Genomic DNA, 60,424 nt, shown 5'->3' on the forward strand with positions numbered 1-60,424 from the left:
TACAAAGCAACAAAGAGATAATCTTATAAATGCGTTAGAAACACATGCATGAAAGAAAAAAACATTAAAATACATATCTAAGGGTTCATTTTCCTGACATTTATCTGACCTTTAGAGACTGTGATATTTAGTATTAAAGCTTGAGTTTTCTGAATATTCTTCATTCCTGAAACCTTCCTAGCCAACAATACAGCTGTCATTTTGTGGGTGGAGATAACATTTTTATTTATTATTTCGTATTGTAAAGGTGATATACAGAGGAGTTACAGTCAAATAATATTTGCATCAAATATTGTTAACCCTTCCCTGGTTTTCTTCCTCTTTCCCCCCATCAACTCCTCTCTTCCCCAAGTTGTAAAGTTAATTTCCACCACAGTGTCTTGTGAGTATCACTGTTGCATTGGTTCACCCTTTGTCCTTTGTCTCATCATTTCTGATTCCCCTTCCCATTTACAACTCAGATAAACTTACATAAAAAACAATGGTACCAAAATGAAAAACAGTGATAGCAGGTGGTAAACAAAAGTCTGGAAAATGAAAGAAAAAAAATAACTTCACACAGGACACTAAAAAAAAACAAAAAAGAATAAGAACTCTTGTTTCCATATCTTGTAGTTCATTTTGATTAGCATCATTTTATAAGGTCATATGTACATAGCTAAAAAACTATTTATGATTACGGTCATCATTTTGAAAGGCTTATTTTGGATCCAGGGTCCAAATGTGTAGAGTCAATGCTGTTCCTATTACTATTTTATTCAATTGATGTGCTACTGAAATCAACATTACAACTACATTGAGAACTAGGTGCTTATTGTGGCTCATGTCTGTAATCCTAGCAACTCAGGAGGCTAAGATCTGATAATTGTGGTTTGAAGCCAGCCTGGGCAGGAAAGTCTGTGAGACTCTTAACTCCAGTTAACCACCAAAAAAAGCCAGATGTGGGGCAATGTCATTCTTTCTTAGGAAATGGAAAGACTTGGAAAACATTATATTAAGTGAAGTAAGCCAGGCCCAAAGAAACATAAGTCCCATGGTTTCCCTTATTTGCAATAACTAGTATATGTCTGAGACAAGCAGAAATGTTGAGATAAGTTGATGTTAGGTGAAATGAACCCCAAGACAAGGACTCCAATGTTTTTTTCCTTCTTGCTATTTCTTTGTTGCTTTGTATGTCCCTCCCCCACAGTATAACCCCTGTTTTTGTTGTATTTGCTGTTGATATAATTTGTGGAGGGGAAGGTGGATCCATTGCAACATGAGATGTACAAGTCGTTATGTCGAAAAACGAATTTTACAACTTTGGGAGGGGTGGGGGGAGGGGTTGGGAGAAGATGGGAAGAGATGGGAAGGGGAAACAAAGGAAGAGGCAACAATGCTTGATAAGAAATGTACTCATTACTTTGCCCATGTAATTGTAGCCCCTCTGTAGGGCATTTTCACATACACACAAAAAAGCCAGAAGTGGAACTATGGCTTGAGTGGTGGAGTACCAGTCTTGAAAAAAATTCTCAGAGCTCAGTTCAAATCCAAGCACTGAGTTTGAGACCCAGAATGAGTGTATATGTCTGTGTGCATGCACTCACTCTCTGTCTCTGTCTCTCTCCTGTCTCTCTCTCTCTCTCACACACACACACATGCAGATGAAACCCCCAAACCAAAAACATTATAAAAATATTAAAAACATTTCATGTCTAATTTTATTTTGTGAAATATTTTTGACATACAGTAACTTCCATTTGATTCTTTGCTTTATTTCATAGATCTTAATATGATTTGTTATCAGATGACATAATCAAATAATTTTGACCACTGGCTACAGTAAAGAAATACAGTTAATTACTTTGAAATGGTGTTCAAGTGTAAGAAAAGCATTCAAATATCCACTATATAACTTCAGAAAGATATTTCTAATATCTGGATATTTCTGACAAAGAGTAGAAACATTTTTTCATTTATGATCAGAATTTTGACCATTGTGGGATGGAAATTGGAAGAACTCATCCCTCAGTGCAATGTAGATATGTATACGTGTGTAGTCATTAATAATGACTCACATACTTTTGTATATTTTTACTGCCATCTAAGAATTAAGTCAACAACTGAAAAAAAACTGCTGTGATAGTAGCTTGAAACTTTCCCACTTTCCAGGTGATGTGAAATGCTATAAGTGAGATTTTAGGTTGTGTGTGTGTGTGTGTGTGTGTGTGTGTGTGTGTGTGTGTGTGTATGTGTGTGTGTGTGTGTGTGTTTAAAAGTATCTTATTCTGAGAAAGATGCATAGGAGAATTGTAAACTTTGACGTTCCTGTGCTTCCCCATTACTTATCAGTATACGAGGTATTTTGCCATCTCTCTCCCATCTCTTGTTGTCTTTCTCACAACTTCTCTTTTGTGAAGAATGACATTGCCATATAAACTGTCCTTTTCTAAATTCTCCAGCCTGTCAGACATCAATGGCTTCACATTGTAGTGCATATGTTGCTTTAGCTGCTATATCTGAAAGCCTCTTGATAGTTATTCCATAAATATGAATCACAAGTTGAATCTAACTTGAGTATCATGAGACATTATTTCCACATACAAGAACTTACTTTCCATGTTCTGAATTTTTGTGACACTGTTCTTTAAAATGTTTCAATCATACAAAGCATCATTGTCATCAATTTTTATTCACTTAATATTTGAATGTGAAGAATTGATATAAATGGTTTTCAAGAAATTATAAATAAAAATATTCAACGTTGACTATTTTGACCATTTTTGGTGATAGGCAGTGTGATAGATTTCATCAAAATATGGACTTCAATTCACAAATCTAGTTTACTCTTCTTAAAGTAAAGTCTCCTTAGTCTCCTTTTCATAGGAAATATGAATTTCAGAACATTTATATACAAAATTGGGATATGCATTCCAATCCTTGACTTCAATCATTCATACCACTTCCTTTTACCTAAAATCTATGAACACTCACAAAGGGCACTTTAGAACTTTAGGGGAAAGCCACAGTAACATTAGCAAACATCTATGTAAAGCTTCCTCTTTCCCACTGATACCAGTGATTGTCTGCAGAAGTGCTACTGTTTAGTCACAGAAAAACAAGAGATGTTAACGTTTTCAATTTCCTGTTTTTCCTTCAAGGGTGCCTAATTGTAATCTATTTGTATGAACTAACCATGTAGACATGACCACATTTTCTTAAGGCCAGCTTTTTCTTGTGGGAATGAATACTTTTGCTTTTGTTAATTCAACTTGAAGAATATAATATTCAGTCAGAATTGCCATAATCTTTTACCTCTTCCTTGATCCCAGCTTGGAGAATATACTATAGAGTTCTTGATGTCTGGGTAGTGGTGTGAGAAGCTGATACCAGTTTCAGATGTATCTTTTCTATAATCACAGGGGTTTATAAGAACACACTGCTTCCCTTGAGGAAGAGCTGTTTCTTTTTTTAAGAGAGGAGGTTATGATGCAAGATTTTAAATTGAATGATGAAAATATTCTGCCTCTCTATGGACTTGGAACCATTAAAATTTCCACACAAATGGATCTTGGCATGGAAGGCTGCAGAGGTAGAGGTTTGTTTTTTAATCGATATTTCAGTCTTTGACTCATACAGACCAGTGTGGTTTTCTTTCTCATTAGGACTTTCCTAAAGAGAAGGTAACTTGACAGGAATAAACATTTATTTTTATTTGCAGATCTAAGAATATCTGCAAATACAAATACATTTCCAGTTAAAGGAGCAGATAGTAAAGCCTGGGACATGTATGTAGTCCTAAGACTATCCAACGAGACAAAAAATACCACTCACACATTAAGATCACCTCAGCCTTGATGGGATAAGGCTTGAGTTTGTGGTCACTCTTCAGACAGAAACCACAGGAGCAAATTGGAGAAGCACAAAATAATGAATAGACAAAAACACTGTGGATACAAACAATTCAATATTTTTCACCAATTGCATGTCAATTTATTATGGACATGGTATAAAGGGAACTTAACTCAATAGGGGGTTAGAGAGAAGAAAAAGTTGAAAATTTTTAATGCAAGTGTAAAAATAGCTTTGTAAGTTTGAAGAAGGGTGTGTGTGTGTGTGTGTGTGTGTGTGTGTGTGTAGACATTAAAACAATCATAAAGGAAAAAGTCAATAATCTAGAGTGCATCAAAAAGGAAGTCATTTTGATTGATAAATATCAGACAAATGAATCAATTCCCCTATATATACTTGCAGACATATTATGATATATGTGCATAAGTGAATATCTATAAAACCCTCACTTGAAAATAAGCAACCATGGAACCTATGTTTCTTTTGGCCTGGCTTAATTCACTTAATATAATTTTTTCCAAGTCTTTCCATTTCGTTATGTCGAAACGAACTTTACAACTTTGGTGGGTGGGGAGGAGGGTTAGGTGGGTGGGTGGGGGGTTGGTTGGGATGGAAAGGGGAAAAAAGGAGGAGGCTACAATGCTTGATAAGAAATGTACTCATTATCTTGCCCATGTAATTGTAACCCCTCTGTACAGTATTTTCACAATAAAAAAAATGAGCAAAATTGAGGCTGAGAAGGTGGCTCAGTGGAAGAGTGCTTGCTTTGCATGCATGAGGCCCTGGCTTTGAAGCCTCAGCACCACATAAGCAGACAAAAAAAAGCATGAAGTGGCACTCTGGTTCAAGTGGTAGAGCACTAGCCTTGAGCTGAGGGACAGCACCCAGGCCCAGAGTTCAGGCCCCACGACTGGACACCCACCACCAAAAAAAAAAAGCAAAATCATCAGGTGCTGGTGGCTCATGCCTTTAATCTTAGTTGCTCAGGATGCTGAGATCTGAGGATCATGGTACAAAGCTATCCTGGGAAGGAAAGTGTATGAGACTCTTATCTCCAATTAAATACCCCTCCAACTGGAAGTGAAGCTGTGGCTCAAAGTGGTAGAGCACTAGCCTTGAGCAAAAAAAATCTCAGGGACAGTGTCTAGGCCATGAGTTCAAGCCCCATAAGCTAAAAAAAAAGCAGAATCTTTCAACAAACACTTTACAAGTAAAATTACATGAATGAATAAAAAAAACATGAAAAAAGAATCACACTCATTAATTAGTAGAGCAACACAAATTTTTTAGTTCAGTGGTATATCCACTATATATATTCTTTCCAGAAGCCTTTACACATCAATGGGTGGAAATAACTAATACAACGTTTTTAGTAAGGTGAAAGAAGATGCTGGATGGTTATCTCAGCCAGTAACGAAATAGTACTATTTTATAGTTGATATACATATATAAAACTCCACATTCTGAAGACAAAACATTTTCAAAGCGAGATATATAGAAGATCTGTGACTCAGGAAGAGAAAAACAAACAACCCATTGGTTTGATGTAGACAACAGATGGTTGAGTGTTGTCTTTTGATCCAACTACCCAATCTATGTCTTTGGATGGGAGAATCAAGTCCCTTAATGTTGGATGTTAAGATCCAGAGTATGTGGTATCACATTACCCCCTCCCCCCTAGATTTGGTGATTTGTCTCTTCTTTTCCTCCATGTTCCTCTGCTTATCTCGTAGGGTTTATTTTCTCTACCTATTCATGCTCATGTTGATTTTCTGTATGAGGGATGTCTTTAGTTATCTTCTGTAGTTTTAGTTGTTTGTCATGGAATGTTGTTATTTTCACTTAGGTTATGAATAAAAGTTTGGCTGGATACAGTATTCTCGATTAGCAATTGTTTGCTTTCAGTGCTCAAAATAATGTTAAATGAAGTCAGGCCTCAGAGATACAAAGGATGCATGTTTTCTCTCATATGTGGAAGTGAGATCTAATTTATAAATATCAAGCAAACACATACAGGACTGTATGGAAGTATGTATAAACATGTTAACCAAAGTATAGTATTTGTAAAGGAGAATTCAAAAATGAACCAACAGTTCAACAAAATGAATACCAAGAAACTAGTGCTTGAAAGGTATGGGGTTGGGTCAGGGGAAGGGTTAGGTGAACGAAGAGAGGAAGGAGGGTGGGAGAATGCAGTTGTAACATTCAATGAATACCCTATAAAACTAGGCAACTTAAGGGGAAAGGTTTGGGTTGTGGGGAATAGGGATAATGATGAAAGTAGTGATATCAATGAAGATGTATTATACTAATAAACTGATTTGTTGAATGGTAACCTCATTGTACAACTACTTTAAGAGAATAAAAATGCAATTAGTTATAGATATAAATTCTGATATAATTTTACTAACTATAGAACTCTTTTTACTCTTCTAGAGCCTTAATTTCCTAAAGTAATGATGATAATACTTGCATCAAAGCTCTGTAATTAGTAAATTAACATGACATAACATTCACAGGTAGCTATTGTTATCATCTGTTTAATAGTTGCTGGACTTCCTTAATACAGGTCAAAGACTACACTCAGAAGGAAGGAGAAGGAGGGAGAGGAGGGCTAAGGAGGAGAAGCGTGGGGGAAAATCTAGTTTGAACCACAACCACTTTATTTTTGAAAAACTTAATGAAAATCAATTTCCTCTAAATTTAGTGTCTTCATTAGAAAGGGGACAATATAGCCAGAGACTTGTTTGCTGGGCTTTAGAAAATAATGAATATAAAGCACCTGTCCGTTTATTATGTGCAGAATACATTATGCAAGTAGTTATTATAGTATTTAATAAGAAGAGAGAAATAATGTACATTTACCATATATAAAAATCTTTGATATATATATTTATATTACTGATTTACTATCGCATGAAGTTGGCTTAACTGATGTCAGTTTGGGATTCATTTGTTAAAAACAACTATAAATCATGTTGGCCATGCCACAAGCCAATTATCTTTCCTTTATTTCACAAACATTTTTTAAAAATAACACCTGGCTTGAAGAAAAGGAAAAAAGCCATTATTTTTTGAAGCAAGGTATCGTACATTTTTGAAAACTTGTATTTTGGGAACATAAAACTTAGAAAAGATAGCTGGACACTGGTGGCTCACACCTGTAATCGTAGCTACTCAAGAGGCTGAGATTTGAGGATCACAATTCAAAGCCAGCCAGGACAGGGAAGTCCACAAGACTTTTATCTCAACTAACCACCAGAAAACCAGTAGTGGAGCTGTGGCTCAAGTGATAGCACACCAGCTTTGAGCACAAAAGCCCAGGCACTGTGTTCAAGCCTCACAACCGACACCCCTCCCTCACTCAAAGAAATCATAGTAAAGTTGGATTGGAGTCCTTGAAAAGCAATAAGACTCAAACGCTTTCCAATCTGGAACATAGTAACAATGCCATTTTCTCAGTATGGCTGTTTAAAGCTTAAACAGGGATTTTAAATACACCATTCTCTGAGAAAATTCTTCTTTAGACAGCACCTTTCTCAGAGCTGCCTTCATAGCTTCGTTTCGCAAACTATAGATGACTGGATTGAGTGTGGGAGGAATCACAGTGTAGAATATGGAGAACATGAGGTCCATAGCGGATGGGGAGTCAGAAGGGGGCCTGAGAAACTCAAAGCCTGCCGTTGAGAGGAAGAAGGTGACTACAAACAAGTGTGGCAGGCAAGTGGCGAAGACCTTGGTGCGGCCCTCGGCCGATGGGATTTTCAGCACGGTTGAGAATATGCGAACATAGGAGAGCATGATGGAGATCAGACAGAGAAACGCCATGGAGGTTGTGAATGCAGCCATGGCAAGCTCGCGAACGAATTCGTAAGAACAAGCTAGCTTCAACATTTGAGGAACATCACAGAAGAATTGGTGGATCACCCGCTCCCCACAAAGAGGAACAGAGAAGTTCACAGCGGTATGTGCTAGCCCCGAGAGGCCTCCAGCAGTCCATACAGCTATCACGGCCCGGCTGCAAGCCTTTGGGTTCATAATGGTCTCGTATTGCAGGGGTTGGCAGATGGCTGCATACCGGTCGTATGACATCACGGTGAGGATGGCCACTTCTGATGATGCCAGGGCAATGAAGAAGAAAACCTGAAGAACACATTGACCAAGGGCAATATAACCATTGCCCAGAAATGAGTTTGCAATGGACTGGGGGACTGTGACAGAGATGAAGCAGAGGTCCAGAAGGGAAAGATGCTTCAGGAAGTAATACATGGGAGAATGCAAACGGTGGTCCAACGTAATTATGGTGATGATGAGGAGGTTGCCTGTTAAAGCCAGCAGGTATATTACCATGAAGAGCAGTGCATATAAAACCTGAAGCCTTCGATCATCAGAAAACCCCATGAGGAGGAATCCAGTCTCTGAGGTCAAGTTGATCATGGTTACTGAAGACTCAAAGCTTATTTCTCTGTAAGTAGCCAAAGAACAAGAAGAAAATAATATGTGGTATTTCCGGTAACTCTTTGTTAATTATCACAGTTTCCTCAGCACAGAGTTACTGAAATTGGAACAAAATTGTCACTATTGTGGTTAATCTTCAGTTCTAGAAAAAAGTATTAGCAATACTTCAGAAATCAAAAGTTAAAATGTAGCCAACAAGTCTTTAGCTTTTTTTTTTTTTTGAAGCATAGTTTTCAGAGCTGCGAAATTTGATTGTAATACTAGAAGTGACTTTGTCTTCAATAAATCTCTGAAAATGATACTGATACATAGTCATCATCATATATAAGATACCTTAGTCTTGGAATGATGTGCCAAGTCTCATACATTAAGTGTCTCAAAAGAAGTTACTCATATGATCTCAGAAATAGATCTAGGAACAACCTACAGGCCAATATAGAAGAGATGTCATCTTATGGAAGCACAGTTATATTTCTCATTTTTTAGTACCCTTTGTCTTGTATATCATTTTATCAGATTTCAGGAAGAGAAGGGGAAGCACAAAAACGGTGGGACCTGGGTGAGTCAATTCAACAGTGAAACCCAGTAGATACTATGTTGGAAATGAATTATGCAACTTGTGGGGGAGAGAAGTTGGGAGGGGGAAAAACAGAGAGAATGAAGGAGAGGGTCACACTGGTCAAAAGGCAATGTAGGCATTACCTGACTTCTATAACTGTAACCCCTCTGTACATCACTGTTACAATAAAAATTTAAAAACAAATATTATGTTTGGTTGGGATGAAGTTTCCAGAGCAACCTTGAAGAGTGAAATGTGTCTGAAAATTGTAAGATCACACTGTACTCCACAAAGATGTATAATTATTAGGTGTGTGTTACAAATCAAATAAAAATAAATTAAAAATTATAACACGACACCAAGCACTTACTCCTGACCTGTGACCTTTGAGAGATCTTGTAAAATTATCTTGAAAATACCTCTTAATTTTCAGAATCTTTAGGAGGTGCTTAGAGTTACATTTTCATTAAATTCATTTCAATAAAAAAAACCTTTTCAGATGGGTAGAATGAAAGGTGGTAGAGTATATGCCTTTGCAATACTATCTCTCACTGTGTCTTTCTCAACGGTTTTGAGATACATTAAATAGCATGATCCCATTTCTTAAAAATAACTACCTACTAGATTAAAAACAAACCTATATATTTGATATAACTTTATTGTTAAATTATTTTTGAAATGTGCGATTATTGTTGAATGCTAGTGTAACTGAGTGTTAGAATCATTCTGGTGATTTTTGCTTATTTATTTGTTGATGATACTGAGGTTTGAACTCAGAACCTCCTATTTTCCAGGTAGGTACTGTACTGCTTGAGTCATGTCTACAGCATATTTTGAAGAAAACAATATGTGGACTTTTTGAGAGGTAAATTAATATTAGTGTCACCAATTTTCTCAAAGTTGGTGAAGACTATTTCTTCATTTCTAGAACATCATCTTTTCTCCAATCGTGAAAGGAATCTAACATATAGAAACTAAATAATAGTTACTGATAAGTTTGGTTCCAAATCTATGCTGACAGAAATTAAGTGATCAAGTTACATGGGTTAGTCCATCAGCTACTATAGTCTATTTTATTTCCTAGTCCTTAAGCAGAGAGAAAAGTTTTAAAAAATCACTTGAACAGATATTTTATCATTTTGACTATAATTTGACAAATCACTGAAACAAATTTAGGGAGATACATTTTCCCACAAAGAACAATGTTAGGACCAGATGAGGCCTAAATTCATACCCTCCAGCCCTTGTCTCCAGCTAACTTAATATGGCACCAGGGTTGAGAGAAAGAGATTGGGCTTTCTTTTCTCCTACTTTTCTTAATTTTATGGACTATACAATGAATCTTGACTGCATTCTGCTCCTCTTCCCCCCTTCATTCATCTACAGCTCTCCCCTTCGTTCCCCTATTGCATGTACCAATTCCTGATTTTGTTGGGGTTCAACCTAGTCTTTCTAAACAGTTATATGTTTGAGATGTCCATAAAGCTTAGTATACTTCAGTTATATTTATAGCTCAAAAATTTAAAATCTCAAAAATTAAATCCTTAAAGAAACAACAACTCAATTGATAAATTGGCTACTGACTTAAAGACAGGCTTTTCAGAAGTGAAGATGGCCAGTAGGCACTTGAAATGTTTTTTGTTTCATCATAACTTATCTTTTCTCCCAACCATCTCCTTGTCACAGTTATCTATTCCTAAGATGGCACAATATGTCTCTTCTCTGTCTACCCAATCAAATGTCAACCTTCTAAATGTTCATTATGTCTTATTGTTATTACCTTTTATCATCCTTGTAGATTAGCTCAAACCCTCATCTCGGACAACATTTCATTCTTCAGCTTTATGTAACTCCAATCCAACTTCCATGCTGATACTAGAATGATTAATGGCAAAAGTCACATCTTAGAAAAACATTTATTTTATTTTTAACTTCCTGTTGATTTTATTAGAAAATGATGTCCAAAAATAAATCTGAGGATAGAAAACAGAATCTTCTACAAGCAGTTATAAAACTATCTCTCCAGGACTCTCATTGTGACTTCTATTGTATGGGATAGGTCATATTTAATAATGATGAATTACTGAGAACAATCTCAATGAATAAATAACATTATAAGTTTGTCATTTGATTTTGAAAATCATACTATTTCTTCTGCTTGGAATTTTTCCCATTAGATATCCTATTCATTTTCTTGCTAAATATTTCATTGTCTTTCAACAGTCATATGATTTCTTCTCACTTAAACTTTCTTATGGTAAACTGCCAACTCAAATAGAACTGGACTCAGATTGTATCCTTAAGATTCCTCATAATTTATTTAACTTTATTATTCTCACTTTTTGCATATACTTTTCAGCCTTCTTAAACTATTCTTAATTTCATAAAGAGAAATTCCATATCTCACTTAGAATTTAATCTATGCTGATTGGCATAGACACTGACATTAAACAGGCACTATTTAAATATTAGGTGAAATCCATAAAATCTGAAGAAGTTTAACTCACCAATAGTGATCTTAGCAGAAACAGATCTCAGTGCTTGAGATTGAGTGTGTTTGTCCTAGAGACTAGCAGTCAAATTTTCATGTAAGAATAGGGCCAAGGTATTTTCACAGGGAGCATAGATCAGGGACATTTTAACTTCCTATTAAGCCCATGACACCTACAATGAAGCCAGTGCTGCCCAGGCACTAGGGAACAACTTGTTAAGCAAGACTGGTATTTCAGGTAAACATTGTAAGTTCTAAGCATGTGATTTTATGGGGCTCTCCCTCAAGGAATGGCCTCAGTGGAAAGTAACTAATTATCATCTTGGTTTTACAAATCCTTACAGTTATGTGTTTCAAGTAGGAAAAAATGAATGTTATTCATAACTTGTTTTGTAGTATAAATTCACCGATTTCTGTAATGAGTTGTATTTTTTAAAGTTTACTGTGGAGGAAAGTTTTTTGATAGAACCCAGGGTGTTGCAAGCTTCATAATAGTACTCTACCATTGGAGTCATAATCCAGCCTGTGTTATTTCACTTCAACACTTCAGTTTAATTGGATATAAATAAAAGAATGCATGCTTTTATAGGCCTATGTAACAAGAGATGATATTTGATGAAATTATTGGTTTACTGGAATGCATATGCAATTACAGAATCAAAGAAGCTTAGAATTAAACACAGGGATATAAGCTGTATTTAAACACTGTGTTTCTAAAAAAAAAAAACCTAAAGTTGGAAGAAAATTCCCTTTATGAGTATTATTAAAAGACAGATGGATTCAAAGCTTAGTGTATGCTTATGGAAAAGGCATTATTATATTATGATAAGAACCCTTAACAGGTTGACCCATTGTAACAATGAGATATACAAAACACTATGTTGAAAATGAACTTTACAACTTCTGCAGGGTGGGGGTGGGGTGGGGGGTAATTGTGGAGGTGGGAGGGAAGGGATGGTATGGGTCAAACAAAGGAGGAGACAACAATGCTCAATAGGAAGTGTACTCATTACCTTTCTCATGTAACTGTAACCCCTCCGTACAGTATTTTTACAATTAAAAACAGAACAAAAAATGAACCCTCAAAAGATCAACTCTCTTAGTAATGAAAGCAATTAAAATGTTAAAAATCATCTAGACACTTGATTATAAAAAATTATATATAGATCCTTTACATTTCAGCCTTTACATTTGGTTTAATCCATTTTGAGTTTTTATTATAAGCAATGGGAGACAAGTCTAGATTTGCAAATCATAGTGTTAAGTGAGGTAAGCCAGATACAGAAAGACACATATGGTCTCACACTTGTGGAACCTCAAAAATCTTATCTGATGGTGTGAGGAGTAGAGTTTTGGTTGCTAGTGGGCACAAATAGTAGATGAGAAAAGATTAGCCAATGGGTACTAAGTTATAGTTGGAAGAAAGAATTCATTGTAGGCTATTGCGCAGTAGGGTGACTATAAATAACAATTACGGTATAGCTCAGGAGTTCTAATATTCTGAACATTAGTTATCATCATAAAGAAATGGTAACATTTGTAATCCCAGCTACTCAGGAGGCAGAGGTAGGGAAGATGATAATTTGAGGCCAAATTAGCAAAAAAGTCAGTGAGATCACAAACCTCCCATTCCCAAAGCTGAGCATGATGTATGCTTGTAATCCTAAATAGGTGGGAAGCACTGGTAGGAGGATTTCAATCTGACATTAGTCACAGGCAAATATGTAACAACTTATTTTTCCACAAAAAATGCAAGTGTAAGGGTTCGTAAGTGGTAGAATACTTGCTTAATAAGCCTGAGACCCTGAGCTTAAGTCTTACCACCAAAAGAAATGGTAAGTATTTGAGAAGGTATTTATTTAAACATCAGAATCTGTACATACATCAAACATTACCTAAAATTTTGTTTTTATGCATTAGTTAACATTTACGTTTAAAAATAGTTTTAAAAATAAGGCTCAGTGGTAAAGAATGTCTGCAGCAAGAGTCCTGGGTTTGATCTTTGAGAGAGAGACAGAGACAGAGACAGACAGAGACACAGAGAGGATTATAAAGGCATGGAATGATTTTCTGGGTCCTTAATTCTGTTCCATTGAGCCATTTTTTTTTAATCCGGTCGAGGGGCCTGAACTCTGGGCGTGGGCACTGTCCCTCGGCTCTTCAGCTCAAGGCTAACGTTGAGCCATTTTTTTTTTTAAAGCCAATGTCATGTAGTTTTAGTCACTGTTATTTTGTAGTATATTTGAAAGTCAGGGAGTGCAATGCCTTCAGCTTTATTCTTTTTGCTGAGGATTGTTCTGGCTATTTAAGGGTCTATTTAGTTCATTGTAAATTTTAATATTTTTTTCTTTTTGTGTGGAGAATGTTACTGATATCTTGTCTGGAATTGTATTGACTCTATAGGTTGTTTTGGGTAGTATGGGCATTTAGCAATATTTATTTTCTTTGACCAATATTTTGTAGTATTCATTGTGAAATTCTCACATCCCTTTTGTTAAGTTTATTCTGAGATATATTTATATATTAATTAAATTTTTATTTATTTATAAGCCAGGCATGGGTGGCTCATGCCTGTAATCCTGGTTACTCAGAAGGCTGTGATCTGAGGATCATGGTTCAAAGCCAGCCTGGGTAGGAAAGTCCATGAAACTTTTATCTCCAATAAACTACTACAAAATTGGAAGTGGTGCTGTGGCTCAAGTGGTAGAGTACTTGCCTTGAGATGAAGAGTGCAGGGACAGTGCCCGGGCCCAAAGTTCAAGCCTCATGACTGACAAAAAATTATTTATTTATAAATATATTACCTATTATATAACTATTATATACACTGTATATGCTTTAAGAATGGGGTTACTTTTTATCTTTTCAAAACAGCTGTATATTGACATATAGGAAAGCTATTGATTATTTTGTTAGCTTTACAACTTCATTGAATTATTCATCAGTTCTAACAGTTTTTGGAGGATTGTATAGGATTTACAATAAATATGACAATTTCATCAGCAAGCATGTATAATTTGACTTCCTTCTATCTAATTGAATGCTCTACTTTTTCCTTTTTTTTATTTACATGTAGAAATGTTTCCTCACATTAACTTGGGCAAGGAATTTTTGAATAAGATTACAAGACATACAGGTAAAGAAAGCAAGAATATGCAAATGCTATTACATAAAGCTAGTACTTTTGGACATAAAACTCAAAACTTATGCACAGCAGAGAAACAATCAGCAAAATGAAGAGATAAACTACAAAGTGAGAAACCTATCTGAAAACTTCACTGGACACAGGGCTAATGTGTAGATTGTATAATGAAGTGGGAAGAATTTAATATCAAAAAATAAATACTATAGTTTGAAACGGTCAAAGGATCTGAATGGACAATTCATAAAGACCACATTAAATGGTCAACAAGTACACACAAAAATGTTCAAGATAACAAATCAACCAGAGAAATACAAATTGAGAAGACTGTGACATGCCACTAATGTTTATCCCATGTTTATTCCAATATAAAATAATAGTTTCACTATTCACTTCCTTTGAATTTGGCCTAGGCTTCTAAATAAGGTCAATACAAGAACATGCAGCATTTTTCTTTAGTGTTGCCAAATATCTAAAACACGCGGCCATTGAGAACTGCACTGCTTGACTAAAATAAATCGGTACAGAATTTTTTTTATTAATGCATTTAAGATACATTTTATTTCATATAGATATGAGTTCCAAGAGAGAATAAGACATGTATTAGGAGACACAATGTGATTTTAAAAAATCATAATACTGGGGCTCGTTATAACCCAGGATTTACAAAAGTATTTCCAAAGGCCTTTTCTTGATATTTCAGCTACATCTGTCTTACCATTTGGAGTCAACAGAGAAGTATTAAGACTCTGTGGACTGCATTGATGGAAAGTAAGGCTTGCAATTATTGGATGGTAGATAGGAAATTGTTACAAGAACCTTTAGGAAAAACTTTTGCAGCTCCAGGTCCAGTTATATTGGGCCTATTTATAAACACTTAGCATGTCCACAACTCAGTACTGAGAGGATACAGACACAGATACTCTATGGCTTGAGAAGGACTTGTGTTGAAGGAACTGCTATTCTGGTGAGATATTCAAAACAGGATCTATTTGAGGAAATAAAAGCTCACATGGTTGGGTTAATTAGCGTCATGAAAAAGAGTGAACCTTAAGGAAAAGCACAAGTCCCATTTATATCTGGGGAGAAACAGAGAAGTTTATTTGAAATACATTGTGCATCATAATTACAATTTGATAAAGTACTTCCTTGGGGGAGAGATTTTATACATCTTTTGTACTAGATCATATTTTCAATATTTGAAATCCCAATGTTACATAATTTTTGGTAGTGTTGGACTCAGGTAGATAATCAGTATTTCACTCACATACTCATTAGATTTAGATCTCAGAATTCACACCACTAACATATTTATTTGTTTCCCCAAGTTAAAAATTCAAATAAAACACACTTGTAGGATATTCAAAATTTTGATAATTTTTAAGACTTCCAGGCATATGTTATAAAGAGATCTTAATCCATTATTTTGGAATAACTACTAGGAACTAAAATAAATAAAACTGATTAAACACAGTTACAGTCCATTTAAATTCTGGAAAGTTATATTTCTAAAAGAAATTTTAGGGATGCATATTAAAGTATGATAATAACTCATAGCTAGTGCTTATTTGTGGTTTTATAAACTATCAAAAATTATTAAGAACTATACTGAGAACTAATATTTTTAATGATATTTCCTTTTGGGACACAGGTACAGTTTTAATTATTAAATTCATTACTAACAGAGAAATAATCTAAAGCACATTCAAATATAATTTAATTTCTCCCCACCCACTCTCTCTCTCTCTCTCTCTCTCTCTCTCTCACACACACACACACACACACACAAACTTTTAATTAAGGCAAATATCAATATGTACATTTGGCAGCAAGACAACTATAATCAAAGGTAACAAATGGTTATTCCATGAAGACATACAACTTGTACATCAGTCTGGACTCTATGTAGATGGGATATTTATGATGAGTTTGATATTTAAATTTTGTTTCAGACAATGATATTGACTTTAACTAAACTGATTTTCTTTTGTCTAGAAACAGGCTAATATGGATATTTTTTCATTGGTTTATGGCAAAGGGCTATAAAACATTCCACTGAGGAGGAAGGGATACGGCATTCTCTTAAGTGGAAAAGTGGTGTCTAGGATTCACCGAGTTGCTTGCTTCTTTCTTGGTCCCTTTAGGATTTTGTGCCAATGAATGTATCGTTTCCACACCAGTTCCATATCTAACATTTTATTTGAAAGGTGAGGGCATCCATCCATCTTTACAGATGTCATCGTGTCTTCACCCAAAACTCCTTGGTCAGTGCTCTTCTCAGGGCAGCCTTCACATCTTTGTTTCTCAATGTATAGATAAATGGGTTGAGGGTAGGTGTGACAATGCCGTAAAAGAGAGCCATGATCTTACCCCTGTCACGAGAATAGCTAGAGGGGGGCTGGACATACATACTGATGGCTGTAAAGTAGAACAGGAAGACCACAAGTAAATGTGAAGCACAGGTATTAAAGGCCTTCCAGCGGCTCTCAGCGGAGCGGATTTTCATCACTGCCTGAGCAATAAACACGTAAGTGCCCAGGATGAGAGCGAGTGGTACCAAGAGTAACAGAGCCCCAAGAACATTGAGCTCAGCCTCATTCACACTCGTATCCGTACATGCAAGTTTCAAAAGGGCAGGAACTTCACAGAAGAAGTGGTCTATCACCCTCTGTCCACATCTTGGGACCATCACCGTGAGCGTGGACTGGACAAGAGAGTTAGCAAAACCACTAATCCAGGTACCAGAGGCCATGTGGACACATCGTCTCTGGTTCATGATGACTGGGTAGTGAAGGGGCTTGCAAATGGCTGCGTAACGATCGAAGGCCATGATCGCCAGAAGGAGGCATTCAGTGGAACCCAAGGCCAAAAAAATGTAGAGTTGGGCAACACAGCCCCCATAGCTGATGGTCTTTTCTGGTCCTTTAAGATTGACCAGCATCTGTGGGACAGTGCTGGTTGTATAACAGAGGTCCAAAAGGGATAGATTTGATACAAAAAAGTACATGGGACTGTCAAGCTGAGGATCTAGGCGGGAAACTAGGATAATAGAGATATTTCCGAAGAGGGCAAAGATGTAAGCTATCAGAAAGATTACAAAAAGTGGTGTCTCTAGCCAAGGGCGGTCAGAAAATCCCAATAAGATAAAATCATCTTGTGAGCTCTGATTGCTAGTCCACATGGTGGCATTCGTAGGTGAAATTACAGCTGCGACTTCTAAATATCTGCTGTTGGGGATGGGTATTAGTGCTAAGAAGAAGCCACTGAGGATTCGAGCCCAGAGATGCTGAGATAAAATCCTCATTATCTCTGCCATTTGTACCTAGATCTCAATGATAAAATGCTGTTGTTCATCCATCTATCCAGATTATGGTAAAATGAGGTTAGTATTGTCCATGAAGTATCGAAGGTTTCTGAGAAAAGAACAAATAAAGCACCAGCAATGTAGCTCAGAAATGTTGCTTATTTAACCGTGGCTTCTGGTTAACTACTCCCTCTCTTTGGATTTTGGTATCTTTTTTTTCCTATAAAACTTCAGTAGTGCTGTCATCAGTACTGTGTGGGATAGGTAGTCAGTGGTTGACAACACAGTGTGGATTAAAACAATGGGGAAATGATAGAGCTTCCTTATAAACACCTTGAAGAAAGGATAGGAGGAAGAAGGCAGAGGAGTCTGCAGAAGAGCCACAGCCAAGACACATATTCATCTTTATCACACTGATCTTGTCCAGACACATTGGAGAATTTCATAAACACAACTGGACACAACTGGAGAATTTCATAAAACCTGCATGATGAGAAGATGGTGTGTCAGGATTTTTTTTTTACCCCTTCCAAGCATTAATGGTTGTTGTCCAAAAAACCTAGGAGAAAGATAGATGAAAGAAGAGGAGAAGGAACAGGGAGAATGTAGTCATGAATCCAATATATAGCCTACAAAATTAAGAAAAGTGAGGGAAGGGGTGCGTTGGAAGAGATGGGTGAGAAGGTTTGAAAGGGTGATGTTGATCAAGTTACGTTGTATTCATAAGCTGCTTTGTTAAATGGCAATTCATTTGTACAACTAATTAAAGATAATAAAAAATACCATTAAAATAACACTAAAATAGAGAGAAAGGGAAGGAAGAGGGAGAGAAAGAGAGAGTAAGGCAAAGAAAGCAAAACATTCCAACAGGATAAGAGAACAGTCAGGCTTTAGAAATTTGCTTGCTACAAAAAGCTTTTTAAATAGATCTGGATAAAGTTGATAAAAATTGAATCTCTGATATAAATCACTGGATAGAGTTCCAACTATATGTATTTCTTTGAAACTAAAGCTGTATTGAATTTTTAATCCCATAAAATTTTCATAAGCACATAAGAAAATATTCCCTAACTCATTTCTTTTGGGTCTTATGCATCAATTCCTCTATATCTAACACTTGAGTTGCCTGTGTGAACTCTCTCATCTAATCCATAAAATTCCTTTATGATATAATTTTTGAAAAATAACTACAGTGACCGATTGTTCTACCCTTTATAAATCTGAATTTATATTTGTTAGACTTCTATACTTAGGTAAACAGCCTTGGATATAGGCTTTTGAATCAAGCTATAGTCTCAAAGAAATGGGACAGCTAGCATTGTCAAATTAGAGGATTATTGTAGAAACAGATTTTACTCTAGCATTGAGACAAATTCTTATTTTATGTATGCTTTTGACCCAAATTTTGCCTTATCTATAATCCTCAGTGGAAGGTATCATCTATATTGTAGAGAATATCTTACTTATACAATGATATCCCTCAGTTAGAACTCAATGCCTTGTTCAATGAGAATCCTCAGAAGAACAACTGTGGAACAGCACCTTCATCCGTGTGAATTAATATCTGGCTATAGCTCCTTTCAGAATTTCATTATTCACTTTTCTGCACTCAGATAATGCTTTTGTTTTTCAAGAAAGCCATGTTTCTTCTCCTAGATTTTAAGTTAATGTCATATTCTTACAGTCTTCATATATTATACCATCTCTCTCCAAATAGTCACAATCATTTGTTTCTTCTGCTAAATGCTACTTTCGAGATAAGCTTGGATCATTTTGAATTCTTTATTCATTATTCTAAGGGAACAATAATGTTATTCTTTGATATATGCCTTGATATGAAATATTTATAATACTGATATAAAATGAGTAATAAAAGAATAACAATAGATAAACTAAAAAAGTGGAGCTAAGGCAGGGTGGTGCTATTATCCCTGTGATTTTAGATCTCTGGAGGGTATGAGGGCTGGAGGATTACTTGTCCAAAGTCAGCTTGTGCTGCCTAGTGAACTTAAGGCAAGTCTGCGCTACATAGTAAGATGTGATCTTCAACTTTGCCAGATAACTAAATAAATACACTGAAAATTAGAGGAAAGCACAAGAGAGAAAAAATAAATGTATAGAGATAATAATGCTTGGTTAGATGAGTATCTGTCAATTCTGTGAGTATGGAATGATTTTGAACATAAAGTAGGAAACTAAGATTGCAGGCAAAAGTCTCACACAGGAAATTCAGTTTATTTGCCTGGAAAGGACTATGGGGAGTTCTTGCCTTTCTGACTACATAAGAAAATTATAGGGATTAGTAGAGCTTAATTTACCTAAATAGGAAGTAAAAATATGTTGGAAATCCCCACGAGGGGGAGAAACTGGAGCTGAGAGACGGAGATCTGTGGGTCTCAAGCAAATGGGGTATGCAAAGGAATGAAAGAAAGCAGGAAACAAACTATCTGAAGGGGCCATTATTATCTAGTTTTACTTTTTAATGCACTCTTCATTAACTTTCTCAATAGTCAGATAAAATGTATTAAGACAAAACTGATCTGATAGTTCTATGTTCATGCAATTTTGGACTCACTTTTTCGATATTAGTCATGGTTTTAATCCCTTGCCTTGCCTGTATGATTCTTTTATTCCAGATATGCATAAATTTAAGCAACCTTTAATTTACTCAGAATGGTAAACCTTTCAGACAAAACTCAATATTTTAATATCTCCAAATCTGTAACCTAAATAGTCAACCAAGGGGGAAAAGATAAAAGAGCACACTTAAGAATATTTTAATGACAGTTCAAAAAGAAATGTATTCATTACCTGACCTATCTACCTGTAACCCCTCTGTACATCACCTTTTCAATAAAAGTAAATTAAAGATATTTTAATGAAGGTGTAAGGTTCCCAAAGTCAATAACATAAACTATCATACAAGTATTTTCCTTATAGCTCTCCTTGTTATAAAATACACTGTAACAAGTATTTATAAAACCAGAAGGTTCACACTAGGTTTTCCACACATATAGATTATATATAACTTTATACACACAGGCATGCCTAGATATAATTTTATACTCCTCATAGACATACACACTTTGCTCCTATCATAAGCCTCTGTAGTAAGAATTATATATTTTCATTGTTCCTGACCAAACTCAGGTACAAAACAGGTTACCACTAGTTGAGATGGTCTATCAAGCTCTTTGTGAATGCTTCCATAGGTTGCTGCTTTTGTGTCTTGATTCATAAGCTTCTGCCTGTTGGTGAAACATACATACATATATAGGTACATATATATACACATATATACTAGATGTATACATATACATGTATATATGATAATGATTTGGATTTTAAGAATCTTAGAGACTTTATCTTAGCTGTCATCTATTCTTTATTATATAATATATATATATGTGTGTGTGTGTGTGTGTGTGTGTGTGTGTGTGTGTGTGTGTGTGTGTGATTTATCCTCCCCACCCCCAAAGCAGAGCTAACTGTCACATGGCTAGTTAATTGTTGATAATTCCAGAATATGGTGCTTGGGCTAGTGTAAACATGAGGTTCTATAGCACTTGCCCAAATTGATGGAGTTAGTAAACTCAGAAACAAATATTTGAATAATAGATTTTTGAAAATTTGATGGGTACCATTTCTCTGCCTTCAAGCAAAAATGCAGACAACTAACAGAAACAATCTTTTCATTGTCTAAGGAAAGTTTTATTTTGTGGTTCTGGCTATGAGTAATCCTTTTAGCCCATCTTATGAGGCCATGACCAATACAAGGTAACTGTGACTCACCTTCCCTCCCAAATCTCCTCTGCATTTACCTGTTTCTAGGATGTGATCCCTCCATTGGTGGAGTTTGTAACATAAGGATGAAGAATGATGGAAGATTGACTTGTGGCTCAAACATGATATTCAGACTGGTTTGTGTTTGAATTTCTTCTTAGAATCAACTGACTGAGTACTCTTTGACCTACCGAAAAGTCAATTTTAAGAAACCATCTCCAATTTATGGCTATCCTTAGAATCCATTGATACATAAGGGAGATTTCCCATGAGTTCCCATGCCATTTCCACCTTAAACTCATCCTGTATTTAGCCTCTGAGACTCAGCATAATTAGTACCTGCTGCCGCCAATATGTCCAGGAGAAAATAACCAGAGGGACTAGAGGGTGGGGAACCCTCAAAAGCAATAAAATATTCCTGTCAAAATGCAAACTTTGCCAAGCAAGTTTGGCGAGTCACTAAAGAAGAAATTTAATCAATTCCAGGAAGACCTGGGGTTGTCTCAGGGGTTGTCAGTATGGATTTTTTTTTTTCTGGTCCAGGAGCTTGAACTCTAGGTCTGGGCACCGCTGTCCCTGAGCTTCTTTGTGTTCAAGGCTAGGGCCCTACCACTTGAGCCACAGAGCCACTTCCAGCTTTTCCTCATTAGTTTTTATTGGACTTTCATGCCCGGGCTGGCTTTGAACTGCGATCCTTAGATCTCAGTATCCTGAGTAGCCAGGATTAGAGGTCTGAGCCACTGACGCTTGGCGTGTTTTTTTTTAAATGATTCTTAATAATTTAGATTACAAAACAGATCAAGTGTCCATTTGTAGGTGTTTACTATTTTGAGAAAAGTAGAATAATGTCACATGGCTGTGATAATCTTTCCAAAATATCAATTTTCCACATTTCTACCTATAATGGCTCCTTACTTTCTATAGTTATTATATAAAATATCTTATAACTGTAACCTATTAATTCATTTGGTAGGCACCATCACTGTATAAATTAGCAAAATATATTTTATTATTCATATTTAGATGGTGGCTATTCTAAAACAGAAAAAAAATCAAGTGAATTGTCTAAGATCATAACCTGGGACACAAAGTAAGGCATTCAAATTTGATCAAGTTCTCCTCCTCCAATTAATTTAGCATAACCAATCCAAACTCTTTACCTTGATAATCAAAATTAAAATTCAACAACTTTCATTCTACTATCTCTATTATGTTTTCCTTCCTTCCTTCCTTCCTTCCATCCATCTGACTCTGGACAAGTAGAAAAATAATGGATATGAAACCAAGAAGATTGTTTGTAAAATCTGTGTTCTGGAACAAATAACCTCAAATATCAGATTTTTGCATTTCATTAACCTAAAAATATAGTATGAAATAATTTTTATTTAATTTATTAAATTTTATTTCTTGAGAAATAAACTGAAATTGCATAGCCACTTATTAGGTAACAAGGAAAATTTTTTTATGAGATTTGATTGTGTCAACTCACATTAATCTTTGCAAAATGCATAAATTAAATTTTCCTTCAGAGCAATGATTAAAACTTCAATTGTAAATAAGATAATATTTAGCAAAAGATCTACATTCCATCTAAGATCACTAAAATCTCATAGCTTTAAAATGATTCATGTCTTTGGTACAGAAGAGTAAAATTCCGAAAACACAAATATGAATAAAGTTAAAACAAAAAGTGAAAAACTTCCAAAGTGTCTAAAACATGAAAAACAAAAAAGCTAAGATTCTCACTATATACATGCTTGTCATGAAAGACCAGTATTCCCAGAAACAACCACAGATGACCAAAAGAAAAGTTTTTCCGTGACTTTCAAATATGTGGTTAAAATGTGTCACCTTATGTTGATAAGAAATATAAAGTCACAAAATGATGTAATTTTTACTTAAATTTTCAAAGAGCAAAGTATTTCATTTTCTAGCATGTTGGATAGCTACTTTGCTTTAGCCTTCTTGGAAAGCAATTTATAAACATACAACATATGTAAAAATGAGCATGCCTGTAGGAACAGCAATTACATTTGTAGACATTCACCTGGCAGAGATTCCCACACAGTCATGCACAAGTGGATGCATGAAGACCTTCACTACAAGGTTAAGTGTGCTAATAAAGAACTAGATGAAGTATTTGACCTAAGGTTAATTATATGTTAATAGTATAATATTACCCATTCATTAAAGATGATGAAACAAGTCTATTGCTTCAGAATTAGATTGGTCTCTCTATAGATACTTACTGAGGAAAAAAAACCCTACAAGATAGTATGGCTAAATATAGGTACACAAACAAATATACTTATGCACATCTACAGAAATGATCCACACATGGATATGCAATATCTTGAGGAGAGAAAACAAAGAGACAATTGAGGGGTTTTAGGAGGACTTGTGTAAACCATAAACATGCTTATTCAGTGTTTTTTTCTTGTCTTATACTTTTGAAGATGGTTAATATTTATAAATACAAAGAGCAAAACAGTAACACACTGGTATCCTTCATAAGCAGTTTCCAGAGGATCCTATTTAGAGTGTGATTACAACTATAAATATATGTTTAAAGTCAGAAATAGTGGGGGGTGGGGTCAGAAGGGAAAAACAGAGAGAAAATGAGGGAGCGACACTGTTCAAAAAGAAATTTACTCAATACCTGACTTATGTAACTGTAAGCCCTCTGTACATCCCCTTTGCAATAAAAATTTTAAAAAGTAAAATCAGAAATAAATCAACATCATACCTTAATCAAATTTTCCTTCCTGTACCAGTTTATTTTTAAACTCAATGGTTTTAGATGCAAATTTATTTTTATAAGTAAGGTATGCATCTGAAGTCAAATGTGCTATACTTATCTTTTAAAATGTGCATTTATTATGGTAAATAATGCTGCAATAAACATAGTTGTGCTGGTAGCTTAAGTATGGTCTTGTTTGTGACTGGGTAAATGCCTAAAAGTGGGATTGCTGGTTATACGGGAGCTCTATGTGGAGTCTTTTGAGGAACCTTCATACTACTTTGCAAAGTGATTGAACAAGTTTACACTCCCACCAACAATGCAGTAAGGTTCCCTTCTGTCCATATCCCCTCCAGCATCTGTTGTACCAACCCAGATGCCCCTCAGTACATGAATGGCTCAAGAAAATGTGGTATATATACACAATGAAATTCTATGCCTCCATCAGAAAGAATGGCATTGCCCCATTTGTTAGGAAATGGACAGACTTGCAAAAAATGATATTAAGTGAACTAAGCCAGGCCCAAAGAAATATAGGTCCCATAGTTTCCCTTATATGCAATAACTAGTATATGTCTGAGACAAGCAGAAAAGGTCAGATAAGGTGATGTTAGAGAAATGAACCCTAAGATATGTAATCAGATTTTTTTCTTTCATGCCATTGTTTCTAACACATTTATAAGATTATTTCTTTGTTGCTATGTATGACCCTCCCTCATGATATAACCCGTTTTCACTGTATTTGATGTTGGTATAATTTGTGGAGGAGAAGGGAAAAAACAAATCGTTTAAATAGGGATACAGGTGGACCCATTGCAACAATGAGATGCACAAGTCATTATGTCAAAAAACGAACTTTACAACTTTGGCCGCGGGTGGGGCGATGGGGGGAGCGAAGGCAGGGGGAAGGGAGGATGAGAAGGGGAAACAAAGGAGGAGGCAACAATGCTTGATAAGAAATGTATTCAATACCTTGCCCATGTAATTGTAACCCCTCTGTATAATATTTTCACAATTTAAAAAAATTTAAAAAAAGAATCTAAAAGAAATGTGTATTTACTATTCCTCTATATCTGTCTATATACTGTCTATATCCTCTATATACTGTCATAATAACAATGAAAGGCAGAGATATACAGGGATAGTTAAAATAACAATAACAAAGGGATATAACACTATGTTAGAAAATAATCAGAGCAATGGATAAAATATCTATTTCTTCAATAGATTAAAAATTACCTTGCACATATTGTGAATATTTTTCATCATTTATAATATCCAAGTTCTGGAACTAGCCTAGGTACCCATAAACAGATCAACAGATATTTTATTGTGATATATAAACACATTGGAGTTTATTCAGACATAAAGAAGAATATACTCAATGTTTTAGTAGGCAAATGGATTGCTTAAGGAACATTCAGCTTGTAAGCTGTATAAGGCCTGCAAAATGATTTGGTGCATCACAGGACAGATGTGTATATTTCTTCTTGGTGTCTTCAGCTGAATTAATCACCCTTTCTGAAAACAAGTATCATATGTTTTCTCTCATGTATGAAGTCTGAGAGGAAATACCATACATAGAAGAAAAAGGAGATGATTAGGAATGAGGAAAGGGGAAATGTGGAGAGAGAGAGAGACATAAAGGTAAAGAGAGGTTAATATGATCACAATACATGTATGCATAGTATGGAAATGTCACAAAGAAGCCTGTTACTCTATCCAATTAATATACACTAAAATAATGCATTATGTAACAAAAACATTCAGAGCATAATGGAATGATGGAATACAAATGTAGAATTTATTATTATTTATTAACAAGTAGCAATATTTGAATCAACAATGAAAAGTCTCCCATTAATGAAAATCCCAGGATCATGAAGTTTTCTATTTATGTTGTTGTAGTTGATCTTCTTTTCCTTTTAAAAAAGATTAGCATTTAGTTGTATAAGGAGTTTTAATTTTGACATGTCCATATATGTATTCAGTGTACCTTGATCAGATTAATATTGATGTCTGTGTTAGTTGCTTTGTTCAGAAATATGGAGAGCAAACAGCCTTGGTCTAAGCTTGCTGCTGAATGGGATTTTATGCCATGCTAATGAAGACACTTCATGGCATAACACAAATGTCAGCACTCCTTGAGTCTTTTTATAGAGATTTTTAAAGGTTCTCCATCAGTATTAAATGGTTTCATATACACAATGGAATTCTCTGCCTCCATCAAAAAGAATGACATTACCCCATTTGTTAGGAAATGGAAAGACTTGGAAAAAATTATATTAAGTGAAGTAAGCCAGGCGCAAAGAAACATAGCTCCCATGGTTTCCCTTATTTGCAATAACTAGTATATATCTGAGTCAAGCAGAAAAGGTCAGATAAGTTGATGTTAGGCGAAATGAATCTCAAGATAAGGATTCAAATGTTTTTTCTTTCTTGTGATTGTTTCTAACATATTTATAAGATGGTTTCTTTGTTGCTTTGTATGTCCCTCCCCCACGGTATAACCAACAAGGGTTATACCGTGAAAACAGGTTCATTGTATTTGATGTTGGTATAATTTGTGGAAGGGAAGGGAAAAAAAACCAAATCATTTAAATAGGGATACAGGTGGACCCATTGCAACAATGAGATGTACAAGACATGTCGAAAAATGAACTTTACAACTTTGGTCAGGGTGGGGGGTTGGGGGAGAGATGGGAAGGGATGGGAAGGGAAACAAAATAGGAGGCAACAATGCTTGATAAGAAATGTACTCATTACCTTGTCCATGTAATTGTAACCCCTCTGTACGGTATTTTCACAATTAAAAAAAAATGGCCTCGAGAGTGATAAAGTTGCTTGCCTGGGTTCTGAGAGTAGAATGAGGAAACTATTAAGGAAAGGATGCCAAATTCAGCAGCTACCATGATTTCTACTTTTGGCATAAGGCAGTCAAATCTCAGCAGTGGTGGTAAAGTCTAGAGGCTTTTTGATTTTAGCTTTTATTTTTTTTTTATGATGACTAGTGCTTTACTCTGCTTTGATAACAGATCTCAGAAGAAGTCTTAACTGGCTATATGAGCTATGCAGATGTCCATGTTTTAGGCAAATACTTGGATTGTTTTGATTTTAGCCTCTCTCTATGATGTCAGGCAGAGTATTTATCTTTTGTAAGCCTCCACCGCTATTCTGAGGTTCTGCACTACAAATTTTCTTTGCTGTTACTAGCTTCCCCTTCCCTTCCTCAGTCCTGAGCCAGATATTCCCCCTAAAGGTAGAGGACAGTTTTTTGTTGTGAAAAATGAGAGCAGTCTATTTGGAGACAGTTGTTGTCAGCAATTGTTAGAATATTGTAGGGAAGAGATAAAAATGTAGAACCATCATGGAAATGGTTGTAAAAGGCAGGATCAAAATTGGAAGAAAAGGTGAAATAAAAGGTAGAAGATGAAAAGGAGGAAGGGAAACTAAAATGAAATGAAAGTAGAGGAAGTGAGAAATGAGTGAGAGGCATCAAAGACTTTGGAGGAAAATTGCCTTTCACAGGATCCAAAAGAAACCTGGGAAACGACTGGAGAAGACAGTTTTGAAAACAAGCGAAACCCACTATTGTAGATGGCGAAGACTACAATGTGCCTGTTAGGTGAATTGACCAGTGTTAAACTCGGCTTCATTTTCATGCACCTAGATCTCTATGAAATAGTTTTCCCAGAGCTCCTTTCACCTCCTTGTTCCTCAGTGTGTAAATGAGGGGGTTGAGGGTGGGGGTCATAACTGTATAGAAGAGAGAAATGAATTTCCCATGAGTGCGAGCGTAAGAACTGTTGGGTTGGATGTAGACGGCAGTGATGCTTCCGTAGAAAAGGGTCACAACCATCAAATGGGATCCACAGGTCCCCAGCGCTCTTTGCCAGGCCTGGAGTGACTTGATCTTTATAACTGCCTTGGCTATGTATCCATACGATGTCAGTATCAGTGCTAAGGGCAAGAGGAGCAAGACTAATGAAGCCATGAAGAGCTGGATCTCATTGGCATGGATGTCCACACATGCGAGCTTGATCATGGAAGGTACCTCACAGAAGAAATGATGGAGCCAGCGGTGTCCACAGCGAGGTAGTCGGAGTGTGATTGTACCCTGGATAAGAGCATTTCCTACACCACTCAGCCAGGCAACCCCTGCCAGGGCCTGGCACAGCTGTGGGTTCATCACCGTTGCATAGTGGAGAGGTTTGCATACTGCAGCATAGCGATCAAAAGCCATGACAGCCAGGAGAACACATTCACTGGAGCCCAGTGCTAGGGAGACATACAGCTGGATGGCACATCCCAGGCTAGTGATGGTCTTGGCTGGTCCTTTTAGGTTCCACAGCAGCTGAGGAACAATACTGGTGGTAAAACAAATGTCAACTAGTGAGAGGTGAGTAAGGAAAAAGTACATGGGTGTTTTGAGCTTTGGCTCTATGGAGGAGATGAGAATAATTACTGTATTTCCCACCAAGGTAAGCAGATAGGACATCAAAACTATTGCAAAGAGTATCTTTTCCAGCCTTGGTTGCTCGGAGAAGCCCACCAAAATGAAGCCTTCTTTTGTACTGTTATTGGTCATGCTCCTTTCCTTATGCAAGTAAGAAAGAAGATATTACAAGAGTTAAGAGGTAGCTGAATATCAACCATCATGGAATATTGCTTTGAAACATTGACTATGGTGGACCTAATTATAGTGTCTTAAGGAGTAAATTTTGGCACAGTGTCTTTCAGAGTCTGCAGAAAAGCACAGAAGGCTGTTTTAGAAACGAAGGCTTTTCCTCACTGATGGATATCAGAATCTGAGGGAAAACTTGCCTTAGAAGAAAATTAAGAAAAGGAATGTTAAATGAATAAAAAAGTCCTACATGCTGATGACGATTATTTAAATTTTTAAATGTAAGCTTCAGTGTCTTTGATATAAGCAAATTATATATACCTAACATCTCCATTCTTCATTCATAAACATTGAACTGAAATATTTTTGAAGATTTGTTTATTCGAATCACATTTTCTAGAGCTGATTTGTTACTGTAAAAAGTCAAACTATTATCAAAATCAAACTATTGCACTTATATCTAAATGTTTATCTATATGGGTACTTAATTTCAGAAGCATTTTTCACTTAGGGATGAATTACTCACTGTTAGTCTGCCATCATAGTAAGTATGTGAATTTATGCACTGTGTTCAGAACAAACCATTCTCCTCCTTTGGTTTGTGGTGTTGGGGAAGGAAGTCAGTTTTCCAATCTTGTATGGTGGAAAGGTGGCTGAATCTGAATAGGCTTCAACAGAAGGAGAGTTCTTCAAGAGATGAAAGAGGTTGTCCCAATGTGCAGCAAGCCCTCAGACATTTCAAGAAGACTAAAAGGGTACCTTCTTAAAACTCCAAATAGCTATACATGCAATAGTTAAAAATATATTCACCAGTTCAGTGCATATGCATAAAGACCAAACTATATCTCATGTTTAAGACAAGAGACACTTCCTACAGGGTATAAGTAAAAATTACTCCAGGCTTAAAGGATAACAATATCCTTAATAATAATTTCAATCACATGATTATTTTATTATATGCAAAAATTGGATAATATATGAAAGCATTCTCTTATGCTGATACCTTACATAAATTTCATTTATCACAAAAAACTATTACTGAACTAAGTCAAGGACAGGGCCGGGTGAAAAGCTGGATACCAATAACCAATAATTTCATGAAATCCCTGAGTGATCAGCAAAGGGGAAAAGCACAGTATTAAGAAGAAAATGTGAAGGATCAAATATATGTAGATATAATAGCAATGGTAATTGTATTAATATGTTTATGTATATAGGATATAATTGTATTTAAACAATAGCATAAATATACAATATAATATGCTATTATATAATTAGTAAGTAATAAATACATTATATAACACATACTAAGTATACAGTTCTAAGTCTCATAAATGTTCTCACAGTTGGAAATATACATAAACACAAACACCTAAATTACATGCATAACTTTCCATTTTGTCATTTTGTTCCTATCAAATGAATGAAATAATGTCAGACATACCATACTTGCTCTAATCCTGCTTATCTCCGTCAAATGAGACTTCCTACATTCACTTGAATACACAATCACACATGTAAACCTCCAAAGAATGCAATGAGAGACCAGTCATGGACCAGTTTCTTATTCACCATAATATGTTTACTTTAGAAGAATTATATTTCACTTGGGTGAAAAAATGTAACATCAGCTTTTTATCCATATTAGCTTCCTTTACTCAGATGAGATTCTAAAAGTAGAATCTCAACTTGCTGTTAAATTTAAGAATCATACCTATGATGTAGCCATAAAATGCACGAATAGTGATGAATTGGTTATAATGTAATTTTTTCATACTGATAATCACATGTTGAAGCAAAAAGGAAATTTAAACCTTGGAGCGCAAACTGTTATTACTTTAAGCTCACAAACCAGTGGCTGAGTTCCATGTGTGTGCTGTCAGAGCTGTTATCTGAGACCGCAGATCCCTAAAGACCAGCAAATCAGAAGAGACTGTCAGAGGACACAGTCCAGTGAATTCAAGAATGTCCCAGGGACACAGATCTCCCAATTAACCTCAGGCTTTGTAGTATCCAAACTGTCTGAGGAAGTTATTTTGCAAGATATTCATCTTTTTACTTCTCTGATTCTCTAATATTTTTAAAATGTTGGCCAAACAAGATAAAGATGCCTAACTTCTGCTGTTAGATTGTGATTTTTAATTTTAGTTGTTTCCATGTTAAATTTCCATCATATATTGCATTATTTCTGTCTTTTTATTCAGTATTTTGTGTTTTGTTGTATGAATGCTATAAATTTTTCCCACTGTAGGTTTCACAGGTACTTAAGTATTTCTGAGTTTTATATTTTATGAATAAAGCTGTTATAGATATTTTCATGTTTATGTTTGGGTGAATGAAAGTGTAAATATTTTTTGCTACTGCCTTTTGGGATAGAATTACCTAGTCATAAATTACTCATTCCTTCAGTTTTAGCAGACTCCACCAACTTTGGAAACTAGTGTGTATATTAGATATATTTCATATTTACACCAGTACATACTCCATATCTATGCACACACTCAATATTTTCTGTTATTTTCATTTTACTATCTCATTGTTATTTTAATTGGCACTCCCTAATGGCTAGTAAGGCTGACCAGTTTATTTCATTACAGTTTGAATGGTAGGTATTAAGCGATTTTTTTCTTTTTTTTCTTTTTTTTGGGTCCGGTCGTGGGGCCTGAACTCTGGGCCGGGGTGCTGTCCTTCAGCTCTTCAGCTCAAGGCTAGTGCTCTACCACTTGAGTCATAGCGCCACTTCCGGCTTTTTTCTTTTTGCTTATGTGGTGCTGAGGAATCGAACCCAGGGCCTTGAGCATGCAAGGCAAGCGCTCTACCACTGAGCCACCTTCCCAGCCCCGCGATTTTTTTCTTGTGTGTGTTGTACCTGCTCAAGTTTCTAGTCTTTTCCCAAGTAAACTTTATGGAAATTAAAAAAAAAAAAGTTTGTGTTTCTTTTTTTTTTGTCCCCAACTACCCCTCCACCACCACCCAGGTTATAAAGTTTGTTTTCAACATAGTCTTGTACATCTCATTGTTACAATGGGTCAACCTGTATCCCTATTTAAGCATTTTTCTTTTTCCCTTCCTCTCCCCAAATTAGAAAAATGTATATACAAGATGCAGGGCACCGGAATCAAATACAGTGAAAACAGGGGTTATACCATGGGGGAAGAACATACCAAAGAAACAAAATAAATCATATAGTACATTATAAATATGTTAAAAACAATAGCAAGCAAGAAAAAAAATTTGTGTCCCTATCTTGGGGTTCATTTCCCTTAACATCATCTTATACAGTCATATGTACATAGCTTTTGACCTTTTCTGCTTGTCCTAAACTTATACTAGTTATTGCAAATAAGGGAAACCATTGGATCTATGTTTCTTTGGGCCTCGCTTACTTCACTTAACAAATTTTTTCCAAGTCTTTCCATTTCCTAACAAATGGGGTGGTGTCATTCTTTCTGATGGAGACATAGAATTCCTATATCTATCTATCTGTCTATCTGATAGATAGACAGATAGATAGATAGACAGATAAATAGATAGATAGATATAGATAGATAGATATAGATAGATAGATATAGATAGATATAGATAGATATAGATATAGATATCTCACATTTTCTTGATCCATTCATCGACTGAGGGGCATCTGGGTTAGTTCTGTATCTTAGCTATGGTAAATAATGCTGTGATAAACAGATAAACATAGTTGTGCTGGTAGCTTTAGTATGATCTAAGTGGTTGAACAAGTTTACATTCCCACCAACAATGCAATAGGGTTCCCTTCTGGCCACATCCCCTCCAGCATCTGTTGTTATTAGATTTCTTGATTATAGCCATCCTAACTGGGGTGAGGTGGAATCTCAATGTTGTTTTGATTTGCATTTCTTTTATGGCTAGAGAAGTTGAGCATTTCTTCATGTGTCTATTGGCCATTCTTATTTCCTCTTCAATGAAGTTTCTCTTTAAGTCTTTAGCCCACTTATTTATCAGGTAGTTGTTTCTTTGAGGAATTCTTGTTGGGGGATTTAATTTGTTGAGTTCCAAGTGTATTTTAGATATGAGATGCTGGTCTGTTGTATGGCTAGTGAGGATCTTCTCCCAATCCGTGGGCTTTCTATTGATCTTGCTAGCTATGTACTTTGCCATGTAGGAGCTCTGCAGTTTCATGCAATCCTATTTGTCCAACCTTTCTTTGATTTGTTGTGTTGCTGGGTGTCTATTAAGAAAATTTCAGCTTGTGCCAAGAAGACCTAGGGTTTTTCCTATTCCATCCTGTAATGTTTTCAGGGTGTCTGCTTTGACTTAGAGGTCTTTGATCCATTTGGTGTTGATTCTGGTGCAGGGTGATATATAAGGATCTAGTTTTAATTTTCTACAGGTGTTTAACCAGTTTTGCCAGCACCATTTACTGAAGAGGCTGTCTTTCTTCCATTTTGTTTTTTTAGCTCCTTTATCAAAGATTAGATGGCTATAGGTCTGTGGGTTCATTTCTGGGTCTTCAGTTCTATTCCATTGGTCCTCAGGTCTATTCTTGTGCCAGTCCCAAGCTGTTTTGATTCCTAGGCTTTGTAGTAGAGTTTGAAATTTGGTGTTGATATTCCTCCAGCACTGTTCTTTCTGCTAAGGTTCATTTCTGCTATTCAGGATCTTTTATTGTTCCATCTGAATTATTGGGTTGCATCTTCTATTTCATTGAAGGATGAGGTTGGAATATTGATAGGTATTGCATTGAATTTGTAGATAGCCTTTGGAAGAATTGCCATTTTCATGATGTTGATCCTCCCAATCCAGGAGCAGAGAAGGTTTTTCCAATGCCTAAGTTCTGCTTTAATTTCCTTTTTCAGGTTTTTAAAGTTTCCATCATAGAGATCCTTCACTTCTTTAGTTCACTCCTAGGTATTTTATTTTTTTTGTGGGCCTATTACAAAAGAAATTGCTTTCCTGATTTTAACCGCACTCTTCTCATTGTTGTCATACAGAAAGACCATTGATTTTTTAGGGTTAATTTTATAGCCTGCTACTTTGTCAAAGTTTTGAATCAATTCAAATAATTTGGGTGTGGAGTCCATGGGATTCTTTAAATACAAGATCATATCATCTGCAAAGAGAGAGAGAGAGAGTTTTACTTCATCTTCCCCTATTTGGATCCCCTTTATATTTGCATCTTGTCTTATTACTGTAGCTAGGCATTCTAATACTAAATTGAAGAGAATGGACATCCTTGTCTCATTCCTTAGTTTAGAGGAAACGGCTTTAGCTTTTCCCTATTAAGTATAATGCTGGCTGTAGTTTTTTCATATACAGCCTCTATTACATTGAGGAATGTTCCATGAATTCCTAGTTTTTCAATAGCCTTCATCACAAAGAGGTGTTGGATCTTGTCAAATGCTTTTTTTACATCTATTGAGATAACCATGTGGTTCTTATCATTGCCCTTGTTGATGTGCTGATTATATTAATTGATTTCATATATTGAACCAGCTTTGCATCCCTGAAATGAATCCTGTTTGATTGTGGTGTATGATTTTTTTGATGAATAGTTAAAGTCGATTGGCCAAAATTTTGTTGAGAATTTTTGCATTGATGTTCATCAAAAAATGGGTCTACATTATGATGATGAGATATACAGGACACGAACTTTACAATGTTGGAAATGAACTTTACAATGCTGGGTGAGGGGGAGGAGTTGAGGGGGTGGGGAGGGAAGTGATGTTAGGGGAAAAATCAAAGGAGTAAATGTACTCTTTACCCTACTCATGTAACTGTAACCCCTGTGTACAGTATTTTTACAAATATATATGTATATATGCATATATATATATACATATATAAAGAAATGGGTCTATAGTTCTCTTTCTTTGATGAGTCCCTGCTTGATTTTGGGAAGAGGGTTAAGATGGCTTCATAGAAAGAGTTTGAATAGTGAACTTTCACTTTCAATTTCATTGAAGAGTTGGAGGGGTATTGGTGTGAGTTCTAGGTTGAAGAACTTGGAGAATTCCGCTGTAAATCCATCTGGTCCTGAGCTTTTTTTAGATGGGAAGTCTCTTATTGATGTTTCTATTTCGATGCTTGATATGGGTCTGTTAAGTTGATTTAACTCATCTTGGTTTAGTTTCAGCATGTCAATAGGAAATTTTTACATATGTTAGAAGTGTGAAAAATAAAGGAAAATTTCAAATACTTTCTTGATCAAGTATAACTTTATCAACAAAATAAGCAGGGAGTTGGTAGCTAGAATTATATGCTAACATGAATTCAAAATATAAATTATTTTGAAAAATCATATGTATTGGCCCAAACACATACATATTGCCCAAATTGAATTTATTCTAAAACTAACAGTAAACAAACACAATTCCTAAAATAGCAGATACAGGAGAAAAATTATTTAATCAAAGTATTAGATCTTAAATCAAATGTGTCATAAAATTTGAGGTCCACAAGAATGATAACATAACGTTATAGCAGTGATTAGTAAGAAAAACTCTATGGGGGAGAATGATGAACGGGGTGATACTGGTCAAGATGTATTATACTCATAAAATGACAAGTTGAATGGTAACTCCTCATACAATGATTTAAAGATAATAAATGTAATTGAAAAAACCCTCTAATCTGTTAAATATATATATATATCTATATATCTATATATATATGTCATTTCAGATCAGTAGAACAGATATGTTTTCTTAAGGTTCTATTATAATTTGCTGCTACAATGCCATTCTTCATGATGTTCTATAATCTTTTTTGATTCTTCTCAGAGTTGATAACAATGTCTCATTTTATTATTACATTGTGGCTACTGGTTTCTTCTATTGCATCTTGTAGAATACTGCTAACAACTTTTCCAGTTTTACTAGTTTCTCAAAAATGTACATTTGGCATCATTAATCATCTCAGTTATAAAGTCTTTTCTATTTATTTCCCATACTTGTACTTATGATGTAAAAAAGACATTTGAATTACTCATATGACACTATCATATAGCAACACACAACAGAGACAATGATCAAGTGGTAAGGACATCTTTGTAGAATACATAAAATATTATTTTGACTTTTGAGAAATAGTGGATAACATGGTTAAGATTAATAAAACTTCAAAAACTATGGAAATTGAAGTAGGATGAAAGTAAGCATGTTAAGGGGAAGATAGACAAACTTTAAAAAGATGGTAGAGAGCCTGAAAAACTTACATTACTTTTGTATTGATTCCATAACCATTTTGGGAGCCATTTAATATTACACTAGCTCACATATGGCAGAAACTTCCTGTAGAATAATAGAAGTTATCATTGAGATAAATAAGATGAAAAATAACATCTGGAAAACTTAGTCACAGAAACTCTGAAGGTAAGAGAAGGACACATGAGCTCTGTGAATGAAGTGTGAATGTTTGTGGTAGAAAGTTATTACACACTGAAGGCACCCATAGTGCTTGAATTAAAACTCTGGTCTCCAGGTCAAACATAGCTACCATCCCATTTCAGCTCAGAGCTATATATTTTCAGTCTTCATTAGGAAAGAATGTCTGAATTGGGACAATGTTAGGTAAAAGATGGGTTAATATGATATAGACGATAAGCTAGAGAAGAGTTTCTGTCTGTGAATGGAAAGTAGATCTAAATGTAACGCAGGACCGAGTTAAAGTTTATTGTGACTTTCAAAGGAAAGGAGTTAATGTGTCATATAAAAAGATTGTTAGAATGATCTTAAGAAGTGACTAAATATGTAATCATTAGGTAAAAGGCACCAATTCATTAAGTTTAGGATCACTTAAATGGTTTAGAAGTAGAGAGCAATTATTAACATGTAAAAGGTGCTAAGCTAAACTCTGTCTGGATGATAAGAGTTACCTTTTCTAACAGCCATAGAGGGTAGAAAAGTGTTCTCACTTGTCTGGACATAACCTGCCATATATGATGAAACTGACTTGACATAACATACACAAGTTTTAAGTACTACTTAGGTTAATGAGTTAGGTAGAATTGGCCTTTGAGCCTAACCACTCTAATTCAAAATCTCAATCATGTTCATTACAACACAGATTCAAAAGTGAACATTAATACGCATACAAAAAATTATGGAGAGAAATTTTGATTAGTTTCAGTGTTTCCAGGAAAAAATAAATCAAATATATCACAATATAAAATACAAAACAATGGTAAACCAACCATCCAAGTACATATAAGGAGGGATGGATGAGGAATGTAAAGACTTTCTGAATGTCACACTATTTTGGGAAAGTATTTGAGTAATCTTAAAGATTTAGTTGACAATTAACAGTGCCATAATTGACTTTTTTGACACTTTGCATAAAATATAAAGGTATGAAGTGACTGAATACACAAGAATACACAGGTCATGTGAAGAGCAAAAGATTATGCACAGCTAGTGAGCAGAACAAACCTTCCAGTCACAGCAATCAAGACACTGAGTAAATCAAACAAGTGTCAAACAGAATTGAATAGGAATTTTTACACCCAGGGAGAGCCTTTATCCATCTGAAATGGTATTATGTCTGTATTTAATATTACATGGCTGTCTGATAATTCACAATGACTTAATATTCTTATTAATTTTTATCAAAATTATGGTTTACATTTTCTTCTCAGTGGCATTGTACGTGGATTCACAGATCTAATGCTTTGCTTACAGGCACTTTTACTTTTTCTTTCTTTTATTTTGAGGTGCTGGTTTGGGAACTCAGGACATCACAATTGGTAGACTAGCAATCCACCATGTGAGTCATACCTCTAGCCATTTTTCACTGGTTTCTTTTGAGATATGGTCATGCTTTTTGTCCAGGTGATGCAACCACTGCAATGACAGGCATATACCACCATTGCCACTTATTTTTGAAATGAGTTTCTCACAAACTTTTTTTCCTGACTATCCTGAAACCATAGTCTTCTCATTTTCACCTGGCATAATAGCTAGGATTACAAGCATGAGCTACTGTGCTAGGCTCATCCTACATTTTCAAGTTTAGTTTTGTTGCGATTGTTTTATGAAAGAACAGAGATAATATATACAAAATATTTGCAGGATTTTACAACTGGGTTCATTTGCAATTAAAAATACAATGATCTCACATGAGTCTGTATGTCTTAATTTTTAAATTTACCAGTAAGCACTCTTTTAGCTCTTTAATATGTATGTTGGAATATACTTGTGCAAAAGATCTATGAAAGCTTCCACTTTTACTATCTGCTTTGAGCTGTGACACCAATGAGTTTCCATGATAGAACTGGAGTTTGAATGTTCTTTTTTGAGACAGTAGTGGCCATGATGTACAGTTAGAGAGATAAGTAAATGGTACATGTATGTATTTGGAAGTTGTTCTTTAACATTGTATTCTTAAGTATCCAGAATAGAAGGCCACCATTTCCTGACTTTTTTCCATTAGAATTTTTGTTCCCTCCTCAGCAATCTCCTCAGAGCTCCTTTCACATCCTTGTTCCGCAAAGTATATATGAGGGGATTGAGAGTGGGGGTCACAACAGTGTAAAAGAGTGTGAGGAACATGCCCTGGTTATGACCGTAGGATTTGTTTGGTTGAATGTATATGACTGAGCTGGTCCCAAAGAAAAGAGATACAACTAGTAGATGAGAACCACATGTTCCTAAGGCCTTGCGCCAAGCTTGGGATGACTTGATTCTTATCACAGCTTGTGCAATGAATCCATAGGAAATTGAGATCAAGACCATAGGAAGAAGGAGAAGAACTAAGGTACCCACAAAGAGCTGGACTTCATTTGCATGGATGTCCACACATGCCAACTTGATCATGGCAGGCACCTCACACAAGAAGTGGTGAAGATGACGATGCCCACATCGAGGAAGCCTAAGGGTGATGGTGCCTTGGATAAGAGTGTTTCCTACTCCACTTAGCCAGGCTATTCCCGCCAAAGCCTTGCAAAATGATGGGTGCATGATCGTAGTGTAACTGAGAGGCCTGCACACAGCCACATAGCTGTCAAATGCCATAATAGTAAGAAGAACACATTCAGTGGAACCTAAGGAGAGGGACACATAGAGTTGGATGACACAGCCAGTGGATGTGATGGTCTTGGCTGGTCCCTTCAGGTTCCATAGTAGTTGAGGGACAATGCTGGTAGTGAAGCAAAGATCAAGAAAGGAGAGATTTGTGAGGAAGAAATACATGGGAGTGTGCAGTTTGGAGTCCAGGTAGGATACCAGGATGATGGCTGTGTTGCCCACAAGGGTCAAAAGGTAGGATGTCAAAACCACTATAAAAAGGATAACTTCCAATCGAGGTTGGTCTGAGAAGCCAAGCAAAATAAAATCGCCCCAAGAAGTTTCATTGTTTTGTTCCATCTGTCTTCTAAGGGAAGAGAAAAAGGTGGGAATTCCTGGAGAATTCAGTTTAGAGAAAGAGCATTGTTACTGTTTATCTACAATATTTGGCATAAAGTTTTAGATGAGGGTTTGAGCTTTGAAGTTACACAGAGAAGAAATAAGTGACTACTAAAAACATATTCTTAAACACAAAGGCATTTTTGGTGTCATTTTTTCTCAATTAACATTTGACAAATTGTACGTTTTTTTACTGTCTCACTTTCTTTCCTCCACATTGTTTAAATAGTTATTATTGAAGATAATCTACCTAAGAAAAGCTTACCATTTGAATATATATTTGATTTGGATACAAAAGAAGGAATTATATACAAAATTATATATGATATGTAATATAACTATATCAATATGTAATTGTACAATATATAGCTAATATATCATCAGTCCTCTATGTGTATGGGTATATATGTATATATATAGATGATTGATATGATTAATTTAATTATCCATTATTTAAAGGATTTTGAGTGGCTATTCATAACAAAATAAATTGGAATGCAGTCAAGCATTGGTCAGGAAAGCAAATAGAATACGTTTCTTGTCTTTTAAGTCTCACAGATAAAGTAGGATGTGATACTTTTTACACTGGATTTTTTAATCAGAGTGATACAGAGTCAGAAGCAGATGTATTTCAGTATACAGGGAAGATCAATAATGTCATACTTCCTTTAAAAATTATCTTTAAGTAGTTGCATAAAGGAGTTCCCATTTAACAAAACAGTTTATGAATACAATGTGTTTTGATCCATGTCACCCCTTTTAATATTCTCACCCATCCCTACCAACCCATCCCTTCCAACCTATCCCCCTTCCCTCACTTTTCTTAATTTTGTAGGATATACACTAAAATTTTGGCCATACCCTCTCTTCTCCTCCTCTTCATCCCCTTAATGCCATCTTATCCCTTTCAAATACCTGTTGTTTATTTTGTTAAATTTTTATTTTGCCTTTCTAAGGAATTAATAAGTACACACACACACACACTCAAACTCAGATGATAATACATTTGTTGAGACACATAGCTACACAATGCTTTTTTGGTTAAAGTAAGGGGAAAGTCACTTATACTAACTCATTTAAAGACATGATATTGGCAGTTGATAAGATCATAAGAAGACAAAGTATATCTCTGTCATTTCACTTGCTATTATTCTTTTTTTAATGAAAGAAACAGTTTGCGTTATAACATATTTCATCATATTATTTACTTATTCGTTTTTATGATGTTATCATCCATGATTCCAAATTCTCTTCCTTTATAATAACTTATTTACTTTTACTTCTAGGAAAATTAAACCATGAATTTGTCATTTTGTTCAGAATTTTGTTTAATATAAAAAGTAAAACTTTACTAAAATGGGGGTTTTAGTAAATTATAAAAATTTAATTCTGTTGCCAAATGTTTAGATGTGTATAGATAATATTCAATATACAAATGTGAAAATGCAACCAGGTAAAATGGGGAGATGAGTGGAGTTGGGAGAGATGAGGGAGAATGATAAAAGGGTGACATTGATCAAGGTGCATTGTATACTATTTGTGAAACGGTTAGCCTTTCTTAATGACTAATGCATTTGTTTAATTTTTTATGTTTTGAAACAAGTCCTAGAGCCAGCTGGTAATATTTAATAATTTGGAGGATCAAATAATGATATATCCATAAAGAGAATGTCTTCCTCATAATGTATACTAGATTATAGAAGATATAAAATATTCAACTCACCCCCATTCTTTTATTATTTTTTTTTATTGTGAAAATACCATACAGAGTGGTTACAATTACATGGGCAAGGTAATGAATACATTTCTTATCAAGCATTGTTGCCTTCTCCTTTGTTTCCTCTTTCCATCTCTTCCCATCTCCCACTCACCCACCTCCAGCCCAACCCCCACTCCTCTACCCTCCCCCCTCCCCTGGGGCCAAAGTTGTGTTGTAAAGTTTGTTTTTCAACATAATGTCTTATACATTTCATTGTTGCAATGGGTCCACCTGTATCCCTATTTAAACAATTTGTTTTTTCCCTTCCCCCCCACAAATTATACCAACATCAAATACAGTGAAAGCAGGGATTATACGGTGGGGGAGGGACATACAAAGCAACAAAGAAATAATCTTATAAATATGTTAGAAACAATCTCAAGAAAGAAAAAACATTCGAATCCTAATCTTGGGGTTCATTTCGCCTAACATCAACTTATCTGACCTTTTCTGCTTGTCTCAGACATATACTAGTTATTGCATATAAGGGAAACAATGGGACCTATGTTTCTTTGGGCCTGGCTTACTTCACTTAATATAATTTTTCCAAGTCTTTCCATTTCCTAGCAAATTGGGCAATGTCATTCTTTCTGATGGAGGCATAGAATCTCATTGTGTATATATACCACATTTTCTTGATCCACTGAGGGGCATCTGGGTTGGTTCCATATCTTAGCTATGGTTAATAATGCTGGTAGCTTTGGTATGGTCTTGTTTGTAAACATTTGGGTAAATGCCCAAAAGTGGGATTGCTGGGTCATAGGGGAGCTCTACCCCCACTCTTTTGTACTTTGTATTTACTGTATATTTCCTTTATTTTTAATCAATATGGAATAAATTGTCAAACAAGATGCATTGAACTCACAGACCTGTTGAATTGAAACCCCTTTGTCCAACTACTTAAAGATAATTAAGAAAAGAGTTCCACTCAGAAAACCCCAAATAATATGCCATATAGATTCTCATTTTCTACATAGAGATTCACACTTTTTAACACACTTCCATAATACTGCTCAGAATAAAAAAACCATATTTCAGCTTTAGTCACTAGTCTGCAAATTATTTTAGCAGATTGAAATTAAACATCAGTTATTCCCATCAATTAAGAAAATATTAAATTTTGTGTACTTTAAAAATTTTAGAATCCATGTTAAATTTAAAGTCTTGTAAAATGGAATGTGTTCCTAAACATGAATTTAATCATAAATATAAATCCAGGGATTACTAATGTTCCAATTTTGTACCAAATTTTAAAATCACATGATTAGCTAGGAAGGTAAACACAGATACAACTTGAAAAATAATTATAATTGATTTAATTTTTCAGTGACTTTAAAAATTCACCAAGTAACATGTATTGAAATATTAGGTACTCAAAAGATGATATTAAAACTCAATGAGTTTGATAACTTGTTAGATTGTTTTAATTATTATTGAGTTTATTTTTAATTTATAAACATTCATGATCACAATATTTACTGAAATCTTTTTTTTTCTCAGCTTTCTTGATCTACAATCAACAAAAACTGAATATATTGTTGGGTGCCGGTGGCTCATGCCTGTAATCGTAGCTATTCAGGAGGTTGAGTTCTGCCAGCCCAAGCAGGAAAGACCATGAGATTCTTATCTGCAATAAACCACTCAGAAAACTGGAAGTGGCACAGTGGCTCAACTGGCAGAGTGCTAGCCTTGAGCTGAGGAGCTGAGGGACAGCGCCCAGGCCCAGAGTTCAAGCCCCATGAACCACCCCAAAAAACCCTGAATATATTATGTATACATATATATTATGTATACATATATCTTTGATATAGGTATATGGTAAAAATGACTACCACTGGGGCTGGGAAGGTGGCTTAGTGGTAGAGCACTTGCCTTACATGCATGAGACTCTGGGTTTGATTCCTCAGTACCACATAAGCAAAAAGAAAAAAGCCGGAAGTGGTGCTGTGGCTCAAGTGGTAGAGCGCTAGCCTTGAGCTGAAGAGCTGAGGGACAGCACCCAGGCCCAGAGTTCAGGCCCCATGACCCCCCCCTCACAAAAAAAGAAATGATTACCACAAACTAGTGAATTAATTTTACAAAGGAGAATATCATTGGCATATATGCTATGAGTCTACAAGAATCACAGATAATACCTAAATAACATAACAGACTTATTCCTCTCACATCTTCCATAGTAGGGTCATGATAAATCTTTAAAATATTTTAATGATATCTAGATTATAAGTAATCTTCCTAGGAGAGCCTTCTACTTACCCTAATTTTTGTTCTGATTATCTCAACGGGTGACTTCACTCTCTTCAATCTGCTGAGAGACAGCTTACATAGTAGAGGTCAGATTGGTAGACATTTGCCTTCTCTGCAGCTCAAGTATGACTTGTGGTTTGAAAGGAACCCTTGGATCGAATCTAATGACAGCTGTCACAAATCAATGCATGTATGTGCACATATAATATCATCTCATAATAGGTTTGTAAAAAAGCAACTATTCAAATCTGAAATATAAAAAGATTATCCAGTGACATTTGGAAAGGAAAAATTGTCTACAAGAAAATCAGCCCTCCTCTTTTTTCCCCCAAAAAGATCAAGAATTCTCTTCCTCCTAACATTTCCCCTCACAGTTCTCTCGTGGTTCTCCTCACAGTATGAATAATGACTATTTTTAACAAAGATGCACAAAGTTCAGACCTTTGGCCAGACTCCTGAAGTCATCTATAAGAGAGTCACAGGAAATCAGTCAGGAAAGTAGTCAACTGAGAGAGGGCCAATATGGGACTAGAGGCAACTCAGGAGAGATGATGGAAGAGACTCATGCAGTTACTTACATCCTCTAGATCATGTAACTATATTGTCAGCATGGACAGAAAGTCACTGGCGACATGACTTTAACATATTAGAGTTTATCTCCTAGAGTGAATATCACTGAAATAAAAAAAAAACCCACAACCTACAGGAATGAAAGTATTTCTTATGCAATTATCCTTGGAGAAAATCCGATGAGAATAAATAAAATACACTGGCTATGGGTTTTTCCTAAGACTTTAGGGATCATTATTTCCAAATTGCTAATGATAACAGAGTTGATTAGTGTCCAGAATGCTGTTTTCTCAAGGGAGAAACACAAAGGAGGGACTTTCTCAATAATATATGATTTGATGTCAGTCAATGTTATAGAAAAGTTCTCTCACTCACACTTAGATCCCTGAAATGCATACATCATTCCTCAAAGTGTAGAAAAAAGGGAAAACAGGCCATATTTTAGCTGTTATTTTAGGTAAAATGTTGGGTAAATAGGATTTATCTTTCAAATCCAATGATCTTTGTTGGTCATTAAAGTATTTTTCAACATTAATAAATAGTAACTCTAACAAGAGTATCTCAATCATGATTTATTATAAGGTATATCAAATTATTTTAATAACTTCCACACTTAGATCTGTTAGATTTGTTGGTAATTTTACTATAAATTACAAACTACTGAGACAAAATATTTTAGATGTATTTTCTAATTAAATATGTATAACTGAATACATTAGCATATATTGTGACATATTTACATAAGGACTTTATATGTTGTGAGCCACAAATACAATTTTACATTTCAAAAAATTAAACAAATAGATTCATATTGTGCAGCCAATAGTTTCTGAAACTATAGATTTTTTTGTTGTTGTTGGTTGTGGGGCTTGAACTCTGGGCCTGAGTGCTGTCCCTGAGCACACTACCACTTGAGCCACAGTGCCACTTGCAGTTTTCTGGTGGTTTATTGGAGATAAGAGTCTCATGGAGTTCCTTGCCCTGGCTGGCTTTGAACCAAGATCTCAGGTCTTAGCCTTCTGAGTAGCTAGGATTATAGGTGTGAGCCACCAGTGCCTGGCTGTTAATCATTTTTAAGAACACAAAATTTATAAACAATGCTGCCACTCTAAATTATGTGCCAAAATAGGAATCTGAGTACATTTGAAACATTTTTATAGGAAGAAATAATGTGTTTCAAAAGTATAGAGAATTAGGAGCTAAATGGAACACATGCGAGGAGGTAGGAATCAGCTGGCTTATTGCTGTCTACAAGATGTCTGAGAATGTGCAATGAGAATTTGGTAATCTTCTGAGATGTAACTGACATAGTTAAGTCTCAGCAGAGATGAGAATATTTTGGAAAAAACTGTCTGTTGTTGATCTAACCTACTGAAGCATTTTCATAGCCAACTTCCTCCCAGCAATTTGTAATTATAATCTATCTCAGAGTTGCCTTTTACAGTAAATTACTAAAGAAGAGACCTATAAGACATATTAGAAGTTAGACTGCACAGGAATTATAGTTTATTTAATGTCTTTTTGAAAGAGCAGCTTTGCATGGTTCTCTGTTACCTATCCATGGGTCAAAACCAGTTTCTTGCCCAGAGTTCTCCGCAGGGCTGCCTTCACTTCCTTATTCCGCAAACTATAGATGATGGGATTCAGCATGGACGTCACCGCTGTGTAGAAGAGGGCGAGGAGTTTATCAGTTCCAGGTGAGTGACTAGCCTTGGGCCTCAAGTAGGTAACAGATGTGGAGCCATAGAAGAGGGTTACCACCAGTAGGTGGGAGGAACAGGTGGAGAGAGCTTTGTGGCGGCCCTCAGGTGAGGGCATGACCAGCACTGCAGCCAGAATCCTCGCATAGGAAGCAAGGATCAACACAAATGGGCTGGAAATGCAAAGGACTGCCGCCACAAACATGGCCACCTCGTTGTGGGATGTGTCTCCACAGGCCAGCGCCAGGATAGGGGGGAGGTCACAGAAGAAATGATCAATCTCACAGGGGCCACAGAAGTCCAAGGAGAAAATAGAATTAGTCTGGCCCAAGCCCACCATAAATCCCACCCCCCAAGAAACCATCGCCAAGTGGGCGCACACCCCACGACTCATCCGTGTGGCATAGTGGAGTGGGGAGCAGATGGCCATGTAGCGGTCGAAAGCCATGGCCGCCAAAAGGCAGCACTCACTGATACCAAAGAAAATAAAGAAGAACATCTGAGAAGCACAGCCCTCCCAAGAGATTCCCCGAGCCTCACTCACGAGGCTCTGCAGCATCTTGGGAATGACAGAGCACGTGTAGCCGATCTCCAGGAGAGACAGGTTGGCCAGGAAGAAGTACATGGGGGTGTGCAGCGCTGGGTTGGTGCAGATGGCAAGCGCTATGAGCGCATTGCCCGTCAGGGATGCTAGGAACATGAGGAGGATGAGGGTGAAGAGAAGGAAACATTGTTCTGCGACCTCGGAGAATTTGGCAAATACAAAACGTTTGACAGACAAGCTGTTTTCCTGCCACAGGGAGCAATTGAGGCTCATCTCCTGGAAAAGAGAAGAGCAAAGTCATCCGACATGTGTTTTATTTCAAATGAGGGACACTAGTTATTTTAGGGTCGTCTTTAAATAAAAGAAATCTCTTATTTGCAATTCTAAAGTTCCCAAACTCCAGGAATTACCAATCATCATCTCCTTTCAAAGGAAAAAATAATCCTTCGCTATGTTGACTGTGCCAGTCTTAAAAAATGTACTTATTCACCCTGAAATGGAAAAATGAAACTTGCTTCTCTGTTCTCCCTCCATTTCTTGCTCTAATGAATTGTCTAGATACTACTAGATAAAGGTTCTTGTAGTGATTCAATTCTCTCAATTTCCACTGGCATTGTTTTTCTTTTCTTCAGGCATGTATTCAACAAGTATTGAGAACAGAGTAGTTTTTACTCTGTTGTTGTACAGATTCAACAATGCATGCAATCTGTTTCTCCACAAGTGGTATTTATACTTTAGTAAAGGAATAGTGAAATTTAATAAACTCTGAATAGTTTTAGCTATAAGCTAGGGTATGTCCTAATACAGACTAACCTCAATAAGATGATTAGAATGGATTGTTGAGAGTAAGAAACATCCTGAGATGGGAAAGATAAGAAGGGGCAGCCACATTAAGACAGTGTCATAGCCATTTACAAAGTATCTCCACTATGTTTCTGAGAGATCTCAGCTTTGCAACTCTATCAGAGCATTCTTTGCAAAAAGAGAAATTTTATTATCTGTAAATTAAAATTCAACTTTCTGATTATGATTCAGAATACATGAATCAAGTTCCTGATAACTACTAGAATTTTTTTATCTCATCCCTTATGAAACTAGACATCATATTAAGTCATGTGTAAATGTAAACACTGTCTAGTACGTACCTTACTTACACATATTTTATTCTTTCCTGGGTCTGTGTCTATAACTGTTTACATAATGAAACATCTGTCAAGTACCAACATAGCTTTATCTCTTTTCTGGAAACTCTTCCTGAATTCTGTCTTCCCTTAGTCCTGTATTGGTCAATTACATCCTCTACACTGTATTCCACTAGCATATACGTTTCTGAAAGCATTTCTATCAATCTGGTGATCAAGACTTTCTATTTTTTCTATCTGAGAGTAGCCTCTGATATAGAAACTAAGCATGAGTTTTATTCACTTATTTACTTTTGCTTACTGCGGTATGTTCCATGCTTTCCAATCAATAAATCCTTGGGTATGGAAAAAATTTCTGTTGCTTAGAATTACTCTGACTTCTTTTGTATTCTGTCTATTGTTGCATAGTGTAGTTTCTGAAGTTAAATTTTATTTCTCTCAAATATCCCAAATATGATAGTCATTTTTACTCTCCATCTGATAATTATCAAATTGTGATGAACTTTGGGGAAGTGAAATATGGATGGATCTTAGAGGCATGTCAGAAATAGTAAAGAATGGCCTTTGAAATTCAAAACTTCTTGCTCAATTAAAGGTTGCCCAATGGAGAAGTTCAAAGCTGCAAGTAGCCTGTTTTGAAAATAATGAAACACCATTGATTTAGTTTGTGTTAGTGGTCATTAGTAATGACCATAGATTGTTTCAGTTCTTATTGAGACTACTTTTGTTATAGCAATTTCTTTCTTCTGTCACCTAGAACTTATATGTGACATATTATTAGGCACTGCATTTGAAGCAATGTAGTTCTCAGTGACTATGCATATATAGCTCCATTATTATGTAATTATTATTTTTAATAATATATAGGTAAATGTGCATATATATGTATATACATTCATTGGAAAGATTTTCCATTATATTAATTTCTTTCCAGTTACTTCATCAAGAATCTAACATTCAGCTAGTGATGCATTTATATAGCTTACTAGAAACTGGTTTGTTGGATGAGTGTATTTTTATGTACTGGATAATCTCCATTCCCAAACCATGAAAGATATAAATATTTTAATTCCCTTTTAACTAATTACTTAAGGAAAACATAACTCTTTTCTGTCAGGGAATTTATGCAGGCTACTACATAAACTGTCATACTCTTCATTGAAGGAGACAATAATTAATTGAAATAATGACAAGAATTGAAAAACACTTGAGTATTGGCTATTTTTGTCATTACGATCTTTCAGATACCACTGTTTGCAAGACATTATCTATAAACATACCTTCAATCACAACATTTGATAGGCTTATTCTTTCTGATGAGCCAATTTATTGATTTTGTCTGCTTATAACATCCCCAAAGTCAGATAATATGTCTTCCTCATCATCATTTCTAAGACTTCTGCAATGAGATAACTTTAGTACAGTCAGGGGCAGTGTCTGTTCTCAGGAAGATTATATGTCTCATGAAAGAATATCATATCTCTCTGAGCAATGCCCCTAGCTGCACTCATACACACACACACACATTCACACATAAACACACACAGTCACACACACAGTCACACACACAAGCATGCAAAGCTACACAGTACTACACTGATCATGTGATTATTATTTGAAGTTTCCCCAAAAACCATGTGTCTTAAATATATCACACTGCATTTCTCCTCTGTGTTCCAAATCCTTAACCTTTCACTTTCCCCACGGACATATTTTCTTCCCACTGGAGAGTGGCAGAAAGTAGTTTGATTGTGTCTCTTGAGAATTGTCATGGACAGTTCTAGCTCTAATTTTAGGTAAGTTCTAAGGTTTGAGAAGGAAATAAAGCAAATGCAAAATGGAGAAAAATCCACAATGAACTGTAATGAATGACATAATATTTGTATCTTGGACTATATGGACAGTACATTATAAACTATAGTGAGATACACTGTTGCAATTACTTCTTTGACCACTCTAAACTATTACCATAAGTTTAATAAAATTTCAGCAGTTAGCAAGAAGCCATCAAGAGTAATGAATAAACAGGATAACAAAGAAACAAGATAGAAATATATACCATATGTAACATATAATATATATGAAGTTTTGAAAATTGTTTATTAGTTCATTTGATATGGCTGGTGAAATATGTGTAATTAGGCTGTGTGGTAATGATTTTGTCTTGATTTTGTCTTTGATTTTGTCTTTAAGAACAGAGAATCCTGATGTACTTCAAAACAGTATTTTCACCTCTTCTCCTGCCAAAAGCTTGAAGCAATTTTTTTTCTTCTGATATTTACTGTATGAATTGGTCTAGATCCTGGAGATAATAAAAGTCACAAAAATATTGGGATGCTCCATGAATTGGCCTTGAAGTAGTTTTTTAATCCCACATTTATACATACTGAAACCTTCAGAAATTCATTTTCCAGAGTCTTTGAATTCAAAATGTTTCACAACATTTCTTTTGTGTGTGTGTGTGCTTCTATAAGCTGTGACTCCTTGTCATCACCCCAGCTTCTCTAAAATTCAGGGCAGCAGATTGTTCTGTATTGTCATCTTCCTTCCTAATATGAGTTGTTTTGGTAAAGTTGTAGGAATATCATTTGTGATTACATGACAGTGACATCTAAGCTCTGAACTGAAAACCACTAACACACTATGTGGAACTGAAAACCACAACTTACAATCATTCTTTTTCCTATGTAATCATTTTTTCAAAAAACTTCTTTTAGTGTAAATGAGTTGTACAAAGAGATTTCAGTGTGATATTTCACTATATATTTCAATGCACATTGAATTTACCCTCTATTTTGTTTTTTTATTTTTAATATATAATTTATTGTAAAGATACTGTACAGAGGGGTTACAGTTACATGAATAAGGTAATGAGTACATTTCCTATCAAGCATTGTTACCCACTCCTTTGTTTTTCCCCTGCCTCCTTCCCTGCTCCCCTCCCTAACTCCTCCCTCTTCCCCCAGAAGTTGTAAAGTTCGCTTTCAACATAGTGTCTTGCACATTTCATTGTCTATTATGTTTCTTACTTCTCATGCCCCTTTCATTCAAACAAATTTTAGTGGGTTTCATTATACAATTTTTATACATAGATGTAGAATGTAATTTGATCATACCTATGCCCTTTAGATCCCAATCTCCTCCTCTTCCACCTTAAACTACTAATTTTACAAACATGTAATTTTTCAAAAGTCTACACTCTGTGAGAAAATATATGATATTTGTCTTTCTGAGCTTGGGTTATCTCAGTCACAATGATGATTTCTAGTTCTATTCATTTTTCTATATGCTATCTAATTTTAGTTGCCTTTCTTGCTTAGTAGTCTTCATTGGTTTCATATATATATATATACATACATACATACATACATGTATGCATATATTTTTTCTTCACTCATTGATCAGTTATTGGACACCTAGGCTGATAAAATAGTTTTGCTAGTATAAGTTGTGTTGAAATAAAACAGATGTTCAGGTATCTTTATTGTATACTAACTTTGGCTATATACACCAAAGAATGGTATTGCTGACCTAATGTTTTGAGTGGGCTTCATACGTATTTTCATTGTGGCTGCACTAATTTTCACTCCCACCAACAATGTATAAGAGGTCATTTCCCCTGCATCTTCACCAGCTTTTTTTTTTTAATGAAGAAAGCCATTTGGAATGAATGAAATGGAATCTTAATGTCTTATTAGTTTTCATTTCCTTAATGGCTAAAAGTGTTGAACATTTCTTCATGTATTTACTTGCCACTTGTATTTCTCCTTTTTGATAGATGTCCATTTGCTTGTTCATTTATTAAGTAGACTATTTCTCTTATTTTTGGAAAACTTGTATAGTCTCAGTATTAATCCTTTATCTAATAAGTAACTTGAAAAGATTTCCACCCATTGTGTGGGATGTCTTCATTCTTGAAATTGTGGTTTTGATGTGAGAAACTTTTTTGTTTGATGCAATCCAACTTGTAAATTCCTGTTTACTTTCCTAAGAATAGGAGCACTAGTTAGAAATATATTGCCTATATCTATAACTTTGTAGTATTTCCTGTGTTTCCCTATGCTATCTTCAAAATTTCAAGTTTTAAATTAAGATTATGGATGATATTGTAGTTATGCCTGTAATCTCAACTAATCAAAATGAAGAGATCTCAGCTCCAGGCAAGCTGAAGAATATGTCTGAGAGAATCCATCTTATACCAGTTGGATGTGGTCTACTCATCTGTGATCAGGAAGAAGGATCATGTTCTGAAACCAGATCCAGGCAAAAACAAGAGATCATATAAGAAAAATAACTTTAAAATAGGAGCTGAGGACATTGAAGCAATATAGTCCCTGCCCAGAAAAGGCAAGCTATTGAGTTCAGAACCCTATTAATGGAAAAAAGTATTTTTTCCATTTTGAATTGATTTTGATAATTTTGGTGTCAGATGAGATATAGGTTTCCAGTTTGAATATTCTACATGTGACTATCCTGTTTTCTCAGTATCATTTGTTAAGAGGCTGTCTTTTCTCCATTTATATTTTGGGCTCCTTTTACAAAAACCTAGATGGTTATGTATTGATGGGCTTATTTCTGGGAGCATTCTATTCTATTCCATTCTATTGTCTGCAGGACTTTTTATGTGCCAACGCCATGCTGTTGGTGTTACTATAATTTGGAAAAATTGAAGTCAGGTATTATAGTATGTCTAGCACTGTTACAATTCCTTCGCTATTGTACTTAGCTTTTGTACTTCCATTTGAGTTGTAAGATTGCTTTTTCTATGTCTGTGAATGTAGTTAGATAACATTTTTGATGGGAAATTTATTCAATCTCCAGATAGCTTTCAACAATACGGCTATTTTCACAATATTAATCCTGTGAATCCATGGTCATGAGCTGTTTTTCTTTTTCTCATGTCTTCTTCAATTTCTTCTTTTCAATGCTATAGAGTTTCTATTATATATTTTTCATCATTAAGTAAGTTTATTCCTGAAAAGTGATTTGAGTCTATTATATAAATGGGATTTTTCTGATTTCTTTTTCAGCTTATTGTTGGCATGTAAAAATTTTTAGTGATTTTCACATGTTGATTTTGTATTTTACCACTTTGCCAGATTGTTTTTTAAGAAATCATATCTGAAAATTTTTAAGTGGAATTCAAAAGATCTTGCAATCTTTTCATGATAAAGCCATATTTTCTCCAAATAGGTACCATTTTATTGTCTTCCAGAAGAAATGGAAACCCAGGTCTCTGTTTTTCTTTCCATCCCCAGAGATTTGTCTCCCTTTCCAATACTCTGATTAGAAAGTGCCTGAGGAGAATTCCGGCAATGCCCATTGAACAAAGTTAAACAGCATCTACCTGAAGATAATTTGAGCCAAGAGATTATAGAAGAATGATTGTGCTAACAAGCTGAACATGCATGGCTCCTCAATAGCCTATCCTGAAACTGTAGCCATGATTGAAATTTTCATCTATATCACCAATAGCCTTTAGAGCTGGATTTATCATTATCCTGGAAGGTATGGCATTCTTTCTAATAATAAGAGTAAACAAAGAACATTTATTTTGAAAGCCGAGGAAATCTGGGGCAATCCCATTTTCAGTGATGAGAACCACAGTTTCCTCATTTTGGTTACCAAGAATGTGAGAAAGGGGAAGAGTGCTATCCTTAAGTCCTATTGGGCCATTTATGGGACACACAAACCCATGAAGACAAACTTTGTGAGGATGAAGCTGAACAAGTTAAATGAAGCTAGTTATACATTGTGTTTCTTGCAGGAAATATTTAATTCTTTGGAAAGTATGATTCTTTTTTTTTTGGAAAGTATGATTCTTTCAGTGTTTATTTTAGAGGTCATTGCCTGAGAGTACTCAGTGTTTGGTCTTACTACTAAAATACTTGAACATGTAACCATCCCTGTCAATCTCTTTTGCTGTAATTCTTAAAGAATGATTATTCTCTACTCAAAACATGTAATGGTTTTGTGATCACAAAATTTCAACATGCAATTCATTACCCTGAGTTCCACAGAAAACTTAACACAAATTCTCTATACATGGGACTGTATAATAATTACCTTAGACCACATAAAAGAAAGGTTCTTAGAAATGTTTATGTCCCAGTTAAGATAGTTGAGAGAAAATTTAAAATTTTCACTGGAAGATCTTTTTTTTCATTGTTATTGTGAAGGTGATGTACAGAGGGTTGTTACATAAACCAGGTAACATGTACAGTTGTTTTTGAAGAGTGTCACTCCTTCCCTTGTTTTCTTCATTTTTCCCTACCATCCCCCCCAAGTTGTATAATTCATTTTCAACATAATGTTTAGTTTCACCATTACTGTCCTTCCTTTTGCTCTCTCCTAAACAGATGAACTTACATACAAGACAAAAGGTACAGAAAATAAAGATACCAACAAAGGAGAAAAAAACCCAAAATAACAAAAACACTCTTGATTCTATTTCTTGGAGTTCATTTTGAGAATATCATTTTATATGATCATATGGACATAGCTATTGAGCCTTCGTGATCCTCTCCTAAGAATTCAGCAAAAGACTTTTTTTAGGAGAGAAATTTTCAAACTTGAATCACAGAGTTAATGAATTGGCTGTAATTTGGGGGATCCTAAAATTGACCAGAGGTATAGATATTCATAACTACATATCTTAATCTTTTCTAGAAACTAGCCTAAAGTGCAGTTTATGTAATTGCACTGTAAGCTATTTTTTAATTCATAAAATTACAATAGACTAATCTATCATATTAGGTGATTGAATTCATGTATTCTTAGACCAATACTGATTTATAGCATGTTGTTCACCAAGGGAAATAACTTTCTAATTGAGAATAATGAATTAGAATTTTCTGTAGAACAATATTTACAGAATACCTATAACTAATACGGAGAGATCACAGAAGTTTCTCTCCATTTTATCACTGGTTTGATTTTGAGTAATTGATTGCTTCTTAGAAAAAATTAATTAGTCATATTTTACTGTTCCTGCTTAATATTCTATTTCATCATCTTGTGATTCTAACTATATGCACCTTCTCTCTCAAAGTCTTGCCTAGTCTGTGTTCTTTTTAAACATATGTATTAGAGTTGTTGCCTAACCATCATACATTCATGTTTTTAGTTATTATTTTTTTCAGTGTGTTAGATTATTTCCCAGGATTCCCAATGAGGGAATATGTATGTAATATTAGATAATTTTTCATACATTTTACATTTGTTTTAGTGTATGTCTTTAATGTATTTTGTATGCTTTATATCGACTGTTTTAATGCTATTCATTTGTCTCTTCTCTGTAACAAGTAAATTTATCATTTCTTTTGTATTACATTATCTCTATATTTGGGTTTCTTTACTCACTCCAGTACTTAAAAGCCTATATTTTACTTGGCTAATTTTATTTCTAACACTTTTGGCAACTGACTTTCTTCTCATAGGAAGAAAATAAGAATTGTCGAGAAAGATGAGTCACAACTAAGAAATGATGAAAGAGTTTAATTTCAGCTATCCAGCAGGTTTTATCTTACTGGGTTTTTCTGACCAGCCTCAACTGGAGATAGTTCTTCTCCTGGTCATTTCCATTATCTACATTCTGACACTGCTGGGGAACTCAATGATAATACTTGTGTCACTCTTGAATCCCAAACTCCACACACCCATGTATTTCTTCCTCTGCAATCTCTCCTTCCTGGACCTCTGCTTCACTACTAGCATTGTTCCACAGATGCTTTGGAACCTCAAGGGCCCTGAGAAGACCATTAGCTATGCTGGTTGTGTGACTCAGCTGTATATTACATTGGGGCTGGGTTCCACAGAGTGTGTCCTCCTGACTGTCATGGCCTATGATCGCTTCAATGCTATCTGTCGACCTCTCCATTATGGCATTATCATGCACCCCAAACTTCTCCAGCTACTAGCAGCTGTGGCCTGGATCAGTGGTTTTGTGGAATCCACAATCCAAACCAGTCTTGTTTTCCAGTTACGACTCTGTAGTCACCATAGGGTGGATGATTTCATGTGTGAAGAGCCTGCTCTGATAAAAATTGCCTGCATGGACACAACTTTCCTAGAAAATGAGCTTGCCATGGCTACTGTCCTCTATGTGGTTTTACCTCTGGGGCTTATTTTAGTCTCTTACGGCTGCATTGTTAGAAGTGTGCTAAGGATAAAATCCACTGAAGGCAGGAGAAAAGCATTTGGGACTTGTGGGTCTCACCTGATTGTCGTGGTTTTGTTTTATGGTACTATAATTTCTGTCTACATTCAACCTAAGAGTGAATACACACAAAATCACAGAAAATTCCTTACCCTTTTTTATACTGTAGTGACTCCCTCACTTAATCCTTTGATCTATACCTTGAGAAACAAAGAAGTAAAATGGGCAATAAAACAGTTGCTGTCCAAAGACTCAAGTTAGGGAGAAATATGAAACACACCCATTCAGTCTCTCAGACTTTAATATATCATATAATTATGTTTTCTCTTTTCATTTATTAGAAGCATTAGCAAATCTCCTAAATAAAAGTAGGTGGTAAATTGTCATCAATTATATCTTGATGTTGGTTACCTAGATCTTTTTTAATGCTTCCTTCTGCAAATATTGTATAATATCTCTTTTCAGATACTTCATAAAATTCTATGAAGAAATAAATTTATTTAGGTACATGATTGTGCATATGTATAACACATTTATAAGTCTGAGGGCTATTTCTCCAGGGACTAATAATAAGGCTGATGACACACAGGGCAAATCTACTTTCTCATCAGAACAGTAAATCATCTACCTCATGGAAGTACAGCTTGAACCATAACTGTGAAGCTTTAAGTTTATCTGACAATACTTCCTATTATTTGTTAGGTCTCACCTCTGGTAGTCCCACAGGCAGTATGGTTTCTGTTCATAGCTTTTTAGATGTTATAAAGACCTAATAGAAAACCATTATCTAAAATTTTGCCTTATTTTGGGAGATGTTTGTTCATTTTAGCAAGATCACCTTGGGCTAAACACAAACAGACTCACAAAGCAGTGATTTTTTAAAAATCACTCTCACCACAGAAGAGGTTGTACAGAGAGATGAGCTAGCTGTGAGACTGGCTACTTACAGACAGGAAGATATTGCCAAGGTAATGTAGGCAAACTCTCTTAAGCATCTCATTTCCTTTGATCAACCTTTAATCTCTAAACCCAGATTCTAAAACAAAATTCATAAACACAATTTGTGTTCTGCATGTTGATATTTATTCATCTGATAACAAACTGTCCTTTCAATTACTTACATCCATGCCATCAGTGTATTAGGCAGTGTAGATTCTTCCAGTTGTGCCTATATTATATTTGTAGGGCATTCCTTGTGAGCAGCACCCACCTCCCTTGATGTGTATAATAAGAGCTTTGTGTGTGTGCGCACCTCTGTGGCCAATGAACAACTTCATGTTTTATAAAAGACTTAGCAAACATATGTTGTTTGTCTGTCTCCTTTCACTTGTGTCAATAGTTTTGGTGAACTACTGGAAGATCTTATTAGTGTAATTTATTGCAGCATTACACACATAAAGAACATAATTATTCTGTGTTCTACAGAAAGGAAAAAAATGTTAATAACACTTATACCAAGTAACAGAATATTATTAACAAAGTTAATGTTGAAAGGGATGATATTGATCAAGATGAAATGTGTTCATAAACTGCTCTGAGGAAGGGTAACTCCTCTGTATAACTGCTTAAAGAAATATGTGTATGTTTGTGTATATGAAAGATTAACCTAGAGTGTAAAGTCTACCTTGTGCATCTTCAGTTGCACTATTGGTACTAGTGCCACTGCTACAGAAAAGGCATCAGCTACTGCTAGTTCTGATGCCATTCTTGCTGCTTCAAACTGTATCACTCTGCTGCTGCTACTACTCCTATCCTCTCTTTGTGTTACCTGTTCAGCCCACTCTACTGCTTCTAACTAGGATCAAAAGAAAGCAAAACAAAATCATTTAAGGGAAACCATTGATTGGGCTCAGTTTTGCAAGAGTCAGCATAGGTAGGTATCTCCCTACCAGGAGGCAGCATAGACAGGGATATGTCTGCTGGCCGAAAAAGCAAGCTGAATATCCTCCTTATGCAGTAAGAAAAGGTGGGGAAAGGGTGGTGGCAAGGGGCTTTTGACCAAATATGGGAAGCTTCATGCAAATGAAGGACTGTGTTTACACCAATCATAGGCCCTCTGTTTGATATATTCACTAACCTTAGGCCTTCTGCTGGTCGATTAAGGAAAATGTTCACCTTTGCCTTGGAAGAGAATAGACATTGGAATTGACAGGCTTGTGATGGCACCTTGTCCTGTATAAGCTCTTTTCAACATATTATGACTGGGACTATATCTTCTGAAGCTAAAAACTGCATTTTGTCAGCAGACAGATGCAGTTGGTATGTAACTTGCTCAAGGTGACAGTGGAATACTCATTAGTATTCAGTTTCAGTAAACACATAAAATAGCTTTAGAATAACTAACTTTAACTCAATGAGAATGTTAACTAGAATACAGTTTCTGTGTAGAGTTCTTAGGATAAGCAGTCAAATTTTTTTCAATGTTTTGCTCAAATAACAAAAATTCATTTTTCTCTATTCTAAAGGCTTAAACTCTGAGATTGTTCTTTCACATACCTGAACTTTAAGATAGTTGGTCACCTTCCCTATGTCCTCCCATGTTTTTCCCTCTGAACTTGTCTGTGTTTTAATTTCTTCATCTCAGAAGAATGCCAGTTATATTGAATGATGCCCACCTGAATGATCTTATTTTACTTTCATTAACTTCTTTTGTGCTGGTATTGGGGCTTTCTCCTTTAGTGTTTTCACTCAAGGCTGGTGCTTGACCCTTTGAGCCACAGGTGCACTTCTGGCTTCATTAAGGTGGATAATTGGAGATAAGAGTCTTAATGACTTTCTTGCCCAGGTATCAGCCTTCAGAGTACTTAGAATTATAGGTGTGAGCCATTGGTGCTGGGCCATATACTGTTGAATCCAATAAACTTTAATGGATTCTAAAAATATATCTGTTTGAGAAATTTACTTGAAGACAGAATACTCTTTTTTTTTGGGGGGGGTCTGGTTGTGGGGCCTGAACTCTGGGCCTGGGCACTGTCCCTCAGTTCTTCAGCTCAAGGCTAGCACTCTACCATTTGAGCCACAGCGCCACTTCTGGCTTTTTTCTTTTTCTTATGTGATGCTGAGGAATCAAACCCAGGGCCTCATGCATGTAAGGCAAACACTCTACCACTGAGCCACCTTCCCAGCCCCTTGAAGACAGAATACTCTTGTGCCAGCATTTTATGCAAAAAGAAGAAATGGTTTTAGATTTTTATATCACACTTAAAAGATTGTCATTTTAAATATTAGTTAGGTGTTTGTTAAGAATATCGTTAAATATGACTGAAAAGTTATTTATTGCATATGATGATTCAAGTCAAAGGAGAAGCTTTCAAATGAAAACTAAATCAGCTAAAATCATTCTCCAGAAGTAGAGAGAAATTTCAATGTCAAGATTATAACCACCTAGAAGAGGTATTTTCTAGGTACATTTGGTTCTGTTCAATACTCTTTTCATTCAGAAGTGGATACAAAAGTATAGAGCAGACCACAGATATCATGAAATGGAACATGGCCTCCTTGGTTCTGGAATCAGACAGCCTGGACGGAACACTGATTCATCATTCTACTTACAGAGACATGCTGGCTCATTATTGAGCGACAGTATTACCATGTCAAAGTAGAACTATCACATTATAAGACACCAAAGTTCATACATGACAGATCAAGACAAAGGTAGAAATTGTAGTTTTCCAAGAACTGAAATGATACTACATTTCAAATAGTGCATAGGTCAACTATTGACACTGTATCTCTCCTAGAACTAGATGTTCAAGTTCAAAATTATGCATTTTTAAGTTCTTAGGGCTGCTGGATTATGCAGTAAATATGCTAATTTCTCTTGAGGCAAGTTGTTGAGTATTCGCCAAATATGCTGCACATATGTAAATTGTATTAAAATCTTATAAATGATTTGTTTTAATTATTAATAAAATTTCTTCACCCATCTTTGCATTTTCATATTAATTTTTTTCTTTGAAAATATTTTTATGGTAACTTGATGAGAGTTTATGACACTTTTGTTTGAAGGTTCTAGAGTAAATAGTTCTAAAACTAAAGTTTGGTTAGGGATTATCAATATATTTTTAAGTACCCAATTCACACATAAAAACTTATCACTCTGAAATATGTACCCATAAATTCAATTCAGAAATTTTAAAACACATTTACAGAATGAAACAATGTGCTTCATATAGTTATTAGAAAAGTAAGAGACAAATAGAGCAGATAACTATGGAAATCAGAGCCCTCAGATACAGAATGTGTCTAAGAATATGAATAAGAATTTGACAAATTTCTGATATATTGGTAAATTATAAATCTGGTAAGTTTGAAGTTAATCTCAGCAGCATGTAAACACTTTTCTGTATTGTTAGACTCAGATATTTAGTAGATAGCTTCCTTCAAGAATTTGCAATCAACATAACACTGAGCCGAGAAACTTCTAAAATCCCAGTGAGTTATTAAAGAACCACATCGCAGGACAGATGAAAGACTACACAGCATTTTCTTGGTTTCTTTACTTGGCTGAACACTTTTCTGAAGTACACATTTTCCAGGCTCTCTGTTACTATCCATGGGACAAAACTTCCCTCTTTCCCAGAGTTCTCCGCAGGGCTGCCTTCACTTCCTTGTTCCGCAAACTATAAATTATGGGATTCAGCATGGACGTCACCACCGTGTAGAAGAGAGCAAGGAGTTTATCAGTTCCTGGTGAGTGACTAGCCTTGGGCCTCAAGTAGGTGACTGTCCCTGAGCCATAGAATAGGGTTACTACGAGTAGGTGGGAGGAACAGGTGGAGAGAGCTTTGTGGCGGCCCTCAGGTGAGGGCATGACCAGCACTGCCACTAGAATTCTAGCATAGGAAGCAAGGATCAACACAAATGGGCTGGAAATGCAAAGGACAGCAACCACAAAGACAGCAGCTTCATTGTGGGATGTGTCTCCACAGGCCAGCGCCAGGATAGGGGGGAGGTCACAGAAGAAATGGTCAATCTCACAGGGGCCACAGAA

General features: G+C 35.5%; 7 protein-coding genes across 7 annotated transcripts in view; 1 reads left to right on the plus strand and 6 right to left on the minus strand.

Annotated features, from left to right (window-relative positions):
• Window positions 1-7,302: 7,302 nt before the first annotated feature.
• Window positions 7,303-8,268, minus strand: LOC105997032 (olfactory receptor 14J1). The gene has a single exon (XM_013031306.1). It carries the CDS (start codon window positions 8,266-8,268, stop codon window positions 7,303-7,305), a length of 966 nt encoding a protein of 321 aa, XP_012886760.1.
• Window positions 8,269-16,717: 8,449 nt separating this feature from the next.
• LOC105997024 (olfactory receptor 2B2-like) lies at window positions 16,718-17,662 on the minus strand. Its single transcript, XM_013031298.1, has one exon. The coding sequence runs from the start codon at window positions 17,660-17,662 to the stop codon at window positions 16,718-16,720; it is 945 nt and encodes a 314-aa protein (XP_012886752.1).
• Window positions 17,663-27,966: 10,304 nt separating this feature from the next.
• Window positions 27,967-28,896, minus strand: LOC105996897 (olfactory receptor 2G3-like). The gene has a single exon (XM_013031137.1). It carries the CDS (start codon window positions 28,894-28,896, stop codon window positions 27,967-27,969), a length of 930 nt encoding a protein of 309 aa, XP_012886591.1.
• A 9,440-nt stretch (window positions 28,897-38,336) lies between these two features.
• Window positions 38,337-39,272, minus strand: LOC105996898 (olfactory receptor 2G3-like). The gene has a single exon (XM_013031139.1). It carries the CDS (start codon window positions 39,270-39,272, stop codon window positions 38,337-38,339), a length of 936 nt encoding a protein of 311 aa, XP_012886593.1.
• A 6,169-nt stretch (window positions 39,273-45,441) lies between these two features.
• LOC105996899 (olfactory receptor 10C1-like) lies at window positions 45,442-46,404 on the minus strand. The gene has a single exon (XM_013031140.1). The coding sequence runs from the start codon at window positions 46,402-46,404 to the stop codon at window positions 45,442-45,444; it is 963 nt and encodes a 320-aa protein (XP_012886594.1).
• An 8,352-nt stretch (window positions 46,405-54,756) lies between these two features.
• On the plus strand, window positions 54,757-55,692 carry LOC105997023 (putative olfactory receptor 2B8). The gene has a single exon (XM_013031296.1). It carries the CDS (start codon window positions 54,757-54,759, stop codon window positions 55,690-55,692), a length of 936 nt encoding a protein of 311 aa, XP_012886750.1.
• A 4,288-nt stretch (window positions 55,693-59,980) lies between these two features.
• LOC105996900 (olfactory receptor 10C1-like) overlaps window positions 59,981-60,424 on the minus strand; it is a 1,060-nt gene continuing 616 nt past the window's right edge. The window contains exon 2 of the mRNA XM_013031141.1: window positions 59,981-60,422. Within this exon, the coding sequence (XP_012886595.1) occupies window positions 59,981-60,422 (442 nt within the window). The remainder of the gene's footprint in view (window positions 60,423-60,424) is intronic.

Source organism: Dipodomys ordii, unplaced genomic scaffold (genome assembly GCF_000151885.1).
Source record: "Dipodomys ordii isolate 6190 unplaced genomic scaffold, Dord_2.0 Scaffold138, whole genome shotgun sequence".
Taxonomy (NCBI): Eukaryota; Metazoa; Chordata; class Mammalia; order Rodentia; family Heteromyidae; genus Dipodomys; species Dipodomys ordii.

Excerpts from the sequence above, each read along its gene's own strand:
- LOC105997032 (XM_013031306.1), bottom strand. The coding sequence starts at position 8,268 with ATGATCAACTTGACCTCAGAGACTGGATTCCTCCTCATGGGGTTTTCT.
- LOC105996897 (XM_013031137.1), bottom strand. The coding sequence starts at position 28,896 with ATGACCAATAACAGTACAAAAGAAGGCTTCATTTTGGTGGGCTTCTCC.
- LOC105997024 (XM_013031298.1), bottom strand. The coding sequence starts at position 17,662 with ATGTGGACTAGCAATCAGAGCTCACAAGATGATTTTATCTTATTGGGA.
- LOC105996899 (XM_013031140.1), bottom strand. The coding sequence starts at position 46,404 with ATGAGCCTCAATTGCTCCCTGTGGCAGGAAAACAGCTTGTCTGTCAAA.
- LOC105997023 (XM_013031296.1), top strand. The coding sequence starts at position 54,757 with ATGATGAAAGAGTTTAATTTCAGCTATCCAGCAGGTTTTATCTTACTG.
- LOC105996898 (XM_013031139.1), bottom strand. The coding sequence starts at position 39,272 with ATGGAACAAAACAATGAAACTTCTTGGGGCGATTTTATTTTGCTTGGC.